Source organism: Apium graveolens, chromosome 10, assembly GCF_009905375.1.
Source record: "Apium graveolens cultivar Ventura chromosome 10, ASM990537v1, whole genome shotgun sequence".
In the NCBI taxonomy this organism is placed as follows: domain Eukaryota; kingdom Viridiplantae; phylum Streptophyta; class Magnoliopsida; order Apiales; family Apiaceae; genus Apium; species Apium graveolens.
This window is the reverse complement of record NC_133656.1, coordinates 158,471,150-158,543,238: the sequence shown is the minus strand read 5'-3', so window position 1 is coordinate 158,543,238 and position 72,089 is coordinate 158,471,150. Positions and strand designations below refer to the sequence as shown.

At 33.9% G+C, this 72,089-nt stretch overlaps 3 protein-coding genes across 10 annotated transcripts; 1 reads left to right on the top strand and 2 right to left on the bottom strand.

The window, feature by feature from the left end:
• Nucleotides 1-32,341: 32,341 nt before the first annotated feature.
• On the bottom strand, nt 32,342-38,514 carry LOC141690234 (putative protein phosphatase 2C 38). 2 transcript variants are annotated; one of them, XM_074494926.1, is made up of 5 exons: nt 38,357-38,514; nt 37,303-37,789; nt 34,528-34,910; nt 33,280-33,516; nt 32,342-32,980 (listed from the first exon to the last, which is right to left on the bottom strand). In XM_074494926.1, the coding sequence occupies exons 2-5, from the start codon at nt 37,628-37,630 to the stop codon at nt 32,744-32,746; spliced, it is 1,185 nt and encodes a 394-aa protein (XP_074351027.1). In that variant the 5' UTR covers nt 37,631-37,789; nt 38,357-38,514; the 3' UTR covers nt 32,342-32,743. The 2 variants fall into 2 exon arrangements, with proteins under 2 accessions (XP_074351027.1, XP_074351029.1); XM_074494928.1 differs by having other exon boundaries at nt 34,528-34,895.
• A 2,399-nt stretch (nt 38,515-40,913) lies between these two features.
• Nucleotides 40,914-46,837, top strand: LOC141693143 (deaminated glutathione amidase, chloroplastic/cytosolic). 4 transcript variants are annotated; one of them, XM_074498158.1, is made up of 9 exons: nt 40,914-41,071; nt 41,972-42,090; nt 42,244-42,288; nt 42,554-42,612; nt 43,155-43,267; nt 43,338-43,430; nt 44,177-44,279; nt 45,636-45,718; nt 46,541-46,837. In XM_074498158.1, exons 1-9 carry the CDS (start codon nt 40,982-40,984, stop codon nt 46,562-46,564), a joined length of 729 nt encoding a protein of 242 aa, XP_074354259.1. In that variant the 5' UTR covers nt 40,914-40,981; the 3' UTR covers nt 46,565-46,837. The 4 variants fall into 4 exon arrangements, with proteins under 4 accessions (XP_074354259.1, XP_074354257.1, XP_074354258.1 ...); XM_074498156.1 differs by having other exon boundaries at nt 42,244-42,372; XM_074498157.1 differs by having other exon boundaries at nt 41,972-42,108.
• A 1,107-nt stretch (nt 46,838-47,944) lies between these two features.
• Nucleotides 47,945-54,154, bottom strand: LOC141690775 (uncharacterized). 4 transcript variants are annotated; one of them, XM_074495546.1, is made up of 5 exons: nt 53,882-54,154; nt 52,181-52,570; nt 50,084-52,019; nt 49,704-49,910; nt 47,945-48,519 (listed from the first exon to the last, which is right to left on the bottom strand). In XM_074495546.1, exons 2-5 carry the CDS (start codon nt 52,504-52,506, stop codon nt 48,205-48,207), a joined length of 2,784 nt encoding a protein of 927 aa, XP_074351647.1. In that variant the 5' UTR covers nt 52,507-52,570; nt 53,882-54,154; the 3' UTR covers nt 47,945-48,204. The 4 variants fall into 4 exon arrangements, with proteins under 4 accessions (XP_074351647.1, XP_074351646.1, XP_074351648.1 ...); XM_074495545.1 differs by having other exon boundaries at nt 53,930-54,154; XM_074495547.1 differs by lacking the exon at nt 53,882-54,154 and adding an exon at nt 52,786-53,070.
• Nucleotides 54,155-72,089: the final 17,935 nt, after the last annotated feature.

Genomic DNA, 72,089 nt, shown 5'->3' with positions numbered 1-72,089 from the left:
GATCATCCGTCGAGTTATTGATCATCCGTCGAATTCATTGTTGTTTATCCGTCGGGTAGCAATCAGGCACTAGACTCTATTTCATCTATGCAGAATTACAAGACATCATCTATGTACAATTAATCAACCTATTCTGCATATCTAGTTAAAGTCAACATGACTTAGGTACTACCACAGATTCTAAACAATGTGTATGCAGAAACGTGCTACAGACTTATTGTTACATAAGCTACTCACTCGATGGATAATAAGTCGTCATCCGTCAGGACTATATTGAGTCATCCGTCGGGACTATAATCCTTATTCGTCGAGTGCTACAATTTCACTAAGTAAAATCTACCAAGGTATTTTGTTAATGAAATCATCAAGTTCACAACATATACACAACAATCTCCCCCAATTTATGTCTACTGGAATTGTAGCCATAAATTAAGAGATACTAGATGATAACAAAACACCCTAAAAATACACCTTAGAAAGTAGATAGATAAAACTGTAAAGTGCTTCAATTAACAAAATGTACAAAGTATAGCTCACAGTCATTTTCAAGGTGCTCCTCTAGCCTGAGCAAATTTATCTAATTCCTTGAAGGTCTGGATCTCTTTCCAAGCTTTCTGTTGTTTTCTTCAATCTGATTTTGGAGCTGCCTGTGGAATTCCAGTTCATCAGATTCTGAGAGATTTAGCTTTTCTTGCATTTCCAAGAGAGTCTCATTGCTAGAGATGCTCAATTGGTCTTCTAATCTGAAAAATCTTCTCACTCCTTTGTCATCCATGAACTCCATCAGCCAGTAGGGCCTTAGATGCACTCTTCTTCCTGTGTAAGGGATGATTAGAGTCTTTGGGAGTGCATCTTTAGCTCTAACACTCCTTAGTTCTTCAATCTTCTTCAGAACCAATCTTCTTGCAGTAACATTGAACCCAAAGTTCTTCTTGAAAGATGAATAAACCTTAATCAGTACAGCTTGGCTTTCTTGAAGGATCATGTGAAGTGGCCACTGAATCTCCTTTCCTCCCTTGTACTTGAACACTAACCTTTCAGGTAGGTTTCTGTATGCATCAATTCCTCTCACTTCATCTAGTTCATCTAGATAGAGGTTTAGATCAGAAAATTCCTTGATGTCACAAAAGTACATATAATCTCCTTTGTTGACTTTAGATTGAGCTTTGACTAGAGATTTGGATTTGAGAGGTGATAACTTCACTTTCTTAACTGCTCTTGACTTTGTTCTCTTTGGCTTGTTAAGGATTAGCAGATTGAAGTCAAGAATTGGTATGTTCTCCCATTCTATTGGCTCATCCTTAGGCACAATAGGTTCACCATGAATGTTCCTATAAGGATCCACTACCTTGATATCTTCAAATACCACAGAGGGTTTTGATGCTTGAGTTGTAGTTGTAGTTGGAGTGGATTCCTTGGGAAACTGATTCTTCAATTCCTTATCAATAATGTACAGTTTCCTTTTGGTTCTTTTAGCCAATTCCTTGATTCTTGGAGACTTCTTCTGTTGTTCAACTTGCTTCTTTGGATCTTGAGATTCAATGATTTCAGATGGCTGAACAGGAATTTATTGTGATGAATTTACAGCATGTAGCTTGGCCAAGATAGCAATTTGCTCTTTCTTTTGTTTAGCCTTTTTAGCATCTAGAGCAGCTTGCTTCTTTTTATGCTTCAATATGGCCTTTTCTTCTCTCTTTGCTTCAGCAAATTGAGGGTGTTCATCCACTACACAAATTTCTTTCCCATTTCTGAAAACTTTAGCAATTCTCTTTTTCAAAGCTGAATCAGCTGGATCTTTGTAGAAAGCAATTGACCTTGACAAAAGCTTCTTTTCATCAGGCTTAGATGTCTCATACACAGTATCCAAAGGGTTCTTCAATGATAATTTTGGATAGTTCACCCTTGGTTTCAGAATTATTTCAGCCTTTGGAGATTTGATGCAGGATGAATGTCCCCTTTCCAGATAGTTCATGCTCATCTCATTCACAGAAATTTTCTTGACTTGAGAGTGATGGATGGCTGAATTTACCGACTCTTTGACTAGTCCAAACTTCTTTTGTATATCCTCATCAATCTTCTCCCAGTTGATTGGCTTCAACTGCTTCATTTCAGCTGCTCTAATGTTGGCTGCTGTTGCATTTATCAGATCTATACTGTCTGTAACTGGTGGTTTTGAAATAGTAATTGAAGGCACAATTACTTTACTTACTTAAATTTGAAGCCTCTCCCCCTCACTTGGTCCTTTCTCCCCCTTTATGTTATCATCAAGTTGAGTAGAGGAGGGGGTTTGATCAGCCATCAGTTTTTGAAGTAAATCTGTCTGTTGGGCTTGATGAAGATGAATGGCTGTTAAAGATGGTTCCATGGCTGACATTCTTGTATCCAAGGCATCTATCTTGGTTGCAAGATCAGAATTTTTCCTTAATTGCCTCTTGATGTCAAGCATTGTAGCTTCTGGAAGCTTAGAATCCATCTTGTCTGAAATGGCCTTCTTTATCTCCTCAATATCACCCTTGATGGTGTTTACATCCCTAGCATGTTGGAAGCCTTGAATTTGTTGAAGTTGCAGAGAGGCTAGATGTACCTGAAGGAGCTTCTTAGTGCTGGCATTTGTAGAGGTTTGAAGAGCAGTATTTGTCTGATTGATTAGTTGGATCAGGGTTGTCTTGAAGTAGTGCTCATCACAGTGCTTTGAAAATACCCATGATGGCATACCTGATCTTGAACTGGAACCTACTTCTCCCCCTATGTCCATTGTTTCATCTTCACTATCCTCACTCTCATCACCAAAGAAATCAGCTGAGCCGCCAGTCTCATAATTCACATCACCAGCTGTAGAGGGCAAAGCTGTGATGGCATCCTTAGCTCTTATCATAGACTGTGTGGTATGCACCAGATTGAGCATCCTTTCTAATTGTCATTGCCCTGTTCAGCTAGAAGTTGATAAGCTGGAACATGGTGAGTAAATGCCTCAGCATCAAGGGAGGTGGAATCTATAATAGCTTTAGGTTGCTGAGATAGTCCCTCCCTGTCTGCATCCTGGACATTCATTGACTCACTAGCAATGACATCCATCCTTATAGCTCCAGTACCTGCATTTCTCTCATTTTCTCTCTTTTGTTGCATCAGGGTCTCACCCTGGCTCCCCACCCTCACACCCTCACCTTCACCATCTAAGGTGGGACTCCTCTCACTCTCTTTTGCCAATCCTGAAGAAATGGATTACATAATTTCACTCATTTCCTCTCCTTTTTCATGGGAGCAACCCAGACTCTCACTCATAACACTCTTCTCTCTCAATCCTAATAGTGACTGTACAACCACTAATTCTTCTGCACTTGAAATAAGTGAAGTTTGAAGTGGTGGAGAGACACTCGACGGATGAGTGATATCCATCGGGTGAGTGGTTTTGCTATCCGACGGATAACTGCTGTTAAACTTATCCGTCGGGATACAATCACTACTCGACGGATGAGCAATATCCATCGAGAGAGTAGAAATGAATGAACTAGGAATGGAAACTATTGTGGACTCTGTGCTGATTGAAGATATTTTGGGCACAGATGATTCAACAGTTCCTGAAAGAATTGGCAAGTGAGCCAACAAATCATCTAAAAGATGATGCTCACTTGCACTAGATTTTGGCTTCCCCAACAAAGTTAAATAAGGGGAATCAGGAATTGATATGTTTATCATATCCACATCCAGAGAGTTTGTGGGTGAGTTTGGTGTTTGAGGTGCTTCTATTACTAGAGATTTTGGTTGTGACTCCACATTTATTGGAGCCACATCAAACTGATTTTGTGAAGGTGCAGTGATTGTGTCTTTAGCACCAGTTTGCACAGTGTGTGTACCCTGTGCATCCCCAAGGGTTTTAGATTTCTTCTTTCTAGCATAAGTTTAGGGTGAACTTGTGTCCCTAACCCTCTTGGCATGTGCTCTTGGTTGAGAGCTTTGTTCAATAACTACATCCTTTTAGGAGGATGTAACTAGAAATGAGCTTTTATCCTTTTTAAGCACTGCATTTTGTTGGGAAACTGCAGTGTGGCTAGGCTGGGAACCACTCAACTCTCCATCCTTATTCTTAGGGTTTCTTTTATGTTCACCCCTTCCCTCACTTGTCTTACCCTCCTGTACACTCCCCTATTTGGTTTTGGTGGATTTTGCAACTGGCATCTTTTGAGAGATACCAGAGAGGGCTTTCTTTGATTTGGGTTTTGAAGTTTTTGCAGGTTTGGTAGCTTGGGTAGGCAACTATTGGGTCATTGACACAGTTTCCATAGCCACACTAGAACTCAAAGAAATTTGTGAGGTTGGAATAGTAGTAGGGATAGATGAACTTACCTCACTTACCTGAGGTACTTCCATTATAGGGAAATAGAACAGTGGCACCTCCTTGTGATGATTGGCCCTGTTCAAATCTGCAATGAGCCTTCTCTCTTGAACCCAACAATCTAATTTGTTGTTAGGGTTCTCAGGCACAATTCCCTCAGAGAGGTGGTTAGCTAACATCATAAAGAATCTAGCATAATACACATTCTTACCTCTCTTATTTAACTCTCCTAGTTTGAAACCCAACTCAAACAAAACAAGGTCACTGAAATTATAGAACTTATTTGTAACTAGCATGTAGAGCATGTTAAGCATGGAGATATTGACTGAATCAAAATTACTGACTTTACCTGAAAATACCTTTGTCACTACATCATACATAAAACTCCATTCCTTCCTAAGACCCAATCTCCTAATGTCAGTTAACTTAGAAGTAGAAAAAGCATACTTCATGGAATTTAGCATATTGATTATATCAGTGTCAGTGTGTGGTGAGGTCACAGTGTTATCAGGAATCTTGAAACATGCTTTTATAACATCACTATTGATACAAAATTCTTTACCTTTAATGGTTAGAGTGATGGTCTTATCTGTTGAGTTGTATGTAGCAGTGGTCCACATCTCTTCAACAACTTCACAAAAGATTGTGGGTGCTTCCAGCATGGCATAGCTAAGCTTGTAATTCTTCACAAAGTCCATCATCTTGTGATAGTCACCAGATTGTTGAATACCCTTGTTTACTAGTGCAGTGAAATTGTTCTTCTCATAAATCAACCCAGTTTGAGACATAATCTTGACAACGGGCGCCATTGTTAGAGAATGAGAGCTTGTAGAGAGAGAGTAAGTGCTTTGAAAGAGAAAGAAATTGGAGCAGTTGATTTGAGAATGATAAAAGAAAAGCAATTGAAATGAAATAAGCTTTTATATTATCTCAAAAATAACTGCTAAAATAATAAAGTAAAATAAAGTAACCAATAAAAATTGCCTAAAATAGCCGTTTAAAAATAAATTGTAAAAATTCCACCCATTATCCGTCGTGTCATGCTTACAAACTGTAAGTATACTCGATGGATAATGTTCAGGAAATTAACGGCTGAGATTAAGACAATTCGACGGATGAGGATAAACTGTTATCCGTCGAGTCATAAAATATTCCAGAAAAATGATTGATTTTTATTAGCAAATAGTATACCGACGGATGATCAAACTCGATGGATAAAGATCATCCGTCGAGATGTAAATTTTGACTTAGCCAAAATTTCATCCAAGATTGAAAAATTAATTAAATTTCTGGCTGCATTTCAACTTGCAAATTATCTCATATAGATTCAAGAATAATTAAGCATACCTAACTCACTTACCAACCTTAAAAAGGTGGATTCATCCAGTGGCTTGGTAAAAATATCTGTAAGCTGCTTCTCACTTGGAACAATATGTAGTTCCACAGTACCATTCATTACATGTTCCCTTATGAAGTGGTACTTGATATCTATGTGCTTTGTCCTTGAATGTTGTACTGGATTTTCAGTGATGGAAATTGCACTTGTGTTATCACAGAAAATAGGAATCCTCTCAACTTGCAGACCATAGTCTAACAATTGATTTTTCATCCACAAAATATGTGCACAGCAACTGCCAGCAGCAATTTATTCAGCTTCAGCTGTAGAGGTAGAAACTGAATTTTGCTTTTTACTGAATCAGGACACAAGCTTATTTCCTAGAAATTGACAGGTTCATGTTGTACTTTTTCTATCAATTCTACAACCTGCATAATCTGCATCTGAATAACCAGTTAGATCAAAACCAGAATCTCTAGGGTACCAAATGCCAAGTTTTGGTGTTCCCTTGAGATATCTGAAAATTCTCTTAATAGCTACTAAGTGATATTCTCTAGGATCAGCCTGAAATCTAGCACACAAACATGTAGCAAACATTATATCTGGCCTACTAGCTGTTAAGTACAGAAGTGAGCCAACTATGCCCCTATAACTTAAAATATCCATAGATTTTTCAGTAGTGTTTAATTCAAGCTTAGTTACAGTGGCCATGGGAGTTTTTGCAGATGTGCAATCCATTAGATCAAACTTCTTTAAAAGATCATAAATGTATTTAGTTTGACTAATGAATATTCCATCACTAACTTGCTTAACTTGCAAACCAAGAAAGTAAGTTCTCCCATCATACTCATTTCATACTTACTCTGCATCAATTTGGAAAACTTTTTGCAAAGTTTTTCATCTGTAGAGCCAAAAATAATATCATCTACATAAATTTGAACAAGTATACTAGAGCCATTAACATTTCTAAAGAATAAAGTTTTATCTACAGTACCTCTTGTGAAGTGATTTTCCAAAATGAACTTTGATAAAGTGTCATACCAGGCTCTAGGTGCTTGCTTCAGTCCATAAAGTGCTTTCAAAAGATAGTAGACATATTCTGGAAAATTTGGATCTTCAAAACCAGGAGGCTGACTAACATAGACTTCCTCCTCCAAGTCTCCATTCAGAAAGGAACTTTTGACATCCATTTGATAGACCTTGAAATTGGCATGGGCTGCATAGGCTAAGAAGATTCTGATGGCTTCAAGTCTTGCAACAGGAGCAAATGTTTCATCAAAATCTATTCCTTCTTGTTGGCAATAGCCCTTAGCAACCAATCTAGCTTTGTTCCTGACTACTATGCCATTTTCATCCATCTTGTTTCTGAATACCCATTTGGTGTCAATTGGATTCTTTCCTCTAGGCTTGGGCACCAGCTTCCATACCTCATTCCTCTCAAATTGGTTTAGCTCCTCCTACATATCTAAAATCCAATCAGGATCCAACCTCTTTGGTTCTTCCTTTGAAAGAAAGCTGTTGTACAAACATTCTTCTTGAGTTGCTCTCCTTGTTTGAACTCTGGAAGATACATCACCAATGATGAGCTCATAGGGGTGATCCTTTGTCCATTTTCTTTTTTGAGGTAGATTAGCTCTAGATGAAGAGGCCTCATTGTTGTCTTGATGTGTGATTGAGTTTTTATTGTTAGAAACTCCCCCTGAGTTAATGGATCTTTGATTTGAGGAAGGAGATCTTTCTGTAAGTGATCTATCCTGACTCCCAGCTCCTTTTGATAACCCGACGGATGGTGAATCTTGAGTACCGACGGATGAAGCAGGTTGCCTTCCGACGGATAAAGCAGATTGTCTCCCGACGGATGAAGCATTATGCAACTCGACAGATGTAGAATTTTGTGCTTCATTGGTAGTAGATTTTTCTGCATTATCCTTTGATGCTGTTTCTTGATCTCTTTCATCGTCACTGTCATCACTAACCATCTCCACATTGTCAAATTTGAGGCTCTCATGGTAGTCTCCAACTCGCAGTCCTTCAATCTTTTTATCATCAAACAAAACATGTATTGATTCCACAACAATGTTGGTTCTTAGATTGTAGACTCTATATGCTTTACCCACAGCATATCCAACAAAGATTCCTTCATCTGCTTTAGCATCAAACTTCCCATTCTGATCAGTTTGATTTCTCAAGATATAACATTTGCTGCCAAAGACATGAAGAAAATTTAGAGTTGGCTTCTTGTTCTTGAATAATTGATAGGGAGTCATGCATTTTGCTTGATTAATCAGAGAAATATTCTGAGTGTAGCATGCAGTATTTACAGCTTCAGCCCAACAATATGTTGGTAATTTAGATTCTTCAAGCATTGTCCTGGCAGCTTCAATAAGTGATCTGTTCTTCCTTTCCACTACTTCATTCTGTTGTGGAGTTCTTGCTGCTAAAAACTCATGCAAAATTCCATTTTTTTCACAAAATGCTCTCATGACGGAATTCTTGAACTCAGTTCCATTATCACTCCTGATTCTTCTCACTTTGAAATCAGGATGATTATTGACTTGCCTTATGTGATTGATGATGATTTCCCTAGCCTCATCTTTAGACTTTAGGAAATATGTCCAAGAGAACTTTGAGAAATCATCTACAATTACTAGGCAAAATATTTTCCTTGAGATGGACAACACATTGACTGGTCCAAACAAATCCATGTGTAGCAGTTGCAAAGGTTCTTCAATTATTGAATCAAGTTTTTTCCTGAATGATGCTTTAATTTGCTTCCCTTTTTGACAGGCATCACACAGTCCATCCTTAGAAAACTCCACTAGAGGAATGCCTCTAACCAGTTCTTTCTTTACTAGCTCATTCATGGTCTTGAAGTTTAAATGTGATAGCTTCTTGTGTCATAGCCAACTTTCATCCTGACTTGCTTTACTAAGAAGACAAGTAACAGATTCTGCATTAGATGAGTTGAAATCAGCTAGGTACATATTTCCTTTTCTCACATTAGTGAGAACCACTTTGTTGCTTCTTTTGTTAGTCAGAAAACAGGCTTCTGTGTTGAAGGTAACTGAGTTGCCTTTATCATAAAGTTGGCCGATACTCAACAAATTATGTTTAAGACCATCCACTAAGGCAACATCCTCAATGATGACATTGTCCTTTGAAATCAAGCCATATCCCACAGTATAACCCTTGTTGTCATCTCCAAAAGTAATACTTGGGTCAGCTCTCTCCTTAAACTCTATGAGCAGGGTAGAATCACCAGTCATGTTTCTTGAACAACCACTATCCAAGTACCAAAGATTCTTTATGTTTCCCTGCACACATCAAAATCAAATCAAGTTGATTTTGGTACCCAAGTTTCCTTGGGTCCTGCCTTGTTAGCTTTCTTTTTCTGTTTCTTAGGCTTTATCTCATTTGACTTGGGGATATCAGATTCATCCTTAGTCATTTGAGTTGGGCCTTTGAAACCATTCATTGCAACATAATTATCATGCATATTATAATCAACAGGGAATGGCATGCTATTAGTGAACATGTTATTCCAGTAAGGCATGCTAAATGGCATTTGTGTCATACTAAATGCAGCATGATAAGGATTAGGAGCAAATGGCATATTAGCAAACTGTGCATTCATATTCTGTGTAGACATAGTATTCATAGGCATGGGAAGTATGGCATTCATATTGGTAAAGTGAGGTGGCACATACATGGAAGTAGGCATGGCAGATTTGCAATTAACAGACAAATGATTTACACTACCACACTTGACACAGATTTTCTAGGAGCATATTTATCAGGTATGTAGTTATTGTGTTTGTTAATCCCTACTTTACTATTTCTATTATTTTTCTTTTTAGCCTCTGTTTTCACCTCAATCTTTTCAAGTCTGTCACTTAACTGTTTGACAGTCATGTGACCAACATTAGCCTTTTTCCCTTTCTTAACTTGACTCGATTCTCCTGGAACAAAGTTCTTGGAAATAGATCCATACTTTTCATTCAACTTAACAAGTTTGGCTTTACTGATAGGCTTGCTTACAACCAACGGATGAGGATTTTCATCAGTCGACGGATAACCCTTTTTGTTATCCGACAGATGACCCTCATCATCCGTCGAGTCTACATCTGTTAGCACTCCATCCACCAAATTTGGTTCTAGTTTCTCCTTGTTCTTTTTCCAGGCTGCATCACAGAAGGACTCGATTCCTTGAACTTTGGTAATTTGAACATGGACATCTCTAGATGTTTTCCATGCCTTAATCACCTACTGTTCATGCTCGAGCTGCTTCTTCAAAATTTCTTATTTCTTCAAGGACTCAGTTAATTCCTCCTTGGCAATTTTACACTCAATTCTTAATTTTTCAAAATCAATGAACTGAGACTCTAGCACATTATTTCTCTCACTCAAAAACAAATTGTTTTCTTTAATTTTAGGATTTTCTTTAGTAAGAGACTTAAGTGTAACACGCAAATGATATAACTCTGTAGACATGTCATTTATAGCATCATTACACTCAGCTTTAGATAAATGTGCAAGGTTTGTAGTAATTACCTGATTACTTAAAGAACTTGTTTCTGTTTCATCGGAATTGGCCATTAGGGCTAGATTGACATAGCTGACATCTTCATCTTCATCCAGACCAACTGCTTCCCAGTTGTTTTCTTGTGTAATGAAAGCCCTTTCCTTTTGTTTGAGCAGCTCAAAGTATTTTTGCTTATAATCCACATGCTCAAACTTTTTCTTGCTGGAATTTGACTTTCTACACTCACTGGCAAAGTGTCCTGCCAAGCCACATTTGAAACATTTAAATTTTGATTTATCCACCATGTTTCTATTTGGCTTGGCTGCTCCAAAGTTCTTTTTGAACTTGAGCTTGGAAAATCTTCTAGAAAGAAATGTTAAATGTTCATCAATGTCTTCCATGTCATCTTGGCTCAAAGAATCTTCACTTTCTACTGCAAGCCCCTTGCCCTTGCTTTCACAGACCCTTGAAGTTGACTCAACAGCTTCCATCTTCATCTCCTTCTCCTTCTCTAACTCAGCAACTAGTGCAATGGACCCTCCTTTCTTCTTTCCTCCCTTCATCCTCTCATCTTGCTCTATTTCAAGCTCATAAGTTTTTAGGATGCCATACAGTCTCTCCAAAGTAAACTCCTTATAATCTTGTGAGTTTCTCAATGAGACTGTCATTGGTTTCCATTCCTTTGGAAGAGATCTAAGAAATTTCAGATTGGAGTCATTTGTCTGATAGACCCTTACATGCAACTTTAAAGCACTTAGCAGTTTTTGAAACCTACTAAAAATGTCAGTGAGAGACTCACTTTCTTCATTATAAAAATGCTCATATTGCTGAATCAGTAGCTGCATCTTGTTTTCTCTAACTTGCTTAGTGCCATCACAGATGATCTATATTGTATCCAAAACATCCTTGGCAGTTTTGCAGTTGATAATGTTGTCGAACATATCACCATCAACTCCATTAAACAAGATATTCATGGCCTTTTTATCCTTCCTGACTTGTTCAATATCGGGATCAGACCATTCATGCCTTGGCTTGGGGACAGATGGCTCATTTCCGGTTGCAGCTCTCATTGGTACATGAGGGCCTCTTTCTATGCAGTCCACATAGGCCTCATCTTGTGAAAGTAAATGAAGATGCATCTTTACCTTCCAATGATGGTAATTATCTTTATCCAGAAAAGGAATCTTGACTCCAACATCCTTCTTGTTCATCTTGATGTATTGTTTTGATCTTTAAACTCTTTGTTCTTCAAGAGCTTGCTCTGATACCAATTGTTAGTCCCTTAACAATGTAACAAGAATTACAGAAGGGGGTTGAATGGAATTCTTGAAACTTTTTCTTGAATAAATATGTTCTAACTCAAATATATATAAGTGTGAATTGATTAGCAGAATGGAGAATAGTTACTTGAAATGAATCAAAACACAAGTAATTAAAAACAAGAGTCTTTAAAAACTTTCTGGTGGATTTGAATGATTCCACCAGAGATATATAATATATATCGAGAGAACTCTGTGTGCAAAAAGCTCACAGCTGCTTACAAAATGATAACAACTAAGAATGAGAGAAATGCTAAAAATACAGCTTACAAATGTTTCTCTCTATCTGTCTGAGTTTCTTAGTTCCTTAGTTACTATTCTATTTGCTGCTTCTTGGTTTATATATCACCAAGATTACAAAGTAATAAGACAGGATAATAAAACAAAAACTATCAAGTCTAATACAATGCTACTTCATTACTCTATTCCAGCATCTTTGAATATCTTCATAATAGCATGGAAATGGCAATGCTTCTTTGTTCTCGAAAATTCAGTTGAATAGGCTACCACATTCCATTTGCATACACCCGACGCATGTGACTGTGTTATCACTGTCAACAGATATTTGAATTCTTTATCCGTCGGGTTCATGATCATCCGTCGAGTTATTGATCATCCGTCGAGTTATTGATCATCCGTCGGGTTGTTGATCATCCGTCGAATTCATTGTTGTTTATCCGTCGGGTAGCAATCAGGCACTAGACTCCATTTCATCTATGTAGAATTACAAGACATCATCTATAACAATTAATCAACCTATTCTGCATATCTAGTTAAAGTCAACATGACTTAGGTACTACTACAGATTCTAAATAATGTGTATGCAGAAACGTGCTATATACTTATTGTTACAAAAGCTACTCACTCGATGGATAATAAGTCATCATCCGTCGGGACTATATTGAGTCATCCGTCGGGACTATAATCCTTATCCATCGAGTGCTACAATTTCACTAAGTAAAATCTACCAAGGTGTTTTGTTAATGAAATCATCAAGTTCACAACATATACACAACATGTGCTCGATGCGAAATTACATCTTAGTGCTAACAGGCTAAAAGACACCATAGAACCAGGAAAGACCTCAATTGTTGAACAAAATGCCAAAGCTATCATTTTTCTTAAACACCACATTCATGAAAATTTGAAATCTGAATATCTAACTATGAAAAATCCATTCACTCTTTAGATCAATCTCAAAGATAGGGTTGATCACCAAAAACTTGTCCATTTGCCACATGCCCGTTATGACTGAATAAATATAAGGATACAATATTTTAAATTTATCGCTGAATATAATTCTACCTTGTTCAAAATAAGCTCAAAACTGATTTTGTGTAGTGAAAATATTATCGATGCTGACATGATAGAAAAGCCCTTTTCAACCTTTCACCCCAACATTATGATTTCGGTGCAACAGTACAGGGAGGGAAATATTCGGAAGTATAGCGAGCTGATATCTCTTCTTCTTGTCGCTGAAAAGAATAATGAGTTGTTACTGAGAAATCATCAGATACGTTCCACAGGCTCTGCCCAGTTACCTAAAGTATATTATGATAAGTGGCATTTTATACCACTTAGAACGTCTTATAATGGCTTGAATTGATGTCTTGAAATCAAGTATTTTGTGTATTTGATGCGTTTTTCTAGTGTTTGTGAATTTCAGGGTATAACTTGCGTTTGTGGGTAGATTTCATTAGGAATAAGCCTAGGGGAGTGCTTGGCATTGAATGTGGGAAGTTAGGAGCAGAACGCAGAAGAAAACGGGAGCAGAAAAAAGAATTTTCCAGTGAGCAGCTGGGCGCCCGCTCAGCCTAGCTGGGCGCCCGCTCAGGAAGCTGGGCGCCCGCTCAGGATTGCTGGGCGGCCGCTCGGGGGCGTAATTTTTAATACTGATTTTTAGAGTTCTTAATATGTTGGACTTCTGACTTCTGAGATGGCTGGGTCTTGTGGGGCTTCTATATAAGAAGTTTTCAGAGACGTTTCACAGAAGAATGGTGGTATCAATCAAGGAGCAAGGAGAGAAGGAAGAAGACCGTTTTAGCACATCACAACGAAGAAGAGGAAGCATACATTTTCTTGTGATTCTTTTATTCGTTGTATCAGTGGATGCTAGTTTTCTTTACTTTGAACCTTATTACTCTTGTGACGTACTCTGGTTTTAATAAGTATTTTTATTAGTTTATCTTGTGTGTTATTATCATGTTTTCATATGAACCCATGGTGACGATAAGTTCTATCATGGGCTAATCGTGATCATGGGGTCGTAACAGATTTACTATGGAATTCTTTAGTTAGTTGTTTAATACCTTAGTGTGTGATGATTGTATGATATCTAGCATAGGTTGCACTTATTCGTCCTATGTGCGTCGCGGACATATAAGATAGGGTGTTAATCTCTTGTGAAGCGACGGTGGATCTTGAGGTTTAGAACTTGCCATGCTAGCATAGGTTCATGTATGTGTATGCATGATTAGTGGGTAACTCTAACCGTTTTACTTGCCCTATGTAATCAAGATAGATAACTTGTGCTTAAACCGTTATGTTGTCAAATTCTATAGACATATAGGGTCTCAATATAATTGGTGCCTATTCAGCTTCTATCCCTTTTGTGGATGTCTGGTAGAATGGTACTCGTGCAACGAAAGTTGGTGTTTATCAGTTTCGTGTTATCTGATTAGTGTCATCACCATCACATGCTAAGGTTAAGAACGAAAAGTCTATTGAATGAAATAGTAATGAAGTTAGGATCCCATGTTTGTCATATATAGTAATTCAACCTTAATTTTCTTAGTTAATGTTATTTAGTATAATCTCTTAGTTTAATAAAAACCCAATTTGTTATTTGTCTTAGCATTGAGCGATAACCATACATTGTTACATAGGTGCATAAATTGAACTTAACCTAAACCAGTCTCTGAGGGAACGAATCTGCTTTATATCTTATACTACTTGTGAACGTGTATACTTGCGTGTATTTTAGCGCGTGTTTTTGCCCTAACAAGTTTTTGACGCCGCTGCCGAGGACTCGGCGTATTTGTTTAGTTTATGTACCTACCATCAGTGGTCATTAGGACTCATTGATTAAGATGTGTTACTTATTGTTTCCGGTTGTGTTTCAGGTACTTTAGCGAGCGTTTATGCAAACACGTTCTCGTACTCGCAAGAGGACTTTAGATACGGCTGAGGAGACAGACTCAGTTCTTGATATTCCTGAGAAGATAGATTTTGAAGATTCAGATAAAGAGAGTGAGCAGAAAGAACCAATAATCATGGGTGATCGTATAGTTCCGGCAGATCCAGCTCTTATGAACTTTTCTCGGCCTAAAATTGATGACATTCAGTCAAGCATCCTTCATCCGGCTATTCAGGCTAACATTTTTGAAATCAAGACAGGCAATATTCAGATGGTGTAGAATTCTGTTTCTTTCGGAGGTGCTGCAACTGAAGACCCCAACATGCACATCAGGAATTTTTTCGAGATCTGTAGTACTTTCAAATATAATGGTGTGACTGATGAGGCTATCAAGCTGAAGCTTTTCCCATTCTCTCTGAGGGATAAAGCTAAGGACTGGTTACATTCTGAACCAGCTGTGTCCATCACTACTTGGCAAGATCTTGCGCAAAAGTTTCTAGTGAAGTTCTATCCAATGGCGAAGACTGCAGCTATGAGGAGTGCTCTTACTCAGTTTGCGCAGCAACCAACATAATCTATGTGCGAAGCTTGTGAGCGCTACAAGGAGATGTTGAGAAAGTTTCCACATCATGGTATGCCTGACTGGATGGTGATCACTGGTTTCTATAATGGTTTGGGGGCCCAATCTCGGCCCATGCTCGATGCAGCTGGTGGAGGCGCCTTGTGGGACAAAAGCTATACTGAGGCTTATAATCTTATTGAAACTATGGCTGCAAATGAGCATCAAAACCCAACTCAAAGGATGATGCCTGGGAAGGTAGAAGGTATTCTGGAAGTTGATGCAGCTACAACTATTGCAGCGCAGCTCCAAGCGCTGTCTTTGAAGGTCGATTCTTTAGCCACCTATGAAGTCAATCAGATAGTTATGGTCTGTGAGCTTTGTGCAGGCTCTCATGCTACAGATCAGTGTTCTCTTTTTAATGAATTTGTTCAGTATGTGAACAATTATCAGCGACCGCAACATCCTGTGCCAACTGCTTATCATCCTAACAACAGAAATCATCCCAATTTCAGCTGGAGCAATAATCAGAATGCTATTCAGCAACCATATCAGCAAGGCGTAAGTAAACAGTTTAATTCACCTGGATTCCAGCAACCATAGCATTACGCTCAAAGGCAATCATATCCTCAACAAGGAGGTGCTGCTCCACCTCCTAGTGCTAATTTCGAAGAGCTCAAGCTGTTGTGCAAAAGTCAAGCTGTTTCTATCAAGACCTTGGAAAATCAAATCGGTCAAATAGCCAATGCAGTGCTCAATCGTCAATCTGGTACACTTTCCAGCGATACTGAAGTGCCAGGAAGGAAGGAAGCTAAAGAGCAAGTCAAAGCTATTACCTTAAGGTCTGGAAAAGTTGCTGATGCTGATAAAGTGAAAGACGGAGAAGCTAAAGTTGTCGATGAAGAAAAGAAGCAAAAGGAGAAAGCGGCGGAACTAAGGAAGACTACTGTTGAACACACTCTGCCTGAGGGTAATACAGGGGAGAAACAGCTCTATCCGCCACCACATTTCCCTAAGAGATTGCAACAACAAAAGCTGGATAAGCAGTTCGGTAAGTTTCTGGAGGTGTTCAAGAAACTTCACATCAACATACTTTTCGCTGAGGCTCTAGAGCAAATGCCTAGTTATGCAAAATTCTTGAAGAGTATTCTTTCAAGGAAGGTGAAACTGGATGAACTTAAGACCGTTGCTCTAACGGAAGAGTGCAGTGTTGTGCTGCAATAAAAACTACCACCAAACCTTAAAGATCCAGGTAGCTTCACCATTCCTTGCACCATTGGCAAGTTGTCTTTTGACAAATGCCTGTGCGATTTGGGAGCAAGCATCAATCTGATGCCATTGTCTATCTTCAAAAAGTTGAATTTGCCTGATCCAAAGCCCACCTACATGTCTCTACAATTGGCTGATCGTTCTATTACATACCCACGAGGCATAGTGGAGGATGTGTTAGTAAAGGTGGATAAGCTCTTCTTCCCTGCAGACTTTGTCATTTTGGATTTCGAGGAAGATAAGAAGATTCTCATAATCTTGGGAAGACCTTTCTTGGCTACAGGCCTTACCTTGATAGATGTGCAAAAAGGTGAACTTACTATGAGGGTGCAGGATCAGGATGTGACATTCAATGTATTCAAGGCGATGAAATTCCCTACAGAAGACGAGGAGTGCTTAAAGGTGGATTTGATTATTTTTGCGGTAACTTCAGAACTTGATCATATGCTAATGTCTGATGCATTAGAGAAAGCCTTAGTGGGGGAGTTTGACAGTGATGATGAGGATGGCAATGAGCAGCTACAATGTCTAAATGCTTCTCCTTGGCGACGAAAGCTAGACATGCCATTTGAATCTCTTGGTACTTCTGATCTCAAGAATGCTGAAGGAAAGCTCAAACCATCTATTGAGGAAGCACCTACTTTGGAGGTTAAACCATTGCCTGAACACTTGAGTTATGCATTTTTAGGTGATGCATCTACTTTACCTGTTATTATTGCATCTGACCTTTCAGGTAGTGAGGAGGACAAGCTCTTGAGGATCTTGAGAGAATTCAAATCGGCTATCGGATGGACTATAACAGATATCAAAGGGATCATCCCTTCGTACTGCATGCATAAAATTCTGCTAGAGGAAGGTAGTAAGCCGACTGTTGAGCAACAGCGACGACTTAATCCTATCATGAAAGAAGTGGTGAAGAAAGAAATTCTGAAGTGGCTAGATGCAGGAATCATATATCCTATTTCTGACAGTTCTTGGGTGAACCCCGTGCAATGTGTACCTAAGAAAGGAGGTATAACTGTGGTAGAAAATGAGAAGAACGAGCTCATCCCCACTCGAACAGTCACATGATGGAGGGTATGCATGGATTACAGAAAGTTGAACAAAGCCACGAGGAAGGATCACTTCCCTCTTCCATTTATTGATCAGATGCTTGACAGGTTGGCTGGTCATGAGTATTATTGTCTTCTGGATGGTTATTTGGGGTATAATCAGATTTGCATTGCACCAGAAGATCAAGAAAAGACTACTTTCACTTGTCCATTTGGCACGTTTGCTTTTCGCAGAGTATCGTTTGGCTTATGTGGTGCACCTGCCACTTTTCAGAGATGTATGATGGCTATATTCTCTGATATGATTGGAAACAATGTTGAAGTGTTCATGGACGACTTCTCCGTCTTTGGACATTCGTATGATGAATGTTTGAATAATCTTCATTCGGTGCTCAAAAAGTGTGTGGAAACTAATTTGGTTCTCAATTGGGAAAAATGTCACTTTATGGTGTGTGAAGGCATTATTCTTGGGCATAAGGTCTCTAGCAAGGGTCTTGTGGTGGACAAAGCCAAGGTGGGAGTCATTGAAAATCTTCCACCACCTGTTTATGTGAAAGGAATACGTGGTTTTCTTGGTCATGCGGGTTTTTATCGGCGTTTCATCAAGGACTTCTCGAAGATATCTAAGCCACTATGCAACTTGCTCGAGAAAGATGTGCCTTTCAAATTTGATGATGAATCCTTGGCGGCATTCGAGACTCTCAAGAAGAGTTTGATAATTACACCAGTTATTATGGCACCTGATTGGAAAGAACCTTTTGAGATGATGTGTGATGCGAGTGATTAAGCAGTGGGAGCAGTTCTTGGGCAGCGCAAGAATAATCTTTTTCATGTGGTCTACTATGCTAGTAAGACTCTAAATGGAGCTCAAATGAACTACACCACTACTGAGAAGGAGCTCTTGGCTATAGTCTTTAGTTTTGAAAAATTTCGATCTTATCTGTTTGGGACAAAAGTGACAGTATTCACTGATCATGCTGCCATTCACTATCTAGTCTCAAAGAAGGATTCGAAGCCTAGACTTATTCGTTGGGTGCTCTTGCTACAGGAATTTGAGTTAGAAATCAAGGATCAAAAAGGTACTGAGAATCAAGTAGCTGACCATCTCTCTAGATTGGAGAATCCCGATTCTACTTCACATGATACGACATTGATCAACGAATCTTTTCCGGATGAGCAATTGTTCGCAGTTCAAGAGGAAGAGCCATGGTTCGCAGATATTGTGAACTATCTTGTCAGCAATATAATGCCTCCTATTATGAATGCAGCTCAAAAGAAGAAGTTTATGCATGAGGTGAAGTGGTACATGTGGGATGGACCGTATTTATTTAGACAAGGAGCTGACCTAATCATCAGGAGATGTATCCCATTCTGTGAGACGGAGGGGATATTACGAGACTGCCATTCCACAGTTTATGGTGGACATTATGGTGGTGAAAAGACAGCAGCTCGTATTCTGCAAGCAGGTTTTTTCTGGCCTACTTTGTTTAAGGATGCACATCAGTTCGTTTTAAGGTGTGATCGTTGCCAAAGAGTGGGGAATCTTACGAGGAAGGATGAGATGCCCTTAAATGTGATGCTTGAAGTCGAGGTTTTTAATGTTTGGGGAATCGATTTTATGGGACCATTTGTCTCGTCCTGCAATAATCAGTACATCTTGCTGGCAGTCGATTATGTTTCAAAATGGGTAGAAGTCAAGGCTCTACCGACGAATGATGCAAAGGTAGTATTGAATTTTCTTTGTAAGCAGATTTTCACAAGGTTTGGAACGCCACGAGTAATCATAAGTGATGAAGGGTTGCATTTCTGCAACCGTAAGTTCACTTCTATGATGCAGCGCTACAATGTGAATCATCGTGTTGCTACTTCCAATCATCCGCAAACGAATGGTCAAGTTGAAGTGTCTAATAGAGAGATCAAGCGCATTCTAGAGAAAGTTGTTTGTCCGTCAAGGAAGGATTGGTCTTTAAAGCTCGATGAAGCTGTTTGGGCTTATAGAACAGCATACAAGACTCCGCTTGGGATGTCCCCATTTCAACTTGTCTAAGGGAAGGGATGTCATTTACCTGCGGAGCTTGAGCATAAGGATTATTGGACGTTGAAGAAGTTAAACCTTGATCTAGATGCAGCTGGGATTGTTGGGCGGCCGCTCAGGGGCGTAATTTTTAATACTGATTTTTAGAGTTCTTATTCTGTTGGACTTCTGACTTCTGAGATGGTTGGGTCTTGTGGGGCTTCTATAAAAGTAGTTTTCAGAGACGTTTTACAGAAGAATGGTGGTATCAATCAAGGAGCAGGGAGAGAAGGAAGAAGACCGTTTTAGCACATCGCAACGAAGAAGAGGAAGCATACGTTTTCTTGTGATTCTTTTATTCGTTGTATCAGTGGATGCTAGTTTTCTTTACTTTGAACCTTATTACTCTTGTGACGTACTCTGGTTTTAATAAGTATTTTTATTAGTTTATCTTGTGTGTTATTATCATGTTTTCATATGAACCCATGGTGACGATAAGTTCTATCATGGGCTAATCGTGATCATGGGGTCGTAACAGATTTACTGTGGAATTCTTTAGTTAGTTGTTTAATACCTTAGTGTGTGATGATTGTATGATATCTAGCATAGGTTGCGCTTATTCGTCTTATGTGCGTCGCGAACATATAAGATAGGGTGTTAATCTTTTGTGAATCGATGGTGGATCTTGAGGTTTAGAACTTGCCATGCTAGCATAGGTTCATGTATGTGTATGCATAATTAGTGGGTAACTCTAACCGTTTTACTTGCCCTATATAATCAAGATAGATAACTTGTGCTTAAACCGTTATGTTGTCAAATTCTATAGACATATAGGGTCTCAATATAATTGGTGCCTATTCAGCTACTATCTCTTTTGTGGATGTCTGGTAGAATGGTACTCGTGCAACGAAAGTTGGTGTTTATCAGTTTCGTGTTATCTGATTAGTGTCATCACCATCACATGCTAAGGTTAAGAACGAAAAGTCTATTAAATGAAGTAGTAATGAAGTTAGGATCCCATGTTTGTCATATATAGTAATTCAACCTCAATTCTCTTAGTTAATGTTATTTAGTATAATCTCTTAGTTTAATAAAAACCCAATTTGTTATTTGTCTTAGCATTGAGCGATAACCATACATTGTTGCATAGGTGCATAAATTGAACTTAACCTAAACCAGTCTCTGTGGGAACGAATCTGATTTATATCTTATACTACTTACGAACGCGTATACTTGCGTATATTTTAGCGCGTGTTTTCGCCCTAACACATAACACGCTATTCTAGAAGAATGGGCGTGGGAAAGGGCACAGAGGGGGACAGGGTTACAGACGAAACCATGGGCATGGAAATTTTCAAGGCCGGTTTCGAAATCATTTTAACTCTAGCCACCTGAAATGGCAGCGTGATAGTTACAACAACTCTGACCACCAGAAGTGGCAACATGGAGTGCCTAATAAAAGGAAGGCACCACAAGAAGAAGATACTAGGAATAGATGTCTCAGATGTGGGGCACATGGGCACTGGAGACGTACTTGTCATACATTAAAACATCTAGTTGACCTCTACGAGGCAAATAAAAAGAATAACGGAAAAAGGTGGAAACGAACTTCGCTAGTCATAATCTAAGTGAAGAACCAAACAACAAGATCTCAAATGAATTAGACACTGGTGTTAACCTTTATTATGATTTAGATAACTAGATTTCATTTGTATTTCTTTGATGTTATGATGTGCTTGTTTTAATATTCTGCTTTCATTTACTTTTTTTATGTTCTTGTATTTTGCATATTGTTGACGTAATAAAATTGTTGTTCACTTTTATATACACATTATAAATATGGAAGATATATGCATTGCTGACTGCGCAACCACTCACACTCAGAAATATTTCTCAAAGTTAACTAAACCAACTCACATGTTTGGACGATTTCGGGAACATCAAATATCATAGAGGGTTTTGGAAAAGCCAGTTTTATACTACCAAATGAAACACAAATTCACACATATGATGCTCTATATTTTAGCAAATCCACTAGGAATCTTCTGAGTTTTAAAGATATTCGTTCTTAATGGTTTACATGTAGAAACCACTATAGAAAATAAAAAAGAATATCTCCTTATCACCTCAATCACCTCAGAACATAAGAAGATCTTAGAAAAATTGCAATCAATCTCATATGGATTATATGCTACCGAAATTGGAGTAACCGAGTCTCACAATATCAGTACTCCCAAAATTATAGATCCAAGATCACTCATCTATTGGCATGAAAGACTTGGTCATCCAGGAGTATTCATGATGTGTCGAATTATAGAAAATTCTACGGGACATCCCCTTAAGAATCAAAAGGTCATGCCACGTGATGAACTTCCTTATTCAGCATGTTCTTTGGGAAAACTAATTGTTCGATCATCTCCAGTTAAACTTCAAAACGAGTCTCCAGATTTCTTAAAAATAATTCAAGGTGATATATGTGGTCCTATTCATCCATCATCTGGACCATTTAGATATTTCATGGTCATAATCGATGCTTCAACTAGATGGTCTCATGTTTGTCTACTCTCGACCATAAATACAGCCTTTGCCAAGCTTCTTGCTCAAATAATCAAATTACGAGCCCAATTTCCTAATAATCCTATCAAATCAATTCGACTTGATAATGCCGCTGAATTTACATCTGCAACTTTCAATGATTATTGTATATCAGTAGGAATCTCTGTCGAACACCCCGTTGCTCATGTGCATACACAAAATGGTTCAGCGGAATCGTTAATTAAAAGAATTTAGCTTATTGCACGACCCTTACTTCTAAGATCTAAATTATCCACTTCTATTTGGGTTCACGTAATACTTCATGCCATAAATATAATTAAGATAAGACCATCTTCTTACCACAAACAATCTCCTCATGAATTAGTTCTTGGTTAAACTCCTAATATTTCACATTTTAAGATCTTTGGTAGTGACGTATATGTTCCGATTGCACCTCCACAAAGATCTAAAATGGGACCGCAAAGAAGAGTAGGTATATATGTTGGTTTTGATTCACCATCTATTATAAGATATCTTGAACCATTAACTGGTGATGTCTTTACTTCTTGATATGATGATTGTCATTTTGATGAGTCTGTATTCCCTCCATTAGGAGGAGATAATATTTTGCATAAGTTAAATTCTGAACTATCATGGAATGCATCAGGATTAAGTTTTATGGATCCACGAATTAAACAATGTGAATCTGAGGTTATAAGAATGATTCATATGCAAAATATTGCTAATCAAATGCCAGATACTTTTAATGATTCTAGACATATCATAAAAACACATATACCTGCTGTTAATGCACCAGAAAGGATTGAAATCCCTATTCATAAAGCAATTCCTAAAAAAATGATTGGTAATTCAAAACCACGCCAGAAGCGTGGTAGATCTATTGGTGTAAAATATATTGTACCATGAAAACGAAAATTGATTGGACATGCCCCTGAAGTGGCAAGTGTTCCAGAAAATACCCCAGAAGCGGTATTACCTACTGAAGAGGTTCGAGCCCCTGAAGTAGCTATATTAAATACTCTAGAAGCGGTATCACCTCCCCAAGAGGTTAAAGCCCCTGAAGTGACAAAACCCCAAAAAGTGTTATTACCTCCATAAGAGGATATTGCCCCAGAAGTGGCACATGCTTCAATAGAAGCAAAGGTACCTGAAAATTATGAAATCTCACTGAGTTATGTACATAACGGGAAATTATTGAGTCGTGGGAGTATTGAGGTTGATGATGTATATGCTTTTTTCATGGAATATGATATTATTATGAACTTTGATCCTGAACCACAAAGTGTGGAAGAATGTCGACAAAGAGATGATTGGCCAAAATGGAAAATTACAATATAGGAAGAATTTTAATTCTTGCGCAAGAGAAATGTACTTGGACCTGCAGTCCAAACCCAAGCTGGTGTGATCCCCGTCGGAAATAGATGGGTGTTTGTATGAAAACGGAATGAGAGAAATGAAATTGTGAGATATAAGGCCCGACCGGTAGCCCATAGATTCTCTCAAAGGCCTGAATTTGATTACCAGAAAATTTACTCTCCTGTGATGGATGGAGTCACTTTTCATTTTCTGATAGGTATGGCTTGTATCGAAATATTGGAAACACGTCTCATGGAAGTCGTTACATCCTACCTTTATGGATCACTTGATAATGATATTTATATGAAAATCCCAGAAGGATTAAAGATAGATGAAATTGAGCCTTGATATTTATACTCAATTAAATTACAAGGATCATTATATGGCTTAAAACAGTCTGGTCATATGTGGTACAACATGCTTAATAAATATATATTAAATGACAGGTATGTTAATAAAGTGTGTCCATGTGTGTTTATCAAAAGGTCATCAATGGTTTTATTATTATTGCTGTGTATGTGGATGATTTGAATATTGTAGGTACTTCCGAAGATATTACTAACGTTGCTGCTTATTTAAAAACTGAGTTTGAAATGAAAGATCTTGGAAAGACAAGATTTTGTTTAGGCATACAGGTGGAACACTTATTTTCGGGTATACTTGTTCATCAGTCCACTTATACAGAAAAGATTCTTGATCGGTTCTACATTGACAAAGCTCATCTATTAACGACACCAATGGTTGTTCGATCACTCGAAGTTGAAAAAGATCCATTCTGACACAGAAAAGAAGATGAAGATGCACTTGGGCCTGAAGTTACATATCTTAGTGCTATTGGATCTCTTATGTATCTTGCAAATAACACAAGACCCGATATTGCTTTTTCTGTGAACCTGTTGGCAAGATTCAGTTCTAATCTAACTAAAAGGCATTGGGATGGGATCAAACACATATTCAGATATCTTTGTGGGACAATTGATCTCGGGTTATTCTTTCCACATAGTTCAAAGTCACAACTGACTGGATATGCAGATGATGGGTACATGTAAGATCCTCATTTTGGATGATCACAAACAGGTTATCTATTCACATATTGTGGCACTACTATCTCTTGGAACTCTACAAAACAGACTAAGGCAACAACTTCATCAAATCACGCAAAGTTACTTGCAATTCATGAAGCAAATAGGGAATGCATTTGGCTAAGGTCTGTAATTCAACATATTCGAGAATCGTGTGGATTATCAAGTATTTCAGACAATCCTACACTTTTGTTCGCAGACAGTTAAAGGAAGGATATATCAAAGGGGATCGAACCAAACATATCTTACCAAAATTCTTCTACAGGCATGAAATACAGGAAAATGGTGATATTGATGTACAACAAGTGCGCTCATGTGATAATCTTGCTAATTGACTTACAAAGTCACTACCCACGTCAATATTTGAAAAGCTGCGGAATAATATTGGCATGCGGAGATTGAGAAACTTGCTACAACAAGATGTCAAAGTGTGAGATGTTAAATTCAGGGGGAGATTGTACTCTTTTTCCTTCGTCAAGGTTTTTATCCCACTGGGTTTTTCCTTGCAAGGTTTTAATGAGGCAGTTAATCTCTGTAGTAAACTCGCATTTGACAATCAAGAGGGGTGTTATAATATAATAATGATTGTCCAAACTTAATCAAGAAGACTAATAAAGCTTATCGAGGAAGTCTCTCAAAACTTATCGAGGAAGACTTGCACAACTTCTTAGAGAAGAAACTTAGTAAGGAAGAATTGTAAAACTTATTAAGGAAGACTTATGAAACTTACTAGTGAAGAACTACGATACTTATCAAAGAAGATTTAGATATCATCCTTAGTAAGACTTGTCAACCAGCCTCTATAAATAGGACCTTCGGTTATTGAAATCATATATACTGAAATATATTGAAATACAATTCTCTCTTCAACTTTTATTCTCTCTATACATGAAATTATTAAGTTATTCATAATCAAGTAATTCAATATTTACAACACGTTATTTACAACAAAAACAGAATTAAGACGCCATACTTCCATGCTATTTATGCACTATACTTTCAGTTTATAATGTGCTTGTTTAGGACACTCATTCTCGGCCCATTTTTGTATTAAGTCTATACTGTAACTCTTTGGAATATTAATTTATAAATTATATATGATCATTTTGGAGCCTAAATGAGAATTTAGGAAATCTTAACTTTTGATTTTTATTCTGCATTTTCATTTATAAATCGTATTTTTTATTTTTTTTGGTTTAATTTTTATTAACTTAAAACTCGTGTAATATATAGAATATCTATTGTATTATATGCTTTTTCAAATTTAATTTAATGAAAAACATAAAATATAAAAATTGTTTATTTAAAGTTTTTAAATGATGATTAGTTAATTTTTTATTTTAATTTTATTTTAGCCCGTTTTAATCGCGTAGTTTTGTTTTAACTTGATAACATTATACCGATCAAACAAAATCATCTAATTATATTTAATTTTGAATTTTTAGCCTGATCAATACCGTAATTTTATTTTGTCGAGATGAATAGTATACACCCCCGTCCCTTTTTAGAAGTCACATTTGGAAAAAAATTGTCCTTACATAATTGTCACATTCCTATTTCAATGCACTTTTATCAAAATTTTCCATGTCTACCCCTCTATCTCTATTTCCAATAATTGACTTTATAACTAATACACACATCAAACTCAATATTTAATACAATAATATACCGTATACATGAAATAGGAATGTTAATAAAGTATTTAAAATTTTCATTCATAAAATTCCGTATATGTGTGTAATTTTGACTAATCTTGTATAAACAAAGTTCATAGAGCAACGGCCAAACAGATTTATATATTAATTTCCCTTCACCAAATCCGCAACATATAATTCACCAAATTATCCGATAAGTATCCCAATATCACGATAATTTGATAAAATAACTATTTGACAAGTTTAAATAATTACATGAACCGTAGAATTACTATTTTTAATTACTGTATGAATTCAGATTTTGTATTGCAAGTCATTACAATGATAACACAAAGTAACAACTTTCAAGCTCAAAATGTAGAGAAATACTAAAGTAATAAAATCCCAAAAGCTTAACGATACATTTTGGATAGACTAGACAAATTCCACATATAGGAAACTTCAACAATATGTAAATAGAACCCTAAATGAATGTAGGTAAAACAATCATAGATCTACTCCAGAAAACACTAGTTCTAAATATAATATTTCAGGGCACAATGATAAATATGTCACAGAAGGGACTTTTGGTACAAATTATGAAATGTCTCAAGTAGGCATGCAGCCCACGGCCACTAATAAGATACACTCGATAAACACACATATATGATATATACCCGCTAACGGTAGAGTGGCAGGTGGGTGCTGGCGTGTGTGGGAAGTGGTTAAAGAAAATAGAAATATAAATTTTAAATGAATGGTTATATTTAATTTAGTAATAAAATTGTGTGGCTAAGATTAGATCTCAGTTCTCACAATTAGTGGGGTTCTTATTTGAGTAAAAACCTATATAAATAATATATTATAATATATATATATATATATATATATATATATATATATATATATATATATATATATCTTATTAACGTGATTTCTCACGATAAAAGACTAACATTCTCATTTAATTATACGTATATCAATCACAAAATAGATATGTCAGTTACAGACATATCTTTTTCCCATTTCTTGTACACATAATTACACCAACTAAACAAATACATAATTACAATGCATGTATATTCACTCGTCTTATCAATACTAGCCTATAACCCGTGCGATGCACGGACGGATTATAATATTTGTAATTTTATTAATTAATATTAATAAATTATAAAAACAATAATATATATTATTGAGATTAATAAAATTAAAATATTTACGTATTATTTTGTATGTATCATATTATTGAAGTATTCAAAATTTTGATGGTTAAAATCTTAAAATGTCCTCCTATTATAGCCAATAGGTCGATTCGTTGTGCGGGTGGAAAGCCTATAGGAAAGTGGGAGTTTTGAATAGCAGTGGTGTATGTGAATAATTTGGCATTATTTTTTTAATATTATTTTTTAATTTTTTTCTCGATTTATTAATTATTCTGTTATACAATAATTTGAAATACTAAAATGAATTTTGAAAGTGTCTAATTCCTTACAAAAGATGTAAGAAAGAAGTTGAGTGCAATTAGAAATTAAGTTTGACAATTATTCATAGAGTTTGTAGTTATATTAGATACATGATTTAATTTTTTTAATAAAATTATATTTTTTTAAACTTTGTTTTGGAATATGTTAGTATACTATTTAGGAACGTGTTAATCGACCAACCAAACGACACATGTATCACTTATAATAGAATAATATAGATGTTCTCCTACTATAACCTATAGTTCGCTTCATTATGCGGGTGGAGAGACAGTAGGAAAATGAAAGTTTTGAATAAAAGTGGTATATGTGGATAATTTGGTGTTTTAATATTATTTTTTAATTTTTTATTGATTTATTAAGTATTTTGTTATATTATAATTTGAAATACTAAAATAAATTTTGGAAGTGTTTGATTTTCTGAAAAAGAGATAAGAAAGAAGTTGAGTCCGATTAGAAATTAGTTGGATAATAATTTATAGAATTTGTAGTTGTATTAGATACATTTCATTGTGTGGGTGGAGAACCTACAGAAAAGTGGGAGTCTTGAATAACAATGGTGTACGTGGATAATTTGGTATTGTTTTAATTTTTTTTGATTTATTAATTATTTTGCTATATTATAATTTTAAATATAAAAAGAATTTTGGAAGTGTTTGGTTCCCAACAAAAGAGATAAGAAAGAAGTTGAGTGCAATTATAAATTAAGTTGGATAAGAATTCATAGTTGTAGTTATATTAAATAAGTGATTTAATTTTTTTAATAAAATTATATTTGTTTAAACTTTGTTTAAAACTATTAAAATTAACAACTGCAAATATAAAATCACCCGATTTAACTATTACCTTTTCCTACCAGATCCGACCATGCTCACCAACTTCAACCATTATACCAATATAATCACCACAACATCATCATTACTCATCAATAATCATCATTAATTTACACTAAAATCACAAAATTTACACACTCCAACCACCACATACAAATTTTACCATCAGAATAACATCACCAATCACCACCACCATACACCGCCTTCATCATTACAACACAACACCACATAAATCACTAACATCTAAAATATGATCATTATATTATCACCGAGTAATATCGAATTATATAAAATTACCAAAAATGAAATTAAAATCTGAAAACTTCAAATCGAAATAATAATTTCAGATCTAGGTTTCATCAGAAAAATACAAATCAGATAAAATTAACGATTGGAATTGAAAATAAGAGGGGGAAAGGAGAGTTCGGGTGACGTGATTGGTGGCAGCGAGGGGAGTCTTCGCCTCAGGGGATTGGTGTTGTTGGTGGGGAAGGGGAGAGGGAGAGGGGGGGGGATTTGAGATCTGAGCTTACCGGAGGTAGGCAACGAAGTGGTGGTGGTAGAGCGGCAGGAACTTATTGGAGGTAGGCGGCAGAGTGATGGTAAAGTGGCAGGTGGGTGCTGGGGTGTGTGGGAAGTGGTTAAAGAAAATAGAAATATAAATTTTAAATGAATGGTTATGATTTAATTTAGTAATAAAATTGTGTGGCTAAGATTAGATCTCAGTTCTCACAATTAGTGAGGTTCTCATTTCAGTAAAAACCTATATAAATAATATATTATAATATATATCTTATTAACGTGATTTCTCACGATAAAAGTCTAACATTCTCATTTGAGTATATGTATATCAATCACAAAATAGATATGTCAGTTACAGAAAGATCTTTTTCCCATTTCTTGTACACATAATTACACCAACTAAACAAATACATAATTACAATGCATGTACATTCACTCGTCTTATCAATATTAGCCTATAACCCGTGCGATGCACGCACGGACGGATTATAATATTTGTAATTTTATTATTTTATATTAATAAATTATAAAAATAATAATTATATATTATTGAGATTAATGAAGTTAAAATATTTACGTATTATTTTGTATGTATCATATTATTGAAGTATTCAAAATTTTGATGGTTAAAATCTTAAAATGTCCTCCTATTACAGCCAATAGGACGTTTCGTTGTGCGGGTGGAAAGCATATAGGAAAGTGGGAGTTTTGAATAGCAGTGGTGTATGTGAATAATTTGGCATTATTTTTTTAATATTATTTTTTAATTTTTTTCTCGATTTATTAATTATTCTGTTATACATTAATTTGAAATACTAAAATGAATTTTGAAAGTGTCCAATTCCTTACAAAAGATGTAAGAAAGAAGTTGAGTGCAATTAGAAATTAAGTTGGATAATTATTCATAGAGTTTGTAGTTATATTAGATACGTGATTTAATTTTTTTTAATAAAATTATATTTTTTTAAACTTTGTTTGGAATGTGTTAGTATACTATTTAAGAATGTGTTAACCGACCGACCAAACGACACATGTATCGCTTAAAATAGTATAATATAGATGTTCTCCTACTACAACCTATAGTTCGCTTCATTGTACGAGTGGAGAGACTGTAGGAAAGTGAAAGTATTGAATAACAGTGGTATATGTGGATAATTTGGTGTTTTAATATTATTTTTTAATTTTTTATTGATTTATTAAGTATTTTGTTATATTATAATTTGAAATACTAAAATAAATTTTGGATGTGTTTGGTTTTCTGAAAAAGAGATATAAAAGAAGTTGAGTGCGATTAGAAATTAGTTGGATAATAATTTATAGAATTTGTAGTTGTATTAGATACATTTCATTGTGTGGGTGGAGAGCCTACAGAATAGTGGGAGTCTTGAATAACAATGGTGTACGTGGATAATTTAGTATTGTTTTAATTTTTTCTAGATTTATTAATTATTTTGCTATATTCTAATTTGAAATATAAAAAGAATTTTGGAAGTGTTTGGTTCCCAACAAAAGAGGTAAGAAAGAAGTTGAGTGCAATTATAAATTAAGTTCGGATAATAATTCATAGTGTTTGTAGTTATTTACATACGTGATTTAATTTTTTTAATAAAATTATATTTGTTTAAACTTTGTTTTGGAAGGTGTTAGTATACTTTTTAAGAAGATGTTAACCAACCGACCAAACAAAACCATGTTTCGCTTATAATAGTATAGTATAGATATACATACATAAACACACACAATATATATATACACACGAATTTTGTAATGTGTGCGCAAAGGTATATGCTACGAATCCGTGTTTGATGAGTTGTCAAAATTTTATTAGCAGAGAGCTTATTAATAATGATGACCCCCTTCAAGCACAAAAAATCTCAACCAATAAAATTTTGACAACTCATCAAACACAGATTTTTAGCTTGTGCAACTAGAAAAAACAATCTATACTATATATATACTATAATTACCGGAATGGCCTATAATTTGTAGTTTGGTTGACCCTTTATTTTGGTTATCCCTTTCCATCATTGTCATCGGATCTTCTTCATCAAATAATCAGAGCCGTTAGATCCAAATACTAAAAAATACACTCCACAAGTTTTCAGGTTCGAATCCCGTCAACAACAAACATTTATATTATTACTTATAAAGATCCATTTAAGTTCTCATGTTCAAATCTCGTTAATAACAAACATTTATATTATCATTTATAAGGATACATATAAGTTTTCATGTTCGAATCTCAACAACAACAAACATTTACATTATTATTTATAAATAAGATATCATCAACCATATACTAGTTATACTATTTGAACTTAAATTGAAATTATACACACTGAAATTATAATTATATAATCATTATTTAGAATTAAATTATTTATGTAGAATTTTAATAAAATTATATAAAATAAATATATATATATATTAACTAAGACTCGTTCATCACACGGGCCGTAAGCTAGTATATATAAAAGCCGAGATTAGCATATTGCTGACGTTGAGTGGGTTTCTATTTTTTTTTTAATTTTAAATTTTGATTAGATTTTGCACTACTCGATCAACTAGTTAATAAGTTGACGTATTAGTTGACAATTCAAAAGTAGACCTATTCAGTTGACTTTGTCGAACTGACTAGTAGACCATCTCTTATGCTATATACTCCATTTCATGAGTACATGGTATTTGCCAATCTGCAGCTGTATAACTATATTTGACTCCTCTCAGCAAATGTGTATAGCAAGTCCAAGAATATCCTAATACATTCCTTAAAAATATTATAAAATATAATATCCTAGTAATATTAATACTTCAACAACGTCTTGTAATTGTGTCTTATCATTAAAATAATGTTATTTTGGAATTATATTAGGAGGGAATGGAAAAGATAAGAAAGAAGATGTGTAAAAAAAGGAGGAAAGTAAATTTTTTATTGAAAAAATTGAAATAAGGTATGCCTACTAGAGTCTTGAAAATGAGGCATGTGATGGATGTCCTAGTATATTAAGACACCACTAAGACATCGTTGGATCACCTAATTATTCAAAATACCTCAAATTATAATTTAGAATAACAATTTAAGGCACTATTGGACTTGCTGATTTAGTCCACCAGCTAAAATGCACAAGGACTTTAAAAAAATCCGCTTCACCCTGAGCAGAAAATGATCTTATTTCTGATACAGCCTATAAACACATTAATCAGACTCATACCAAGAGTCTTATTTGATTTGACGTTATATTTGGCATGGTTCAAATCACCTTCTCAACTATGTTATATTGTTATGTATTCTAGAAAAAATATTGTGATAAAATTTAAAGGATTCACTAGAAAGTTGACACTATAAAATGCAAAATTATTAACAGTCTGAAAAAAAGGGTCTCAAACTCAAAACAGAATTGTCAAATATTCGATTGTCACAGTCTGACAGTGTTTCAACTTTTACTTTTTAAGTACTAGGTCTAACCTTCAGAGGCAAATTCTGGTATAGCATGGCCATCTAGGGTCCCAATTCATTTTTCAAATGGTAACTCTTAGTGTTTCATATGCCAATCAGCAGAGAATTTCCAGATTTGCCGCAAGGCTTCGTCCTGACATAATCATTAACTGTACCATCTAGATTGAGATTGTGAACACTTGTTTTCTCCTTCTCTTTTATGTTCTTAAATCTCAGTTGACAAAAGAAATTCCCTAACAAGTAACAGGCAGTAGGACTTGGTGCAAGCAGTTGGACCATTTAAACCAGGTTATTGACACCCATAGATATACCTCCTCCTGCTCTGACAGAAAGCATAGGTCCATTGCAGGAGCTGCGACTAATCAAATTACTGTCTAGAAACAATACTATCACAGTGATATCATCGTGAAAATGTCTTCTCACCCCTCTATCAACCTTTTTTAGGTCACTGTATCTCATTTCTCTTTTCTTTGCTGCATCCATAAGTGCAGCTTTGATAAGCTTCCTAGCAATACCCTGTGGAAAAGAAAGCCAATGTTATATGTCAAGCTAAGATGAGAATGTTCTTTAAATAAATCTGGTTACCTTTCCCCTATTGTGTACATAAATTTAGGAATATGAGGTGAGATAATTTTGATAGAGGAAGATAATTATCTACGGCAGTAAGTTTAAACTGTAGAAAGTAAGACACAAGGGATTATAGTGGCAGTTTAATAGTGCTGAGACCATTTTTTGTTAGAACCTGATATCAAATTATTAACTATTTCAGCAAACAAAAATACAAATGAAGTAAAAAAGGTAAATGGAAAACCTACATTACGTCGGCAGTTGTTAACAATATCAACTGCCTCTTGATTACTAAGATGCTCCCACAGACCGTCTGATGCAAATATAAGAAACTGGTCTTCAGGGTAAAGTTTCTGCACAACTACTGATGGCTCAGCTTTTAGGATTGGCTTGTGAAAAGGTTCCCGAACCCTGAACTTGGGCAGCAGTGGCTCTCTATTGAACTCTGATCTCTTCAGATAGGCATCACCTATTGACCTAGATATCTGCAAGTGCAGAAACATTTTAGAGTTGAAGTCTAAACTTCTACATTAGGCACCAGGCCCTCCAAATTAATCACTCGGTAGGTAGTCTTTCTCAAGCCAGAAATACAGTATGCACCAAAAGAGTGCCTTTGAGTGGTTCTATTTTGATGAATCAACACCTTCAAAAATTTTAGGAGGTCCAGAAACTCATTTTCATTTGGACACACCATAGACTGGTTTCACTGAATGGAAGTCTCGTGCATCTTAAGGACTTTATTCGAACAACTCATAAAGTTTACCTCCGCCTGTTTTCAAAATCATGCAGGCATATATATGTTGATACTTACCCGTTCATAGATGATCTCTCGACTTAATATTTTCTAAAGCAAAGAGGTCAGCTAACTAAGAACAAATAGATTCTTAAAATATGGCCCAACTAACACAAACAAGTATACTTGTAACATGTAAAAGATGATTACTAAGCATAGAAGATGTATGCTTCTGAGAAATTGCCAACAAGTTCTATTTTGTGTTTAAAAACACAGTAAGGTAGGTTAGAAACGTCATATATTTTATAGAAGCAAATGCAGCAGTGCTTCAGAATTATCATCTCCCCTATAGAAATATCCTAATTACATCTAGATGAACTAGCCATCGTTACCTTGAAGGAGAATTCACTTCTCAACCAATGCAACAAGGAAACGAGTCTATAGTGCTTAAAAACACTGATCATAGAAGATTTTCGGAATAAGGCATTAGCAACCAAGAATGGTAATGAAGAATTAATAATACAAAACCCTGTATATTTATAGAAGCAGATAAAGCAGTGCTTCAGAATTATCATCTCCCCGATAAAAATATCCTAATTACATCTAGATGAACTAGCCATCATTACCTTGAAGGAGAATTCACTTCTCAACCAATGCAACGAGGAAACGATTCTACAGTGCTTGAAAACACTGATCATAGAAGATTTTCGGCATAAGCAACCAAAGAATGGTAATGAACAAATACAAAACCTTGAAAACGCACCTGAATAATACCCTTTACACGCCAAACCTTATGCTTTAAGACTACAATCTGTGAATCCTCTGGATGCAGTGAGTGCAATTCTTCTCTAACTGACTCATAACTCGCATTGTGCTCAGCTGATAATTGAACAGCTTTGACCTCTTTAAATACCTTATCTAATCTGCCTAACACAACCCGAGAATCTCCAGCATTTGCAATATATAGCAATCCGTCACATATAATTCCCACCAAACAGCATGACCCCACAGAAGCAATTTGTGGCTGAATTGACCATTGCTGTCTTACAAGAGACAGGAATTCCTCTTCGGTTGCCAAGAACGCTTTGGTTATAACATCAGCTGACATTCCATCATTATCTGATGTGAATTCTGCACCACGAATAGCTGAAAAGTCAGTTAACACAGGCATTAGAGAACTTCAAAGACTATAAATTACCCGTATTAAGGAGAGAATTTTATAATGTTAAACTGAAGTCGATCATTCTCACTAGTCACTCTTAATGAAGAATAACATTTTATACGCTTATAATAGATTTAAATCAAGTGCTCAAGGGGACTACAAAAGCAAGCAATAACTTAAGATGTCTTTAATGGAGTTGGCTCCCCTTGGTGCTAGAGATGATACAGTCTGGTGAGAACATAACTGGAGCTTCATTATTAGATCCATCTGTCAAAGCTATGAGGGTTTGCGTAACTCCACAAAAAGAGAGTTGACATGACTACCTTTATTTGTGCAATAGAAAGAACAAGCTACAATCTGAGCTGAGGCTACACAAAATCCACATATTTGACATTATTATGCCTTTTTCATATACGTGAGCCACAACTTTCCTATTATTTAGGATAATGTAAGCAATATTCAACTTTTTTTTTAAGATTTTCCGAAATGGAAGGGATGAGTGTTCTGTGAGATAATTTTTCATTATATTGTGGAAAAGCAAACATATATTACCTCCAGGATAAGTAGAGATCAGTTTTCCGCATGTGTTAACTTACAGGGAGTCTTCTGTATTTTACCCTAAACAAAACAATATATTATCCCCCCCCAACCCACTGCCATCTCGAAATTACCTCACACATCTAAATATAGAGAAACAGATCATTTTCTAGTGCTGATGATACTACTGCCATGGTTTAACTATCCAATGACGGTATTAACAATAAAACCGAGAGAGTGTTCATAATTGATGCATTATCGACCAAAATGTAATGGTATCACGATCAGCCAACATAAATGTGTACATACTGCACATGCACAATATTTGCATTAGGATTATGATAGACAAGTGGTATTCTATGCAGTCATTGATTTCCTTTCACAACGATTAATGTATCAACATAGACAGTCTTAAATGGGCTAAGTTAAAGAAGGTTATAAGCTGTAATTGTATGGATTTAAGCATTAGTACCAAAGGTCCTGTGTTTTCTTTTCAAGCATCAAATACATGCAGCCAAAACCCTGCATTTGCTCATTCACGATCTTAAATCTTCACCAAAACCATATTATTTAAAAAATAAAATTATTTTTTCCAACACCAAACTTTAAGTATGCATTATGATTCAAATATATTAGTAAATATAATAATGTTATTAATTTATAAGACTATTTCTTCTGCTTCACACACACACACAAACTCATCTATCCTCATGCATCAATTCCCTAAATCAAAATCAGAACATGAAATTCTACATACTGCAGTGCACAACTAATATATAAGCCACCCTGATGGCCTGATCTGGCATTAATAACCTTTATTAATAAGCGAAACCTCTTTTCGGTGATACTATTGGTTTCGCTATTCTTGGTTTCACCCTCTTCGAATCCCATTATAACTCTAAATCTATTATTTTTATTTTTTTTATTCCTAAATAATATATAATTCTATATTCTCTTTTGATTCCTATATAACTTATAATTCTTTCTGTATTTCTTTTACCCGTTTTTTAATTCTTAAATGCAAACTCAAATCCAGCAAACAATAAGTAATCTGATTTAAAACTTATTGCAAATTCAAATCCTAGAGAATCTATACTCTTTATTAACAAGAGAAACACCCATGAAACACAATAATATCATGGTACTACTAAAAGTATCAAATTTTGTTTATCACTCAAATCTGTATGCAGTCCCTATAATATTTACAATTATACAAGATTTATTTATTTTATTTCGGTTTTTTGGTTTCACTCAGGTTCTCCCTATAATTATAATATTATAATTTATTATATATTTTCATCATATTTTCAAATTTAATACTCTACAATGGCATTGTTTTAGATTTTGTGTAACTAAATAATTAGTATCATAGTATAATCCAAGATCAACTCTATTTTCTTACTCCATTTCAGAATGTGGGTAGATACTTTTGGTTCTTAATAATGTTGATTTATGTATGGTTAAACTATCTGTTAACTCTGTTGCTAGAATTTTAATGTAAATGTAAGTTATGTCTATTAGGCACATAATAATATTGAGTTTGATGTTCTATAAGATTTGAGTTCATGAAAACTACCTACAATTTCAAAACAAAATTGGTAATAATAATAATAATTTATTTATTATATATTTTCATAATTTAAAATTAATTTCTTTAAAACATTATTTACCGTGCACGAGTTATAAACTAGTGTTAACTAACAAGATGATTAACAGAACAGGAAAAAAAAGTAAAGAACAGAATGTTAAGTAAAAAATAATTAAATGAAGGAAATTATGCGTGGATAGGGGAGTAGGAGTACGGAAAAGAAAAAAAAGGAAATTACGGCGAGATCATACTCTTTATATTATCAAACAAGTGATTATTTATGAACCGTGCTGCTTCTGGACCTCCATGACCATCATATACTCCAACAAATGTCCCTTGAGGACCACAATCAACCGAGCTCATTGAACCAGATTCAAGCTGGCTTTGATCTTCCACTATATTATTTGCTTGGATTACCCCCATTGAAAAATCCCCATAAACGTGACGCCCATAATCCTTATACCACAACAACCCCTCACTCCTTCCATTAGCATCCGCAATGCTATTACCAAAACCATCACCCTCAGTAGCTGGCCTAAAGCAAGGATACACAATTTTTCTCCAAGAAGTTGTAGCCATAACTCACATATTATGATTCACCCAAACAATCCAGCTATCAAAATTTGCCTAAAATCTACAATCAAACAAGTGCACAGCCCTAATTTGCCTTTAGTTTCCAAATCTAACCCACAATTTCCCCGCTTTGAGAACACACAAATGAATGTAGACACCATTAATCTGTCAAAATATAAGGGAAAAAAACACCAATAACAACAAAGTTAAAATCTTTTTCCCATATTTATATTTAAAAACATAATTAATATAAACCCCATCAACAACTTAAAACAACCTCTACAATGGCTAAATGTATATAAATGTGCATAACAAGAAATCAAATGATGCACATGCTTAAACTACTCAATAAGCTAAAATCCAAGTCTAAAACAAAACAAAAAAAAATTAACAAAACACAATCTAATTAAAAAAAACCAACATTTCAGCAAAAAGATTGGATTTTTACTAAAGAAACAACAATTAAATTACTTAATAACCTTAAACCCAGGTCTAAAACAATAAAAAGATTAACAAACCACAATCAAATTAACAAAAAAAAAACATCATTGCAACAAAAAGATTGAATTTTTACTAAAGAAACAAGAAAAATTTACTTGATAACCTAAAACCCAAGCCCAAAACAATAAAACGATCAACAAACCACAGGTAACTAGACAAAAAAAAACAATAACTGCAACAAAAAGATAGGATTTTTATTTAAAAAAACAAGAATTATTTTACATTACATACCTTGAATCAAAACCTCAAATATAACTCAGAAACTGTAAATCCCATGATAGAAATAAACAAAAAGATTGGATTTTTATGGAATTTTGTGGAATGAATGAAGGGTAGATCGTGAGAGCAGGAAAGAGAAAGTGTAAGGAATGTATCTATTTTCCTTTGTTGGCAAGAAAATGACTATTTATTGTATAGCTTATGACAACTTGTTTTTTATTGGACAATTTTACCCCTACTAATGTGCTTTAGCTCTCTTTGTTTTTGGTAATTTAGGTAATTAAGGCATATGGGTGTTTTGACTTTGACAATTAACAAACCATCATTTTAGGCAAGTTTTTCTGAATAGTTGTGATCTCATATCATTTGTTTTTAACGATACCTTATCAATGATGACCACTTGTGCATGTGTTTGTGAACAAATTTCAACTTATCAATTTGTACTTTTGTAAATGATGAGTTTGATTTTTGATGTAAATTATATACGGGGAATTGAATGCAAACTTTAACTTATCAATTTTTAATTTTTTATCAATTTTTATTTTTATAAATTTGAGAATGATTTTAAATATAAAATATATGTGTTGGATTAGATTATAGATATCAAGTCGAACAATCAATTATCAATTATATATATAATAGAGCAAATAGGAGGTTTGTGAGACAATTTATTCATATTAAAATTACTAAATTGCTCCTCATAATTATATGTTAATAATTATCCTAATTTAATATGCATATATTAATTAAATCTAATTTAATATGTAGATATTAAGACTCTGTCTCATTATTACGTGTATTTAATACTACTTCATTATTTTATATTAACAATTAATAGTTATATATAGATAGATTAAATATATTTTAAGGGAAAAAATAAGATTAGTGTATGAAGACTGAAACACGGATAATAGAATTTATTCTTGATTCTAACAATATTAGTAACTATTATAAAAAATATAGTTTTCATAAAATGATTAAAACTGCACATAAACAAATATTTATATTGAAATTTTTAAAAATATATGTGATACAACGCTAAAAATCTTTAACCATATTTATAAATAACAAACAACAAACTTCCATACATGTATAAAAAAAACAGTTGAAAAAATTCGAGGATCATGAATTTTATAACACATACTTCGAGAGTTGAGGGATCATTAATCTAATAACACATACTTCCGTCAAGATCCACATTTCATTATTTTATTTATCATACTTTTAGCATTTAAATATATTAATTATGTAAAAAAATTATTTATTCTCATTTTACACATGTCCATACCTTGCACAAGTCAGGAATACCATTACAGACTGTATTATTTCATATACATGGATGTCCGAAAATATTTAGAGATGTAAACCTGAAAACGTTGCGAATAATTATCAACTAAAATAGATATAAATTATGACATTCTGTTTAAGATTCGTGGCAACGTTTGGTCTAAATTTAATTGTATATCCACACATATATTTGATTATATAATTATACTCACATCCTAAATTTATATAACACCGTAAGTTATTCCCGGTAAAAAAATGCGGATAAAACGTTTGCAACCCGATTAACCTAACCCTAATAAGCTCAACCTATCAAACAGTTAGTGAGGTTGGATTTTAATTTTTTTTTTGAGATTGATGGTTTGATATATTTGTAACACGTACTAAATGGGTAAACGGGTTGAGTCATGATCAAACCGACCCACTCAGCCACGTCCATCACTATGTTAAACTATCTAATAAATTCAAAAAATTCAAGTGAAATTCTTAAAACGAGAATAGTAAAGTGGAGTATAGCAAAAAAAAGTGGGGGGTTTTCTGGCTTTTAATAGGGGTGAGCAGAAAATCGCAAAAACCGTCCGCACCGCACCAATCCGCATCGCAAAACGTGGTTTTTAATTATCGTGGTGCGGTTGCGGTTTGAATTTTTAATAAACTGCGCGGTGCGGTGCGAGTTGTGATTTTAAATTTCTGAAATGCGGTTCAAACCACACCGCACCCTAATATTTAATATATTTAATATATATATATATATATATAATACTTATAAGTCTGATTCCATTTATTAAGTCTGATTCCATTTAACATACTAGGAATACTTGTTTAGTGATCATCTTATTTCTGCAAAACCAATTGTTGCGTGGTGATTATTCTATTTGTGTTTTTTCAAAAATAATGAGACACATGATAAAAAACCACTTATTTAATAGTGAACTCATTTAATTCTCGAGCCAAACTTCTACGTTAAACTTTATAGTGTGGAATTTCTAATTTGTATTATTGAAGAATATTGGCAATTTTGTTATATTATTCGAAAATTTAATTAAATTTAAGTTTTGTATTTATTTAAAAATTTTGAACTTGTAATGTATAAACCGCAGTAAACCGCACCGCACCACGCCGCACCGCATTTTTGTGGTGTGCTTTATGCGGTTTTGAGGATACGCGGTGCGGTTACGGCAAACCGCATGTGTGATTTGGTTTGCGGTTTCAGGAAAAAACCGGACTGCCCGCACGGCGCTCAACACTGTCTTTTACAATTTGAATATTAACCGCAAATTTCTTCGCAAATTTGACCATTTACATTATTACATAAAAAAGGAGAGAAGACTCGTCGGCGGCGACTCAGCAGAAATGACGAGTTCGATCCGAGTTGCGGCAGCTCAGATGACTTCAATCAACGACCTCGCCGCCAATTTCTCCACTTGTTCTCGCCTTGTCAAGGTATCTTCAACTTCACATATATTATTATAAATAATATTATAATTTCGCATTTGTTAACAAGAATTAATTGATTATTATTTAATTAGATTTTGCTATTACATATGAAGTTAATAAACTGTACTTCGCATCAGTAGAAATTGTGATTATAACGGAGAATTCACTCAAGCTTGTTTGATCCTAATTTAGATGAATTTGGAACTCGTATCGAAAAAATGGAGACTAATTTAACTAGGTGATTGAGTTGTTATGGCATATTGGTTGTACATAAATTGAAATTAGGGATAGTGTAAGTGTAAGTTGCAAGGTTTCATTTTACGGATTAATGAGGTAGTTATTTGATTAAAGAAGGAAGAGTCTACACGAATAGTAATCGATGCAATAGATTATTGAGGGGGAGTTCTGTTTGGTGGTGCATTTTTTATTTCTTGCAATGGATCATCAAGTTAATTTTCTTACGTTGGAGGTTTTCACCAAGTCAGTGCAATTCTGAATAAAATCCAAGAGTAAGAGATCGCCAGCGGCATCAATTGATTGACCGGCATTCACCTAAATATTTTACAATAGCAAGCACTAAGCTATGGCCATTGAAATGTATGCGACACTTAATGTGCAGGTATAGACTAATAGAACATGTTTTGCCAACCATTGGATTTCATATTCACTTGGTAAAAATGCCATCATCTCACTCAAGTTTTAAATTTAAATTAGCTATAAAGTGCTCAATTAGAAGCCCTTTTGTTTGGAATAGACTCGATTTAAAAAAAGCTCTAACTGAATGAACCAAGGTGAAGCAAGTTTTAACCTTGCCTATTGAATTTTCAAATATTAGCTTCTGGTTGTTTAGTTTCCTGTTGAGTGTGTAGATATCATACTCTGATAAACGAATGTGAATGTGTGAAGGAAGCAGCTTCGGCCGGGGCAAAAATGATTTGTTTTCCTGAAAACTTCTCTTATGTTGGCGCCGCAGATGGTGATAGTCTTAAGATTGCAGAACCATTAGATGGGCCTATCATGAAAGGGTATTGTTCTCTTGCAAGGTAGATACATTGTTAAGTAGTGCTTTTATAATACTAGTAATGACCTAAAAGCTAGATTATAGTGTTACCTATTCACTTGATTTACAAGAAGCATTTTTGCAAGATATATTTATTCTTATATTATGTCAAATGCAGGGAATCCAGCATGTGGTTGTCTCTGGGAGGATTCCAAGAAAAAGGGTCTGATGATGCACATTTGCGTAATACACATGTTTTGATTGACAATGCTGGGAATATTAAAAGCACATACAGCAAGATGCACTTGTATGTGCTTTACTGGCAGTCACTGTCACCTATGTATCTAAATTGTTCTTAAGAAGTGTTTTTTTTTTAAAAAGAGTCTAGTGAAATTGGACGTATTGGCCAGTTTAATGTTTCTTTGCATATTATGTAGAAAGTTTGGACATGATAACTTACTGTTTGTAGTGTTTTGAATTATTTGAAGGTTTGATGTGGATGTTCCTGGAGGGGCAGTGTTTAAAGAGAGCAGTTTTACAGAAGCAGGTTTGAAAAAATTAGTAATGTATCTAATGATGTGTTTCACAATTGTACCAAATCATCTTTAGGTTTTCCTGTATTAAACTAAAATTGATTTTTCCTGGTCTGCTGTAAGCAGTCGAGTGTCTGATGTAAGCGGAAGTTGTCCTATATATGACATATTGTAACTTTTTCTCTTTCAAATTTTCTAAAATGTTCCTTACTGGTGTTTAATTTTTCAACCTGTTATTCTGGTCCAATTATAGTTGTTTATATATTAATATCTTATTATATCCACCTGATTATCCATCCTTCTTTTGCTTATAATATTTATGCTAAATTTTACAGTTAGTAGTCTTCTTCTCCTGAATGTTTGAATTGTAATGCACTCTTCATGCTCTGAATTGTTTTGTAACTACAGTTTCACGTTTATTTGAATACTTTAAGTTTGTGACAGGGTATAATGTTCTAATTTAACATTTTTTCAAGTCCAGACGACCAGTAAATATTTCATATTTCCATACTATACTTATTGCTTACAAGAAATTCAAATTGGTGAAGTTTTTCAGGGAAGAAAATTGTAGCATTAGACAGCCCCTTTGGACGGTTGGGATTGACAGTTTGTTATGATTTAAGATTCCCAGAGATTTATCAGCAGCTGAGATTCCATCATGGAGCGCAGGTACAGAATCCTTGGACTTGATGAAGGTGAATTCTTTGGAGGTGCCATTCTCATTTTTTTTACTCTATAGGTGTTGTTGGTACCTTCAGCATTTACAAAAGTAACCGGTGAGGCCCACTGGGAGATTCTTCTTCGTGCCCGTGCAATTGAAACCCAGTGCTATGTATGAAAATATTCTGACTTTATATATGTAAACTTTCTGAATGCCTATTTCATTTTTACGATTAGCATAATGTTACATGCCTCCTCAAGCTAAAAGGTCAGAGATTTATTACCAATATGACTGCTTGACCCAATACACTGATCATCTTATAGACATATTACTAAATTCTTTAGTTATTGAATTATGCAAGCAACTCGCTATTAAGTAGTTCTGTATTTAGTATAGAACTGATGTTTAGATAAAAGTGATATTTAATAACTTCAAATGCGTTTAGATTGTAGATATGGTAGTCAATTGATAAATACATTATTATTATCCTTAACTATTGTTTGGTGGTATGTTAGTTCTAGCGTTTTATTAGTTGACGTATATTATCCTGTACTCGATCTTCGGGCTACCAACATGCTATTGTGGAGAATATACATATAATAAACAAGATGGATTAGTATGAAAAGCAACTTGAATCTTAATGGCATCAAAACAGTATTAGTTAGATGGGATTATACTTGCCAATGCCAATTGTTGTGACGTTCTTTGTATCATTGTGTCCCCTTCTCTTGCTCACCTTAAATGTGAATATAAAATTGCTAAATCATAAAATTTGTTTATTATTTTAGTTGGTGTTTGTTATCTATTTGTAGTAGGCACAACCACATTGTTTTACACTTACTGCTGTGATGTGATATATATGCTAGGACTTTACTCTTTAGAGATCTAAGTAACAAGACTGATAATCCTCCCTGCAGGTCATAGCAGCTGCACAAGCAGGAAAGCACAGTGAGAAAAGGGAAAGCTTTGGTGAAACACTAATAATTGATCCTTGGGGTTCGGTCATTGGTCGGCTACCTGGTGAGAAATCCGCATATGGTGGTGTTTCACTTGTGTTATTTCTAGTATGTAGTTTTCAATTATGTTATGACCCCAAGCTGTGTTTATCCGTGTTATATTACACTCCGTAGAAGATGCTGATATTTAGACATCTTTCAATATATATTTCAGATCTCTTCACCACATTGTATATAATGATACTTCTGTCTTTTTTGGGTCACATATGTTGTTATCCTTGTAATATTTGATTATGGATGTTAAATTATAACCTGAGTTCAGAAAATAATCTGAAACCTTTACTTATTGCTTGATGCCTAAGAATATTCATTACTTCTGTAATGATTTTATTCTTTTATTTTAATGCTAGACCTTTCCTTTGCTCTCTTTGACTCCCTTAAGTATAATGCTGTATAAGGTCCCATACATGGAAAACATATTTGCTTCATGCTTTAAGCCTCGAGGATCCTGAGAATCTTTTTCTTGTGCACGTTGACTGTGCACAAACATATTGACCTCGTGCAACAGTACTCTCCTGACTTCACAATTTTGTAAAGAAGTGAACACCTCTCTCTCTCTCTCTCACACACACACACACAATCCCTTTAGTCTTAAATCTTACAAAACAGAGCTGAGCTTTACATTTAAGTATTTTTATATGTCATCATTGATAATGAAATAATTTGGTACAGAGTAGGGATTGCAATCGAAGAACATCTCTCTGCATGTCTACTTATTATTATTCAACCTTCACTATGGTAAATAAGTAATTATTTTTCAGTTGAGTTATTTCGTTATGATCCTTCTTGTAAAAACTCGAGAAAGACACAGTATGAATATTATAGAAAGACACAGTACTGTAACCTTTAATCCACTGCAATATGAACTAACGACCACAATAGCATATGTTAGAATAATAATATAAGATCCTGGAAAGGGCCTTCCTAACACCTTGAGCCTTTAGAGCGACTGGTTCCTTGACAACATATTATAGCTCAGAGATTTGTTCTGTTTCAGTTTCAAAAGTATGTATGTTCTGGTAGCACGTTTAAATCATTTAATCTTCTAGCTGTATGTTAATTTAAATGATCCATTTAGTGCCCTAACACGGTGTTAGTGTTTGGTCTAGGGAGCAAGTACTTACTTTTATATGTCTGACCGACTCCTTTGGCTTAATATCTTGTAAAAGTTCTTTGCAATGATCTATGATATTGTGTTCATCACCATTGCACTTCTCAAAACAGAAGGCTTTAAAATAAATAAAATATTCAATTATTTGGCAAATGCACTCTTCTATCAGAACTAACTTGTATAATATTATTTTATGGTTTAAAGCATCTTCGTAGGAATTAGATTGACTCTGACATGAAACTCTTTCAGACCGAGTATCAACAGGCCTTGCTGTTGCAGATATTGACTTCTCACTGCTTGGTTCAGTTAGAGAAAAAATGCCGATTTCCAAGGTAGTTTTTTCTTGACGACAATCACTAAACAGATTAATCTGATAAGTTTTTTGTGGTCCTGTAAATGCTTTTTTCTTGTGTCAGAGTTTTCTTTTTTAGTTCATGTGCTAAGGTATAAGATCAAAATTGATAGTTGAAGTGAAAGACTGTTATTTCCATGAATATTTATCAGTAGTCGAGTCAGTACTTCCAGGTCTCTTGGGATTTGGGTGTTATCACCATCAAATGGAGTTGAATATTTAACTCCTGTGGTAATTTTTGAATTTATACATAAGTCTTAGTAACTTTATCGGACTGATGGCTTGTGTATCGTCAGGTTCACATTCTTAGTCCATTTGTACACTGCATTATAATTGTGTTATGTTCTTGTAAGGTATTTATGTTGAAATCAGATGACTCCTCCATCACTTCTTTTTAAATCAGAGTCAAATTCCCTTTATCTGAGGTGAAGGAAGTTTGACTTGTCACAATTACAAAGCAAAAGTTTGATCATATTATATAGGAATAAACACTTAACAAAACGATGACGATTATATGTTCAGCCACAGTTCAATTTTTTTATATAGTTACTTGTGTTGGAGAAAGTAAGATATAACAATTGGTACAACTCTCACGTATTCGTAGCTAAATTCTGGTAAATCTGAAAGTGTGAAGGAGACTCATGGTAGTAATCATTATCTTTATGTGTTTGTAGGTATTATCATGTTAATTGTTAGCAAAGATGGTGTTTTATTTGTTTAGATGCCTAACGGTCTTGTATAAAAGTTCTCGTTCTCGTGTTTTATTTTATGAGCATTTTAATTTATATATTTTTTGTTGCAGCATCGGAAGCCCCTTGACTTCTGAAAACATGTAGTTACCTGATATGGAAAGGAACAGAAGTGCCTATAGATCGCCCGTCCCTAATTTGCAGTTGAGTCACCTATATGTTGGCCCTGAGGTCAGATGTTGTAATGCGATTCATAATTTCTGCACAGCATCGTGTATTGATAGACTTTAAGAGCTGTAACAAAGTTCAAGAACAATGGTATATTGGTATCTTATCTATTGTTATCTACAGTATATGCACTTTTTATGAACATGTTATTTAATGTTAAATGATAATAGTAATGTCTACCAGTCTTTCCTCTGGGTTATTCAATTTTTTGACAATCTCTCTCCTATTCGCAACATGTTTGTCGAAAACCCATATTCTTATCATCAGTCGTACTCCATTTATGGATCCTAGCACCGGCCTGTATTGCAAATCAGGTGATGATGATTTAGATACCACGCACTTGCTACAAATAAAAAATATACTTGGAGTTTCACACCTATTGTATAGGGAAGTACTCTGTCTTGGTGTAATTTTTGGTGAAATGTATTAAAAATACTCTATTTTGGTGTAATTTTTGGCATGGGAGGTTGTTCGGTGTAAACCACTTAAATTACATTTGCATAGAAAAACTAAGTTGGATTTCATGTATTTATACATATACAAATACATATTAATAAAAACATCATTGTGATGTCTTACTTTTAAAAAAAAAAATTGGTTTAAACTTATTTTTTCACAATTTTGTAAGCCTGTATTCATTTGGAAGATTGAAATTAAAATTCACAGAATGAAATGACATTTATCTTTTTTTATGAGAAATGAAATTTTATTTCTTCGATTTCTAACAATCTAAAGTACCCAATTTTGGGATCTCCTTAATCCCAATTTCTTCATGGAAAATTTCTACTCCGTATAAGTGCATTATACTTTACTACATTACTCTCAAAATTTGATTTACAATTTTTTATTCCAGTTCTACATATTTTAAGAGATACTTATCTTACTACATTTAAGTTGCTATTCTACATGTATGGATGTCCATTAGGTTCCGATATTCAACTATAAAGCCAAAAAAATATACTATTTCTTAGCATAAGCCAAATCAAATTGTCAAAAAGGTATTTTTATGGAACATACAATTTCACCCCTTCAAATAATAATTAATAACCAGCTACAAAAAGCATTTAATAATTGGGTTTTCATTCTCTTTTATTTTAATGCATGCTCTACCTGCAGTGCATGTCTGCTAAGTGTCAGTATCAATGGCAACACATAAAATACCATATCATCGTTACTTGGACAGAAATATATTTTATGTCAATGGATACTCGCAAAGAATACAGAATGCAATTGCGATAATTCTGATTCACATATCCTCCCAGAGGGATGATATTAAAGATGGCACTGTATTCTTTTTAGCAATCTCAGTCTGATCCACCATAAAAAGGTGTATATGTAAATATTTTTTACACATTTGCAAAAGAGAATCCACACCAAAATGATAACTCTTAGGTTGGTTACAGAACCATTTATATACCTGTCATCCCTAACAAAATCTCACTGACAAATGAAACTAAAATCTGAGTAACAATAAAATGAGTGTCAAATGGCAAACAAACCAATTATATATGGACAGCAGCTGTTGAAAGAAAAGTCCACTTTATACTAATTAGTCTAGCAAAAAATCTTCGGCTAAATTATGACTACCGAGAAGGTCGAAAGGCTTACCCAAGCTATCTTTTAGAATTGTGATTTGTCCTTCTTTGAGGAGCACTTCTTCATCAAGGCTCTCCACTTTCTTTTTTAAAACATTAACTTCAGAATCCAATAACATGTTATTTTCACTGTATTCTTTCACTTTGCTCCACATTAGATCTCTCTCTTCAGATACTTTCGGCAAAATCCCTCTCACAGTTGTCAATTCCTTTCTGCATACTTGAAGGTCATGTTGAAGTCGATTTATGTTATCATCCTTTTTGATCATCTGTATTAAAGTAAGCATTATTTTTCAATCTGTAGAATCTAATTTTAACAATCAAGAAGCAGTATAAATATCCCGTTCCAGAATCCCAATTAGAACATTGAACTGTTAAGAATTTTGATTCTAATATCCTAAAATGAAAGACATAAAATCCAAAATTTACAAGAAACATATTTTTTCAAACGTGTATGGCGCTACACATGGAAAGGCATATATAGTTTAGAAGACTGAATAACTAAATGACTGAACTTTGGGAACTTTGAGATATTTATTCCTTGCTCAGTTTCCTCTTTTTACTTTTTCTCGAGTTCCAACAAAGATTACTATTGAGAACTTATTATCTCATCGTTTATTAATAAAATTCAGACCATTTGGATAAATATATTAATAAGCATCTTAAACACAAGATAATTAACTAACTAGAAATTCAAAACGATCCAGAGAAAATTATATGGAGAAGTGTAAGCATGTATCAATATCAATAGCAGCAAATGCCTAATTATTTTCAAACCTCGTGTTCATTACTAACTTGTTAATATACTGTTATTCCATCTATTTCCCAGGTCCAGTTTTCTCCTCCCTTTTAAAAAAGACTAAGAAAGAAGAAACACAGTAAATAAATTATACTGAACATCATTCCCGTCCATTTCTCTCATCAATTTCCTCTCTTCTTTTTCTTTCTTTAAGATTACTACCACATAGTATAGGATGGTGTGACGTTATTGTATCCTAGTTGAACATCATTTAGTGTAAAGGATTGGAGCTCAAGGCAACCTTTGTACTTGACTATGTACAAGACAAGTTGAATCATCAAATAATAAATTACGGAATAATATTTGCATATGTAACTAATCACCATTTACTCTCTTTTCCTTGAGGTATATCCTACCCCAGTATTGGCTGCCTTTAGAAGAATACGGTTTTTGCAGTTACTTTTATTGTTATACATGGTCATTTTTTACAGTTTCAGTATAAATTTTTACTGGCTCAGGGGCTAGGGCTGCTATTTTAAGCTTGTAATATTTTACAACCAAAAAGCTGGTTTAAGAAAATAAATATAATAATATAGCTTGGAAGTAAATGATAGCAAGACATGTTATTCTTCTAGTTTACTAATCTTTATCAGAACATAACCAAAGCAACCCAATAAAAAGTACCAAAGTTTAAAGTATTTATTAACAGCTTACCTGAATTTCAAGGTCTTTCATCTTGTGTGTTAAGCAGGATACCGTATCTAGTGTATTTTGCACTTCTCCTCGAAGAACATCATTACCTCTAATAGATGCTGCTTGCTCAGCTTGAAGTTGCTCGATATCAAGCTCCTTGGAGTATAACCTTTCACGCAATAACCTGGTTAACAAAACTTCTGCTCCAAGTTCCGATCTTAGCTTTTCCTGTGTGTATAGAAAGAGTCCGTTAATATCAACGAACACAAGGTGAAATGAAATGACGTGGAACAGATCAGCGGATAAAAAATCTGACATATCAGACTACCATCGTCAAATTCTCTTTTAGGTGAAAGGAGTAAAAAATGACAATGTACCACAAGGATCAGTAATTTGCATACCTCCATATTCTGATCACTTAGGTAGGAAGATCCTTTATTGAAGCTATTTTGCTGTGATCCCTTAGTTATCACTTTTTCTTGCAAGACAGAAGAAACACTCAGTAAGCTCTGTATCAGGTTCTCTGCTCCCCGCTTGAAACCCTGGACTCTTACATCAGCGTCAACAATAAACTGTCCATCTAGACCATTCTCCGTGACTTCAATTCCCTGCTTGATATTACAAGACTGTCCAGATATGTCTTTTATGTGCCTTAGCAGTTTAGCACAAAACTGAATGCACTCATTGAAAAACATTGGCACGTTATTCTGCAAACAGCACACAAAGTCATACAGTTCCTGATCTAGCTTGAAAGTTGACCCGTTTTCATCCCCGTCTCCCTTCAGACGATGCAACAAATTTATATTCTCATGCCTAAGAGAATCAATTTCGAACCTACATGATTCCACCTCCTTCCTTAGATTTTGTTCTACTCCCGTCAACCTCATGAGCTCCATTCGCAAATTAGCTAAATGACTGTCAAAGTTGTCCATTAAACTTTTCTTCCCAACTTCATCCCTAAGCTCCTCTCTTAGACCTTTAATTGTCTTCTCTTGTTCACTGCAGGTTCTTAACATTCTAGTAACAGATCTGTGAAGGTCTTTGCATTCTTTCTCTTTCTCCTCATAGTTCCTGCGAATGCAGTCACGATCTTCTTCGGCTGCTCTGAACTTTTCTTGCATCTCACAAGTAATTTCGCGGAGATTCTGATTCTCAGCTGTTGCATGGTCTATACTTGTAGTCAGGTCCTGTAGCTGTTTCTCAGTCGAAACAATCTGGTTTCTACAATAAGTATCCCTCTCCCTAAAATAGGAGACTTCTCTTTGGAGGGACACATTCTGCTCTGCGAGCTCCCTAACCCTCTCACGTAGCCTTTGCTCTTCTGTCTGGTACTTCTCAAGCTTCGATGACCAGTCACTTGATCTTCTATCTAACTCTTTCTCTAATGTGAACTGCAGCTCATTCTTCTCTTTCTCCAGTTTCCGTGTCCTTGAATCCAGTTCCAGATTAGCTAGTCTGAGCTCTTCTGTGAACGAAGCTTTCTCGGCAACTCGATCTTTCCAAACTGCCGCAACCTCTAGGGCCATGTTAAACCTCTCCTCTTCTAAGCTTCTAATAGTTTGAACAAGTCCTTGCATGCTGACTCCATCAACGCGAAGAGAACTTTCCTGCTTGAGCTCTTCAGAAAGAAACATGGCCCGCTCCTCAGCATGTTTGAGTTTTGCAAGTAGTTTCTCATCTATATCCTGTTCAGTGGCAGTAGAATCTGGACTTCTACGAGTCTCGCAACAAAAACCATTCCTTTCTTCGAGGCCTAAAATCTCTTTTTGTTGACCCCCATCTGAGTCTAAACTTGAGGATTTCTTTACTGCCCCGCGATATATGTCTTCAACTGTAAATGGAATATCATAATCAAACTCTCTGGAACTTGCTACAGGCAAAGGGCGAGCCTGAGAAAGTCTTTCAATCACATGCTTCGCAATTTTTCGAGGAGATTCATGCCCAAATCCATTTTCCACCCAATCCTTTGTTGAAAAAAAATGGTTGGATTCTTTAGTTTCTCTGAAAGATTGAGATCTTGGTTTCTCATTCACACCATCAGTTGGGATAGCAACCCGTGGGGGGCGTTTTCCACCACAATTTCTATTTTCGTCACAGATTTTCTGGGGACAAGTGTTCTTCGGAACACTGGTTTCCTGCAACTGTTCCCCAACAATGTAACGATCTAAAACTTTGCTTGACACATTACTGGAACAGTATGAAGAGCTTTCTGATGAATCAAAGCTAGCTCTTGAAGAAATAATGTCATCAGGCTTCTCAAACACAGGTAAATTTTGAACAGACGCATCTTTAAACCATTTAGCTCCGGCGCTTCTTTCAGGTGAAAGTGTCTGAAAACTGACAAAAGTAAAACAGCTGATCAGTGAAATATTTGTCACAAATGTAATATCAAATCTCAGACATGTAAAATATACATTACGCAAACTAATTGTGCATCATGTATATATAAAATTGTCATCTCTTGTTACATACAGAAAGGAACATAGAAATGTTCTTACCGTGAAGAGCGAAGATCAAACTGATTTTGCGAAATGCTGCTATGACAAGGAGACTTGTTTCCACAATTACTGGAACACGGATTCGTTTGTCCTAATCCACTCTCTTGAACATTTCCTAATGTACATGAACGGCTTCGCCAAAGAGATGGACTGATACTAGGCTTCTGATTTCCAGATACTTGTTTTTTAGTTTTTACTTCGTCGGTAGCTTTACTTCCATTATAAGATGAGTTCTCCAGGTAAGATTTTTTATCTTTTGATGGTGGTGTACTTGAGTTGTTATCATTAGCGGATATGGATGATTTGAAAAATAAAAACTTCTTCATCTCCGTCTGAACCTTATTCTTTAATCTTTATCACTGTCCTCTGTCATGGGAATAGTACCCAAATCTGTAGACAACAAAACATATAAGATCAATTTAGTGAAATGTAAGAAACTGGGAAATGATACAACACACTAATATGATAAAGAAACACCAAATGAGAAATTTCTTCAAGAGTTAGATTAATATTATTTTAGCACCCAATTACACACACAACTAAGTTCATTATTTACAAATTCAGTGAACAACTAAATTTGCAAGTCCATGGAGTACTTTCTACACCTTCCCCTCCATATAATTTCCAAAGGCAAATAACAAGAATAGTGAAGATTTCAGACCCACATAAACACTCAAGTATGCGACATAAGAACTAGTAAACATATATTCACTGTTTTCCCGTTGCAATTCAGGATTTGATGAGGCAACTGAACAAATTAACCAACAAACAACACTACGGAGAAAAAAGAATAAAAGGGTGTTTAAGAATCCAAAAACAAGAAGACAACAACTTTAGTATTAGTTACAAATGTTTTATCATCTTCTAAATTCCTGGCCCCCAAACATGATAACTACTACCTTGGATCACACTTATAATACTACAAAAGGAGTTAATAATAAAGTGCATTCTTGAATTCAGCAAACATGTGTTGTTGTAAAAATCACGGGGACACTAAAAAGAAACTAATAACAATCAGTGTGTTCCTAACCCATTATTAAAAGAAAAAGTGTGAAACGCTTTGAGTATTATCAATCATATCAGGTCTACCAAAATAGACTAATATGCCCTTTTTTAATTAGTCCCTCTTTTTTGCTTCACAAACCCAAAAAAAAATCACCTCAACACCAATTCTCAACATAAAGAATCTTATAGTAGTAAACAGACTCATGTCACTCATCACTTAATACTCATCACTCTCTCCTTATTCACAAATATCGAAAAATCGAAACTAAGCATCTGATATCACTAATGCCACACTAGCCTAAAAAGATCACCTCAAAACCAAATTTCACAATGAAGAATCTTGGAGTAAACAGACTCATCACTCTCCCCAAATATCGAAACCAAGCATCTAATATCACTCTCCCCCAAATATGAAAATATCGAAACATCGAAACCAAGCATCTAAATCACTAGTATAATATTTATATATGAGGGTTTAATAATCGAATCACTTCCACAAAAAACACAAACCAAACACACATACACACAATTATCAATTGGTTCAATACAAGTGAAACTCACAAAAAACAATTTCAAAAGAGAATCATATATTAAATTAAGTGATTGATTATAAGTGATCATATATTCAATTAACAGAATCGAAGGAGATGTTGACAAATATAAACACATAATAAATATAGAAATATATGTACATACATATTTGATAAATGCGTGTGTGCGGAGAGCAAGAGAATACAGACTTACGTGTTTAATAAGTGACTGCTGATTATTTGTTTATATGTTTGCAGCACAGAGAGAGAGAGAGAGAGAGAGAGAGAGAGAGAGAGAGAGATGACAAATGGCGTGTTGTGCTAACAGACAAACAAGACAGTGGAGTAGGAGGAGCCCTAGAGGGGTATTTTCGTCCGTGTGGGAAACAGTTCAAATTTCGAAGCAGGCGCGTATACGGCGGCGGCGTCAGGCTATTCTTTATGATGTTTGGATTGGGACCGTTATTTATTTTTTTGGACTTAAAATGCATGATTCATTCAAGTAATTAAATTATATTATATTAAAAATTTTCTTATATGTATTCATTACAAAAATAAATAAATGAATTGCGAATCTGCTATCTTAGACTACAGTTGCAATACATTTTGAACGATTTCAATTGGATCAACCAAGACCGGATAAATTATAAGCAATTGCTTGGAGATGTGACACCCAAATATTCAATGAGGTTGATGCTTTCACAATTTTTATCATTTGTTTGAAACTCAGGGGTGTATTGAATTAGAATTTTAATGTATTATATATAATTTATAGATTTTAATGGATTATTTCAGATTTTAATTTTACGCGGATAGTAGATAAAATGTCGTATAGTTAATAAAGAGTTTTTAGGATTTAAACACAATCCTCCAAAATCTCATGAATTATGGTGGGATTTCAAAAATCATAAAATATATTGAACAATACCACAAAATCCATCATTTTATGAAGTTCAAAAAAATCCGTCTGCATGTGAATACCATCCGATTTTAATGGATTTTAAATAATCCCGGTTGAATATCTTCAAATTTTTAGGCATAATTTAAAATCTCGATTGAATACCACCAGATTTTGTAGTATAATTTAAAATCTTAGTTAAATATCATAAAATTCTAATACATTTTTTAAAATCTCAGTTGAATAAACCTGGATTTCACGAATGAAAAAAAAATACCTTAAAATTTTAGTTCAATACACCCCTTTAGAATTTCATTTCACTCGATCAAATGAACATCAATTATTACCATAATATCAGAGGTAACATTATTTTTTGGAAAAAATACTCTCAGCATTCAATAGTGATATATAGTTTGTATATATATACACCTTAACTACTTACAATTTTCAGCAACTCCTCCAAATATATATATCAATTACTAATTTTTAACATATGCACGTGGATATACACTAGAAAAATTCATAATTTTAACAACTTTCGTAAACACTATTCCCAAGCCCCGAAATACTAGCAACAAAACAAGCTATGGGATCCCTAACAATTTTACCAAAATTATACTTGTCTTCCTTTTCAAAAATAACGGTATCAATATTTACTTTGACGTTATGAGTATCTGATTTCGTCCAGAGCTTAGTCATATCTGTAATATGCCATTTGTCTGCAAATGAATAACCCTGAGCTTTATTTCACTGTTCAGAAAATAAACGATGTGATATTCACTACCTACTTTATTGAATTCATTATTGTTGTGCAAAACATGCCTATATTTAAAAAAACTAAATCATATTGACAACCTAAGGATAATTTATATGATAATCTATATTTATATTTTGTAATTATATTTTTTGAGTCTATAAAAATGTTAAGTAGATTGTATTGGAGCATTTTTCTGTAAACAACCTTGAAGCTAAGAAATAAACAATAAAAAATGATCAATTCCTGATCATACCTCAAAGAGAAGTGTAGCAGCATGGATTTGAAAAAAAACTATCCTGAATTTTTTTTAAGTCAGATATGGACAAGTCACATATCAAGGGATATCGATAAGTATGTCGAGAAGTCCAAAATGACTTGTAGAGAAGTCTTAAGAGATATCGAAAAGTCAACATGCATGTAGAGACCTCAGATATCGAAAAATCGGGATGTCTATGTAGAGAACTGGAGATATCGACAAGGCATTTTTTCATGTAGAGATTTAAAGATATCGACAAGTCAAAATTCTCATGTAGAGAACTCAAGATGTCGACAAGTCAAAATGTTTATGTAGATAACTGGAGATATCGACAAACTAATCTACATGTAGAGAAATAGAGACCTCGACAAGTAAAAGACACATGTAGAGAACTCGAGATATCGATAAGTCATTTTACTTATTGATGTGTCACTTCTCTACATAAAAAAAGGAGACCTCGACAAACTATCTCAAATTCCGAATACTAACAAGTTTAAGTTTCAAGATTATCAGTCAACAAACAATTCATTCACTGAATTGGAAAGACTACAAAAATAGCTTGAAGAATAAAGATCAAGGGTCAAGATTCACTAGATAAAGGATGGTCACACGCCTACAAGATTCTGCACATATTTACTGACACCAGAAAAGAAAACAGACAAGATAACTTTAGAAAATGTGTTAGTACATTTTAGTGCAAGTTTTGTAATGTCGTGTTGTTGGTCTATAATGCATGCACGGGTTCTTAGTTTAGATGGAAGTAGATAGTTCTAGTAAAATCTTGTATTCTCTCTCAAGATTTGTAGCCGAGTTCTTATTTATAAGAACACATAATTGTAGTAAAATAAATTTGATTAATACAATCAAGTGAGTTTTTGATATCTTGTTTTGTGTGTTTACTGTCAAATAATTTATCTCTATAAGTTCATATCTCCTTTGTTCAATTTAAGCAAAATACTTTCAAAGATAATAAAAATCCAAAGAAACACATTCACCCCCTCTAATTTGTGTTATATTTCATTGCACTCAATATCTAACAAGTGGTATCAGAGCCAAATCTGAGAGTAAACAGATAAAGATCTTGGAAGAATGAGTGTTCAAAAAATAAGCACAATCAAGATACCTGTCTTTGACAAGATCAACTACACACTATGGAAGAAGAAAATGATATTGTTCATAAGGATGACCAACCCTATGTACATTCAGATTCTTAAAAATGGACATTTCATTCCTATGGAAAGGGTTCCTGAATCTACAGATGGAGACATGGTCATATATGCACATTTTGCACCTAAAGATCCCTCAACCAACACAGAACCTGAAAAAGAAAAGGTTTCACTAGATAGCAGCTTACAACTCATACTAATTGAGTCCCTTGATAGTGTAATGTACAATAACATTTTTAACTGTAAGTCAGCTAAACAAATCTGGGAGGAAATAGAAATATTATTGTGTGAGGAACAAAAAAAGTTAGATCAAATCAAAGAAGGATCTTGGTTTCACAGTATGAGGGTTTTATGGCTTAATTAAAGAAAGGTATAACGGAAGTTTTTGAAAGGTTCAATAAGTTGATAAATGATTTGCAGTTTCATGACAAGTATTATGAAACTGAAGAGGTCAACCTTAAATTCTTACTCATCCTTCCTGATCATCTAGAACAAAAGATATCTCCTATTAGAGAAGAAAGAGATTTAAGCAAAATGACTTTGAAAGCCTTGTATAGTATTTTGAAGACCTATGAGCTAAAGATGTTACAGAGGAAGTCATTGAAAGCCATCCAAGGGCATATTGTTGATGAATCAAGTGCCTTGGTAGCTAATGACAACAAAATATCTGAAGATGAACTAGAAGCTCAGACTCCAGTTGTTCATCCTGTTGAGCAGAAAAATAAGGATCCACAAAAGCAAGTCATATTAGAGCTGAAAGAGGATGAATTCTACATCCTTGATGAACTGGATGAGATGGACCAGTCAATGGCTTATTTTTTATGGAAATGCTCTAACATCAGGGTCAAGAATTTCTAAAAATGTATTTTAAAAATGTTAAGTAGATTGGACTGTAGGTTTTTTTTGTGAACAACCTTCAAGCTAAAGAATAAACTATGGAAGAAGATCAATTCTTGATCATGCGTCAGAGAGAAGTGTAGCAGCATGGATTTGAAAAAACTGTTCAGGAAAAAATGTTTTAAGTCAGATATGGACAAGTCACGGATCAAGGGATATCGAGAAGTCTGTCGAGAAGTCCAAAATGACTTGTAGAGAAGTCTCAAGAGATATCGACAAGTCAACATGCATGCAGAGGTCTCTGGTATCGACAAGTCAGAATGTCTATGTAGAGAATTGGAGATATCGATAAGATATTTCTTCATTAAGAGATCTAAAGATATCGATAAGTCAAAATCCTCATGTTGAGAACTCAAGATGTCGATAAGTCAAAATGTTTTTGTAGAGAACTGAAAATATCGACAAGCTAATCTACATGTAGAGAACTAGAAACCTCGACAAGTCAATGATACATGTAGAGAAATCGAGATATAGATAAGTCATTTTACTTATTGATGTGTCACTTCTCTGCAGAACAAAAGAAGACCTCGACAAACTATCTCAAATTCAGAATACTGACAAGATCAAGATTATTTATCAATGAACAATCTATTCACTGAATTATAAAGACTACAAAAGTAGTTTGAAGAATAAAGATCAAGGGCTAAGATTCACTAGATAAAGGATGGTCACGGGCCTAAAAGATTCTGCACAGATTTACTGACACCATAAAAGAAAATAGACAAGATAGCTTTAAAAAATTTGTAAGTACATTTTAGTGCAAGTTTTATAATCCCGTGTTATTGGTCTATAATGCATGCACGGGTCCTTAGTTTAGATGGAAGTAAATAGATCTAGTAAAATATTATATTCTCTCTCAAGATTTGTAGCCGAGTTGTTATTTCTAAGAACACATAATTGTAGCAAAATTAATTTGACTAATACAATCAAGTGAGTTTTTGATATCTTGTTTTGTGTGTTTAATGTCAAACAATTTATTTCTACAAGTTCATATCTCCTTTGTTCAATTTAAGCAAAATACTTTCAAAGAGAATAAAAATCCAATGAAACAAATTCACCCCCTCCAATCTGTGTTATATTTCATTGCACTCAATATCTAACAAGTGGTAATAGAGCAAAATCTGAGAGTAAACAGATAAAGATCTTGGAAGAATGAGTGCTCAAAAAATAAGCACTATCAAGATACCTGTCTTTGACAAGATCAACTACACACTAAGGAAGAAGAAAATGATGTTTTTCATAAGGATGACCAACCCTATGTACATTCAGATTCTTAAAAATGGACATTTCATTCTTATGGAAAGGGTTCCTGAATCTATAGATGGATACATGGTCATACATGCACATTTTGCACCTAAAAATCCCTCAACCACACAGAGCCTGAAAAAGAAAAGGTTTCACTGGATAGTAGCTTACAACTCATACTAATTGAGTCCCTTGATAGTGTAATGTACAATAACATTTTTAACTGTAAGTCAGCTAAACAAATCTGGGAGAAAATAGAAATATTGTTGTGTGAGGAACAAAAGATGTTAGATCAAATCAAAGAAGGATCTTGGTTTCACAGTATGAGGGTTTTATGGCTTAACCAAAGGAAGGTATAACTGAAGTTTTTGAAAGGTTCAATAAGTTGATAAATGATTTACAGCTTCATGACAGTATTATGAAGCTGAAGAGGTCAACCTTAAATTCCTACTCATCCTTCATGATCATCTAGAACAAAAGATATCTGCTATTAGAGAAGGAAGAGATTTAAGCAAAATGAATTTGAAAGTCTTGTATAGTATTTTGAAGACCTATGAGCTAGAGATGTTACATAGGAAGTCATTGAAAGCCAGCCAAGGGCATGTTGTTGATGAATCAAGTGCCTTGGTAGCCAATGATAGCAAAATATCTGAAGATGAACTAGAAGCTCAGACTCCAGTTGTTCATGCTGTTGAGCAGAAAAATAAGGAACCACAAAAGCAAGTCATATTAGAGATGGAAGAGGATGAATTTTACATCCATGATGAACTAGATGAGATGGACCAGTCAATGGCTTATCTTTCAAGGAAATTCTCTAACATCAGGGTCAAGAATTTCTAAAATTGTATTTTAAAAATGTTAAGTAGATTGGACTGGAGGATATTTTTGTGAACAACCTTCAAGCTAAGGAATAAACAATAGAAGAAGATCAATTCCTGATCATGCCTCAGAGAGAATTGTAGCAGCATGGATTTGAAAAAACTATTCAGGAAAAAATATTATAAGTCAGATATGGACAAGTCACAGATCAAGGGATATCGAGAAATATTTCCAGAAGTCCAAAATGACTTGTAGAGAAGTCTCAAGAGATATCTACAATTAAATATACATGTAGAGATCTAAGATATCGACAAGTTAGAATGTCTATGTAGAGAACTGGAGATATCGACAAGGAATTTCTGCATGTAGAGATCTAAAGATATCGACAAGTCAAAATCCTCATGTAGAGAACTCAAGATGTCGACAAATCAAAATGTTTATGTAGAGAACTGGAGATATCGACAAGTTAATCTACATGTAGAGAACTAGAGACCTCGACAAGTCAAAGAAACATGTAGAGAAAGTCATTTTACTTATTGACGTGTCACTTCTCTACAGAACAAAAGTAGACCTCGACGAACTATCTCAAATTCAGAATACTGAAAAGTTCAATATTCAATATTATCAATCAACAAACAATTCATTCACTGAATTAGAAAGATTACAAAATTAGCTTTAAGAATACAAGATCAAGGGCTAAGATTCACTGAACAAAGGATAGTCATAGACCTACAGATTCTGCACAGATTTACCAACACCTGAAAAAGAAATGATTATATCAAGAACAAGCTTATGTATGTTGGAGAAGTAGAGGCAGTGTTGAAAGGAAGAATTGAGAAAATGATTTGAAGCTCAAATCATTCAAGAATGCATCTCAGTTAATTGATCAGTATCATGAGAAAAATAAACCATGTGCTAACATAGTTATTGGTTTGGACTACGAGGCCTTGAACTCTCACAAGAAAGTTGAAGCTGACAAAGGAAAAGAAATTGCGAACCAAGATGTTCATGTGATGCTGAAAAGAGTAAATGCACATTTGTTTAAAGCTTGTGAAGTAAATTTCAGTGAAGTGGAGTTGGAAATCAAACAAGAAATTGTAGATGAGGGAAAAGAGAAGAAAGATGCAAAATCCACTCCCATCACTGAATATGAGAAGAAGCCTATAGTGAGTCAAGCTACTAAGACACCAACTAAGGAGATCAATACTGAAAACCCTGGAAAAAAGAATAAAAATGGAAATGGAAAAATATGTGTAAATAAGATCAACAATTATGCCTATGTTACAGATGCTCCAAGGAAGCAATGTCATAAATGTGGCTAACAAATCACCTAACTCGCCTTTGTAGAAAGGCTATTAGTGAGCCAAAAGTTGGAGCATGCAGGTATAATGAGGCACTGGCTGAAGATCCCTATTCCTTTTATGATAAGTTGGATTGCATTCCTTGCAATATGAAGGTTATGACATGCTATCATAAATTGAGGAAAGATTTTAAGGAAGTCAATCTTGGATCTGCAATTAAAAAGGATAATGTTGATCAATATGAATATTGTTCTTTTTGAATGTTCAAATTCTACTTCTGCAACTTTTGTGAAAAAGGAAAGAAAGAAAGTGCCAACACTGCTTGGATAGCTAAAACTTAATCCTCATTGTGTGCAGGGCAAGAAGAATAAAGTCATATGGATCATTGACAGTGGATGTTCCAGACATATGACAGGTGATAGAGCCCTGCTATTACAGTTTGAGGAGATGGTTGACCTATTGGTGACTTTTGGAGACATCGTCAAAGGATTCACAATGGGATATGGCAAGTTGATTTCTGGAAATGTTGTCATTGGTAATGTAGCACTAGTTGCTGGTCTTACATACAGGGGTTTCAAATTAATATTTGATAAAGAATATTGTTCAATTACTAACAAGAAAACTGATGAAGTTGCTCTAAAAGGAGCAAGGAAAGGAAGTCTGTTTATTGCAGATTTAAATTCAGAAAACATGGATGAAATATGTTGCTTCTACACCAAGGCATCCGGTGAGCAAAATAAATATTGGAACAAGAAACTCTCTCACCCGAATTACAAAGCAATTAACACCTTGGTGAAAAAAGAATTAGTGAGAGACATGCCAACTCTGGAATTTGCTCAAGATGGAGTTTGTGAGGCTTGTCAAAAAGGTAAAATGAAGAGGTTCGGTCAAGAGCAAGACTATAAATTCAAAAAGTGCTCCATTTCAGCTTATTCACATGGACCTTTTTAGACAATTTAATATCTTATCTATATTCAGAAAGAAATATGCATTAGTGATGGTGGATGACTTCTCAAGATATACTTGGGTGGAATTTATGCATTCAAAGGATGAAACTCCACTCATCATCATTGAACACATAAAGAAAGTTGATAAGCATATTGAGGATCAAAATTATGTCAAAAGATTGAGAAGTGATAATGACACAGAATTCAGGAATGCAGCTTTAAGTAAATTATGCAAAGACAAGGGCATTGTTCAAGAGTTCTCAGCTCCAAGAACACCTTAGCAAAATGGTATGGTTGAAAGAAATAATAGAACTCTAGTTGATGTTGCAAGAACAATGCTGCAAGATGCCAATTTGCCAACAAGGTTTTGGGAAGAAGTTGTTAACACTGCATGCTACACTCAAAATAGATATCTTATTAATAAAAACCCTTGCAAGTCACCTTACTCAATGTTATCAAAAAGAAAGCCTACTGTGAAGCATCTGCATGTGTTTGTGAGCAAATGCTTTGTGCTCAAAGACAATTCTGAATATGTTGAAAAATTTGACTATAAAGTATTTGAAGCTATTTTTTTGGGATATTCATTGGAAAGAACTGCCTACAGTTTTTATATTCTAGAGTAAAAGAAAATTATGAAAAGCACAGATGTGACCTTTGATGATGACAAGTGTCCAGGCTTTAAATGCCTTAATGAAAATAAAGTTGAAGCCCTAAAATTTGAAAATCTGAACATTAACAGTGATTCTGAAGATGAAGCTGAGATCAACACAAACAATAGAATGGAGCAAGAATCAAGTGAACCAGTGAACTGTGAAAATGAAAATTCATCTCATGAAAGAATCATACCTGAATTTGGTGGCACAAACTCGGGGGGGGGGGAGATGATAGTTCTGCAAGTCATGCCAATAATGAAGAAAATGCAGACAACTCCAGCCAGCAAGATCACACTAGAAAATGGGATAGAAGTCACACAAGAGATGATATAATTGGTGATCCAAATGGTGGAGTGAGGACTAGGAGTGCCACTGCAAATGAATGCTTGTATGCATGTTGTCTGTCTCAAATTGAACCTAAGAAAATTGAGTAAGCTCTACTTGATCCTGACTGGATAATTGCTATGAAAGAAAAGCTAACTCAATTTGAAAGAAATAAAGTTTTAAAATTGGTTCATGCACCAAAAAATAGAAGTATCATTAGAACAAAATGGGTTTATAGGAACAAAATGGATGAAAATGGAATTGTGACAAGAAATAAAGTAAGACTGGTTGCCAAAGGCTACTCACAAGAAGAAGTAAGTTACTATGATGAAACTTTTGTTCTAGTTGGAAGACTTGAAATAATAAGAATTTTTCTTGCATTTGCTACACATTTAAATTTCAAGGTGTATCAGACGGATGTGAAAAATACATTCCTAAATGGTGAATTGGAAGAAGAAGTTTATGTGCAACAACCACCTGACTTTGAAGATCCAAAATTTCCAAACTTTCTTTATGAGCTATTAAAGGCTCTTTATGGATTAAAACAAGTACCTAGAGCATGGTATGACACACTGTTAGAATTTCTACTCAAACATGGATTTACTAGAGGGACAATTGATAAGACTTTATTCAATAAGCAGCATGGTGATGGCATTATCCTTTTTAAAATCTATGTGGATGATATCATTTTTTGTTTTACTAATGAAAAGCTGTGTCAAAGATTCTCAAGACTCATGCAAAGTAAATATGAGATGAGCATGATGGGAGAACTAAGTTACTTCCTTGGCCTTCAAGTTAGTCAAAGAAGTGATCACATCTTTATTAGTCAAACCAAGTATGTCAAAGATCTGTTGAAGAAATTTAGAATGGTTGACTGCTCATCTACATCAACACCTATGTCTACAGTGTTAGTGTTTGTGCCCTAGAGACAACACTATGATGTTTTAGTTTAAGACATTAAGATTATTAATATTTATGTTCTATCGATTATTCTCTTTCTAATTTATTAATTCTTAATTTACTGCGATATAGATGTTAGATTAATAAATGTCCTTGGAATATGATATGCAATTATATATCTCTAAGTACGTGACTTAGAAATGAGATTATGAGAATAGTATCAATATTCATAAAGGTCACTAGTCGAGTATTATTATTAAGGGACAATAATAATGCATTAAGACTGGTGTGTTTGTTGACTGGTGATCACGTCTCATTGATCATAGGTATGATGATACTAAAGTCAAAAACACAGGCAGATGTATATGTACATGGTGTTGGACAGACCCAATGTGAGATTATACATGTCTGTTGTGTCATAAGTAATTCTCACAGTGATAATGATGTAATGGTCTTTAGACCTGAAGTCATTATATTTCTATACGGGAATTAATATACATTGATTCCATTAAAAGTTATCCTTGACCGGGTAATGATAAAAGTGGACATTGGGTATATTATGAATCGTATGAGAAATATGAATAATCCAAATGGGATTTAACCCACCTATTTTAGGAGTGATATTATTGGCATCTTGTGTGAGCTAGACTATGAAATGTGTGACCACGCTCAAATATTGATTTGATATGATAGTCTACTCATTGATCAAGGAAAATTGGATTAAACTATGATGAAGATGACACATTACATGCCTATAGTTTAATCTATAATATTTGGTTAAAGGGATTATATTACATTGTACATTATTCACAAAAGGTTTAATCGATCACCGATTCAATTATTATTACTTGGGTAGTAATGATATATTACTAGATGCCGCTCATTATTTACGATTTTAAATTAGATTTAAAATTCGTTGCCAACGTAATAATCTCTTCTATATATAATAGGAGAACAAGGGGATAAATTTATGAGATTAAAAAGTCTCATTGAAACGACTATTTACCCCTGTATTTTAAATTTATATAAAATAGGTAGTTGGAAGGAATTGAACCTGAGTCTTCACATTCACAAGCATATTACCTTACCACTACACCACACTATTAATTAAGTTTTTTAATCATACACATAATATGTGAGTGTCATAAATAAGAGAATTTATTTAACTCTAAACATGATTACTAATATATTTGTAGAGTTAGTTTTGAACAATTAAATTTGAGATATAAAGTTAAGTACAATATATAAACAGATCATTACCTTATTTATTAAATAATTTAGTTTGAAAAGTATGTCTCATATATTTTTAATATATATTTTTAATAAAAAAAATAAATTGTACATATAATTAAATTTTTTATATGTTAAAAAGAGATACACTTATATAAATAATATATATATATGTACTGCATATTTAGATAAGTTATAATTAGCGTATTTCGATTTATTTCGAATTTAAAATTAGAATTTGACCCATTTTTCAAAAAATACTCGAAATCTGACTAAATGGTCTGCCCGTAAATATCATGTCACTACATAGGTTTAATTTGAATTACGAGTTTGACGATAAAATCTTACCAACAAAATTAATATATTTGGGATCTTTATAGAATCAAGTAAATTGATTTATGTAACAAAATTACTAGCTTCAAAATCAGAATTTTACCCATTTTAAAAAATACTCGCAATTTGAATACATGACCCGGCCGAAAATACATCATCACTATCTAGATTTAATAAATTTAAATTACGAGCTCGACGAGAATATCTTACCAGTAAGGATAAATTTTATAATATCTTATATTAATAAAAATTAATATTTTGAGCTCTTTATACGATCAAGTCAATTGATATTATGTATCAAAATTACTATTTTTTATACTAATTTACTTGCAGAACATATATGGACTCCCGTACTGAACTAAAAACAATGACTCTCGTATATATATATATACATATATATAAGTAACTTGTAAAATTATATAATTCAATATTTTGAAAAATAAAAATTAAATTAGCAATAATAAATTTACAAAAAAAAGTATTTAGTGTTGGAAAATATTGTACAACTATTTTAAATTATTTAAAAAAATGTTAAAACTATAATTTATTGTACTATTTGATTTAATCCATGTTATGTTATCTAAATAATATAATTAATATTAGTCGACATTTTAAAAGGATTAACGAGTTCAACTAATATTTTAAAAAAAAATATCATATTAAAAAATATTTAATTTTAGAAAAATAGTATACAATGTTATAAAGTTACCATAAAAAGAAATATTAGTATCATAAATGAAAGAAACTTTAAAATGATTTGAATGATGATGTTAGTACAAATTTATCTTCAGATTCTTGAAAAAAAAACATCTGAATATCAGTAGTTAGTCTTAACGATATATGAATTATTTTTATGTCAGATCCATGACTAATGCTCTGTTGAGTAAAAATAGATATTGTTTGATTTTCAGTGCTACCACGACTACGATATATAAATAATTGTAAGTTATTTATTAGATAATTATAATTTTTAAATAATCATAAATACATGTTATTTGAGTAATTTACTGAATAACAATTAGATATATACATGACCAAGATATCTAGAATATAAATAAACGAGACCAACATAATTTACTCAAAAATATAATAAATAATATTTTACATACATAAACACGCATGTGGACTTTATCTTAACCAATATTAAAAGATTCAATTTTGATGTCGTATTTCAGAGTTATTGATATATGTACTTTAAAAAAATAAAAAAAGTCTTTTATGTTCTGAAAATAAGAATGATCAATTAAATTTAAGTTTTTTTCAATGTGTTAAAAACTAAATATATTATGTCAATTTTAATTTATGAATTGACAATAATCTGACATCTTATAAAATTAACTTTGTATAATGGAGCTGATTAAAGCTAAATACATGGTCGAGATCAACTTTAGTTAATGAATTAAGACATTAACAATTAACAATTATATTAAATTAACATAAACGTTGAATTAAAGAAATAAATATTTTTCTTAAAAAAATAAACTTATATTAATTGAACTGTAAATTCTACTTTGTTGAATATTACGATTGCAGCTATTGACCACTTTAATTATGCATTACTAATCCTTTTAAATTAAGCAAGAAAATTGTAAATTAGTAATGACATTAGTAATAAAATACCTCATTACTCCGGTTTTATTTGACCAAAACTCAAAAAATTTACTCGACTCTGTAATATATATATATGTTAATTTTTAGTTTCTTTTCGTAAACGTATTGACAATATTTGATGGATTAACTATAATTTTTTTCTTTTAACACGTACAGCACAGTGACTACTCTGTTTGTATTTATTTAATAAATACAAATTACATGACACAAATAAGAAAATATGTATCATAGTTAATGAGATATATTTAAAAACGTTATGAACGTTATTAATGTTTTACATGAAATCATACACATTAATAGATACTCAACTTGTATTTGATATTTTTAGACGTTATACAATATTTATCAATAAGAAAATGATTAAAATTTTTACTAATATAATTGTATGATGTACAAAAAAATCTAGAAAATGACCCGTGCCTCGCACGGGTTATTATGCTAGTAACCTATAGGGTCACACACTAAGAATGCTTGAAAGATTATTTAATTTAAATTGGATTTAAATTATATTAAAGTAATTCGAATTATTTATAATATTAATTAAGTATGACTTAATTAATTAGATAAATATTGTTATTCGAATTTACTAATATTAATTATGAAATTTATTTGTTAAATAATTAAGTGAGACTTAATTATTATACAAATAGGAATTTTGAATTAATAATAACTCCTAATTAATTAAGAGTTATAATTCATTTTTCTACTCTCTATATAATATCTCTTGTGTGACTGATTTTTTGTGTGAAAAAATAAGACTTTTACAAAAAACCTAGCCACCAAAAGAGAAGATGAAGAGAACAAGAAGAAACAAATTTGTGCTAGTACACATCCAATTCTTGAGTACAAGCATTCATGTGGATACCGATAGTGCGTAGATCACGAGAGCGGGATGCGTGGTGATTGAACAAGTTTTGGATCTCCATTATTCAACCAATTGGTAAAGTTTCTTAAGGTAAACAATCTGGTCTACGAATTAAATATATGTTTTTCGCATGGATCCGGCGGTGGGTTTCGAAAATTCTGATTTTTACGTTTTTAATTATTGTTTCCGTTGCATTTATGTGCTCGAAACCCTTCAATGGTATCAGAGCTACTTGCGAAAAGTATTTAGTTCGTTTATGTATTTACTGTTTTATAATGATAACATGTATACAATATTCCATGACTGTTATGTATGCGATTTTGTATATTTTACATGTTGTTATGTTTATATATGCGTATGTATATATATGTTTTTGAATATATGATATTCATGAGAGTTGTATAATCATATGATGATTATTTAATCTGTATATATATACTGATATATACATGTTTTGTGTTTGTTCTTATTATAGGAATCGTATTTGATACAATTCTGAATCGGATGCAGCAGATTTGTTGAAATCTGTGTCTGGTGTCCTATTTTGGCTAACGAATACGCTATTTCATATGAAATCGAGCGTATGAACGTAATTGATAGCTAATGCTATCATCGACTAATCTGTAAGGCGTTCGACGTCGTTTAGGCCCTGTAGTCTGCGATTTGATGTTATGAGATTTAATTTCGAATTTTCTGATTTTTTTCAATATTTGGTTTTTATGATTAGATCATGATGGATATGATATGTTAAAATCGGATTATATGTTTTAACATGTTATTTTGTGTTAATTGAGCATGGTGGATGGTTATGGCTTATGACCTTAGGTTAATGGTTTTGGTTTTTCAAATACGGCTTGCATGTCGTTTAATCTTGTAATTATTAAATCTCGAATGTAACTCGAGTTCATATTGTAAGTTCATTAGATTAGTTTTCATATTTCATTCTTGTAATGTACATGAAGACATGAAGATTTGAAGATCAAGGGTAATCCCACACGGAGGCCATCCAAGGAAGCAATACAAGAAAGAAGACATGTAATAGTTAGCCTGTATTTATTTTCCACCTTAGATTAACCTAGATCTTTGTCATTAGCTTGATAAAGATCACATAGGATAAATCCATAGCCAACCATGTTTATTTATTGCACTTTACATATATATGCGCATATGATAAATGTATGTGTGGAGTAGTTTATAAAGATGCATGCTTAATTAAATTAAGGATGTATGTATTAGATACGACACCCATGCCATGCTTGCTAAACAAGATAAAGTCTGTAATGATTCAAAATTTTAAAATGAACAAACGATTATGAGATTCTCGTGTTTATGAAACACGGAATAAAATACAAATTTTCTTTATTTCTGACATGGGTCGATTTTTTCAAAAGCGAGTTCTTTGAACTTGTAAGGTTGTGGGTTTTAAGTGAGACCGCTGTGACTCCCTCACTACCTAGAAATCAAACCATTGATGAATATTGATTTGAAGTATTTTATTCAAGGAAAAATTGGGAATCTCTTTATGATGGGATCATGATCGTTTTAAAATTAACAAAACCCTAAAGTTAATATTAAGTTGATCGGATGCCTTCCAATAAATCTAATGCGTTAACCCTAGATCGATAAGGAGTGGGTTCGCCAAAGCGAAGTACTCCCATCTATCGTGGGAGATGTGTTGAAGTATATTGATACTTTTGACTATTGAGTTTGACTTAACTAAGTTACCACAATAGGATTGTGAACTTACAGGCATAGAGTTCGGCGAGATTTATTAGATAAATATGAACAAATGTTGTTTCACCAAGCTATCCAAGAGTTATATAGTTGATATAATTGATAAATGTTGTCTACCTAAATAATCATGTTTTAGGAGAAAAGCCAAAGCTGACCTAACGCATGGTGAAATATGGATCTTGGCTCACTAGAAAGGATATAGAAGATATTCTTTCCGAATTAATAGTTAGGGCTATTGATTTGATAAAAATAGTGGGAGATATATATTGTGTATATATATATATATGAATAATCACTTGAACATAATTTTATGATAATCTGTAGACTAAGTCATTTTATGCACTTTAATATTGTAGATATCAAATGACAAATAACACAAATAACTTCTCTATGTAATAGTCCTTGAGAAGGACAAGCTGACATGAAATAATTTCCTCGATTGACATGGGAACTTGAGGATTGTCCCCGGGTTCAAGGATGTCACTCAAACCCCTCCCTTATTTATTTTAGTTGAGAATGAAATATGTGCAGAACAAAATGCTTACGAGAAGCAAATTAATTATGCAACTAATGTTTCATGTCTCATGCTTGTAATTATGAGTGCTGAGCTTTAGAAGCAACAAGAGCATAATGATGCTTATGATATGATTGAGCACCTTCAAAGGATGTTTGAAGGATAGGCTCGTCAGAAAGTTTTGACAATAATAAGGCACCAAACTTTTGCATTAATGGGAGAATGATATCCGGTTGGACCACATGTTCCAAAGATGATAGGTATATGTACCTTGATATTTTGGGTTTCAAGAATAGTCTAGAGACTCAGCTTGATTTGATCAAACAAACTTTGAACAACTTTTATTCTTAGTTTGTTAAAAACAAAAGGAATGTGATAGACAGAACACTCACTGAATTGTTAAGCATGTTTATAACTGCTGAAAATAACACGGTAAAGGCATGATATTTTTGCTAAACCTTTGGATGAAGCAACTTTCTCTAGACTTGTAGGTGAAATTAAAATGTTAAATTCTTCATCCTAAAAGTAAAAACCTAGCTAATGTGTTGCAGCAGATTAATTTCTGATAAATCAAAATTAATTTGATTTAATTAGAAATTAACTGGAATATGATTTATAAAAATTTCAGGATTCTCTGTATATTTATTTTTTTTAAATTAAAATTTAACTTGTAATTTTTCTAATTCTAAGAAAAGCTGTCTAATTATTAACTCACATTTTTAATATGTGAATTTAACATAAGACATATATTAGTTAAAATCAAGAGTATGTAGGGAACTGAATACTCGATAAGTCTAAATGACTTATCGATAAGTGTCTTTTATGACTTCTTGATGGACATCTCGATAAGTCATTATATGATGTCTCAACAAGTATTGTAGAGATCTCGATATACATATCAATATGGAGTTCTCTATAAGTGTAAATTTTAGACTTATTAATAAATAAGAATTGAAATTATTTAATTCAATAATTTTTTTCAGTAAAATATTTTTGATATAAAATCATCTAATTTTATGTTGATTTACTCAATATAAATTGGAATAATTCAGTCCAATAAGGACAAACTGGGTATTTGCACAACATCTCCATGAGTCACTATCTTGTTCTCGATAAGAGTCAAGATAGTGACATCTCGATACGAGTCTTCTAATTCACGTGACTTCTTGATAAGAAAATATCAACCGTTTATTCCTTACTTCTTGATAATTCACATCTCCAGCCTATAAATACCTAGACATCTCGACATAACCCCTCTTTACTCTTTCGAGATCTCAATTGACTTAATTTCTGCAAATCTTCATAGCTATCACTCGTTTCAAGCTCTCTTTTTCTCTAGACACTTATCCACTCAAACTCAAACACTTTCAATGGATGCCAATAACGTAAGAGAGATGTTATCCCCAAGGATGGAACCAACTACTTGGCCTTTGTGGATGCAAACCAAGCACCTGATACTTTCAAGTGCTTTGTCAAATTTCTTTCTGATTTCTATCTCGCAGGAGCTTTGACTGCAAATCATGTGTTATATTTGGATGTGCTTAACGAGTTTTGGAACTTAACTGTTGTAAACATAATTGTTCATGAGAATCAAACAGTCTTCTTGGTGATTAAATACACAATTTAAGGTGTTCATGTGGAATTTGATGCTAATGATGTCAACAAATCCTTGGGCATTCCTATAGATAGTATTGTGGAGGCTCCAACAACACAGGAGTTGGTTGAGTTTATGGATTTTATAAACTACAGTGAGAAGATTGATATGTTCATGCTGAACACGAAGAATTCGAGGAGAGAATGGTCCTTCATCTTTGATTCTATCATTAGAGCATTTACATGCAGGAAGACTTGCTACGACAATATCTCCAGTGTGGTGCAGAAGTTGGTGCATTCCATAGCATACAACAGGCATCTCAATGTTGGG

Coding starts and splice junctions, on each gene's coding strand:
- LOC141690775 (XM_074495546.1), bottom strand. CDS start 52,506: ATGAAGAAGTTTTTATTTTTCAAATCATCCATATCCGCTAATGATAAC. Junction 52,020..52,180: donor TTTGATCTTCGCTCTTCACG/GTAAGAACATTT, acceptor TACTTTTGTCAG/TTTTCAGACACTTTCACCTG. Junction 49,911..50,083: donor TAAGTGATCAGAATATGGAG/GTATGCAAATTA, acceptor CTATACACACAG/GAAAAGCTAAGATCGGAACT.
- LOC141690234 (XM_074494926.1), bottom strand. CDS start 37,630: ATGGCTACAACTTCTTGGAGAAAAATTGTGTATCCTTGCTTTAGGCCA. Junction 33,517..34,527: donor GTGTAAAGGGTATTATTCAG/GTGCGTTTTCAA, acceptor CTGCACTTGCAG/ATATCTAGGTCAATAGGTGA. Junction 32,981..33,279: donor TTAACAACTGCCGACGTAAT/GTAGGTTTTCCA, acceptor TCTTTTCCACAG/GGTATTGCTAGGAAGCTTAT.
- LOC141693143 (XM_074498155.1), top strand. CDS start 40,982: ATGACGAGTTCGATCCGAGTTGCGGCAGCTCAGATGACTTCAATCAAC. Junction 41,072..41,971: donor CTTGTTCTCGCCTTGTCAAG/GTATCTTCAACT, acceptor GAATGTGTGAAG/GAAGCAGCTTCGGCCGGGGC. Junction 45,719..46,540: donor AAAAAATGCCGATTTCCAAG/GTAGTTTTTTCT, acceptor TTTTTGTTGCAG/CATCGGAAGCCCCTTGACTT.